The 70,966-nt window shown below is 44.8% G+C and overlaps 5 protein-coding genes across 5 annotated transcripts; 3 read left to right on the top strand and 2 right to left on the bottom strand.

Annotated features, from left to right (window-relative positions):
* The first annotated feature begins 27,012 nt into the window (after window positions 1-27,012).
* On the top strand, window positions 27,013-27,962 carry LOC100216750 (uncharacterized). The gene is made up of 2 exons (NM_001291795.1): window positions 27,013-27,291; window positions 27,385-27,962. Exons 1-2 carry the CDS (start codon window positions 27,076-27,078, stop codon window positions 27,649-27,651), a joined length of 483 nt encoding a protein of 160 aa, NP_001278724.1. The 5' UTR covers window positions 27,013-27,075; the 3' UTR covers window positions 27,652-27,962.
* A 23,860-nt stretch (window positions 27,963-51,822) lies between these two features.
* Window positions 51,823-55,361, top strand: LOC100192989 (uncharacterized). The gene is made up of 9 exons (NM_001138160.2): window positions 51,823-51,944; window positions 52,031-52,158; window positions 53,792-53,864; window positions 53,965-54,065; window positions 54,150-54,215; window positions 54,309-54,406; window positions 54,545-54,607; window positions 54,851-54,943; window positions 55,015-55,361. The coding sequence occupies exons 2-9, from the start codon at window positions 52,086-52,088 to the stop codon at window positions 55,093-55,095; spliced, it is 648 nt and encodes a 215-aa protein (NP_001131632.1). The 5' UTR covers window positions 51,823-51,944; window positions 52,031-52,085; the 3' UTR covers window positions 55,096-55,361.
* A 132-nt stretch (window positions 55,362-55,493) lies between these two features.
* Window positions 55,494-56,270, bottom strand: LOC103631557 (zinc finger protein ZAT12). Its single transcript, XM_008652440.4, has one exon. It carries the CDS (start codon window positions 56,156-56,158, stop codon window positions 55,598-55,600), a length of 561 nt encoding a protein of 186 aa, XP_008650662.1. The 5' UTR covers window positions 56,159-56,270; the 3' UTR covers window positions 55,494-55,597.
* Window positions 56,271-59,847: 3,577 nt separating this feature from the next.
* On the top strand, window positions 59,848-62,251 carry LOC542595 (Coatomer subunit zeta-1). The gene is made up of 6 exons (NM_001112130.2): window positions 59,848-59,980; window positions 60,243-60,402; window positions 61,053-61,200; window positions 61,313-61,390; window positions 61,694-61,775; window positions 61,861-62,251. The coding sequence occupies exons 1-6, from the start codon at window positions 59,978-59,980 to the stop codon at window positions 61,918-61,920; spliced, it is 531 nt and encodes a 176-aa protein (NP_001105600.1). The 5' UTR covers window positions 59,848-59,977; the 3' UTR covers window positions 61,921-62,251.
* LOC100194168 (PIF/Ping-Pong transposase family protein) lies at window positions 62,163-65,674 on the bottom strand. The gene is made up of 2 exons (NM_001139218.2): window positions 65,471-65,674; window positions 62,163-63,430 (listed from the first exon to the last, which is right to left on the bottom strand). Exons 1-2 carry the CDS (start codon window positions 65,601-65,603, stop codon window positions 62,349-62,351), a joined length of 1,215 nt encoding a protein of 404 aa, NP_001132690.1. The 5' UTR covers window positions 65,604-65,674; the 3' UTR covers window positions 62,163-62,348.
* Window positions 65,675-70,966: the final 5,292 nt, after the last annotated feature.

The raw sequence follows: 70,966 nt of genomic DNA, 5'->3' as shown, positions 1-70,966 counted from the left end.
GAGTACCCTAACCATGTGTATAAACTCTCTAAGGCGCTTTATGGGCTCAAGCAAGCCCCAAGAGCATGGTATGAATGCCTAAGAGATTTTCTTATCACTAATGGCTTCAAAGTCGGCAAAGTCGATCCTACACTCTTTACTAAAACAATTGCAAATGATTTGTTTGTATGCCAAATTTATGTTGATGATATCATATTTGGGTCTACTAACAAATCTACTTGTGAAGAGTTTAGTAGAATTATGATTCAAAAATTCGAGATGTCTATGATGGGGGAGTTGAAGTATTTTCTATGATTTCAAGTGAAGCAACTCCAAGAGGGCACCTTCATCAGCCAAACTAAGTACATTCAAGACATACTCACCAGGTTTGGAATGAAGGATGCCAAGCCCATCAAGACACCCATGGGAACAAATGGGCCTCTCGACCTCGACACGGGAGGTAAATCCGTAGATCAAAAGGTATATCGGTCGATGATAGGATCTCTACTCTATTTATGTGCATCTCGACCGGATATTATGTTTTCCGTATGCATGTGTGCAAGATTCCAAGCCGATCCTAAGGAGGTTCACCTTAGGGCCGTGAAAAGAATCTTGAGATATTTAGTTCATACACCTAAGTTTGGTCTTTGGTACCCCAAGGGATCCACTTTTGATTTAATAGGTTATTTAGATGTTGATTGGGCAATGTGTAAAATTGATAGAAAGAGCACATCAGGGACTTATCGGTTCTTGGGAAGATCCCTGGTGTCTTCGGCTTCAAAGAAACAAAATTCAGTAGCTCTTTCTACCACCGAAGCCGAGTACATTGCCGCAGGCCATTGTTGCACGCAATTGCTTTGGATGAGGCAAACCCTTAGGGATTATGGTTACAGATCAACCAAAGTCCCTCTCCTATGTGATAATGAGAGTGCAATCCGCATGGTGGATAATCCCGTTGAGTACAGCCGCACTAAGCACATAGCCATTCGGTATCACTTTTTGAGGGATCACCAACAAAGGGGGGATATCGAGATTTCTTATGTTAGCACCAAAGAACAATTAGCCGATATCTTTACCAGGCCACTAGATGAGAAAACCTTTACCAAACTTAGGAATGAGCTAAACATTCTTGATTCTCGGAATTTTGATTGATATTTTGCACACATAGCTCATTTCTATACCTTTGATCATATCTCTTTAATTTGCTATGACTAATGAGTTTTCAAGTGTATTTCATGCCAAGTCATAGATTGAAAGGGAAATGGAGTCTTCGGCGAAGACAAGGCTTCCACTCCACTCCATCGTATCGTTTACCCTTCGCCGTCACTCCGCATCACTCTCCAACTTTGGTATAATCTTCACTAATATTCATTTGTACCATTTGGGAGAAAGTAAAAAGGGCTCTAAAGACTCCGTTTTTGGCGATTAATGCCAAAGGGGGAGAGTATTAGCCCAAAGCAAAAGGACCGCACCACCATGCCAATTTCAAAAAAAAATCAAAAAAATTGGTATCTAAGATATTTGATCTTCTTTCGATTGATAAAACCCTCTTGAACACTAAGAGGAGAATTTCATTAAGGGGGAGTTTTGTTTAGTCAAAAGAAAAGCATTTGAAACAGGGGGAGAAAATTTCAAATCTCAAAATGCTTCTTGAAATCTTACTCATATACCTTTGACTATTTGCAAAAAGACTTTGAAAAGGATTTCCAAAACATTTGCAAAAACAAAACAAGTGGTGCAAGCGTGGTCCAAAATGTTAAAACAAAGAAAGCAATCCATGCATATCTTATAGAAGTTTAAATTGGTTTAATTCCAAGCAACCTTTGCACTTACCTTATGCAAACTAGTTCAATTCTGCACTTATATATTTGCTTTGGTTTGTGTTGGCATCAGTCACCAAAAAGGGGGAGATTGAAAGGGAAATAGGGTCAAACCTTTTCCTAAATGATTTTGGTGGTTGAATTGCCCAACACAAATAATTGGACTAACTAATTTGCTCTAGATTATATGTTCTACAGGTGCTAAAGATTCAACATAAACCAATAAAAAGTCTAAGATAGGGTTTAAAAAGAAAGGAGCAAAACCAACCGAAGGCTGCCCTGGTCTGGCACACCGGACTGTCCGGTGTGCCACCAGACAGTGTCCGGTGCACCAGGGTGAATCAACTCGAACTCGTCACCTTCGGGTTTTTGGAAAAGCCACTCCGCTATAATTCACCGGACTATCCGGTGTGACACCGGACTGTCCGGTGTGCCAGCGGTGCAACGGCTACAGCGCAACGGTCGACTCCAACGGAAACCTGTAAAAGCGCTACAGTGCGCGGACAGTGCGCGTAGAGTCAGAGCAGGCGCCAGAAGGCACACCGGACAATGAACAGTACCTGTTCGGTGCACCACCGGACTGTCTGGTGGTCCCATCTGTCAGAGCTCCAACGGTCGAACCCTAACGGTTGGGTGACGTGGCTGGCGCACCGGATAGTGTCCGGTGGCGCACCGGACTGTCCGGTGCGCCCATCGACAGCCAGCCTCCCCAACGGCCATTTTGGTGGGTGGGGCTATAAATACTCCCCAACCACCACACTTAAAGGCATCCAAGTTTTCAGCCGTTGCATTCAATACAAGATCTCTAGACTTCACTCCAAGACACAAAACAAAAGATCAAATCCTCTCCAAGTCCCAAATTCATTCCAAAGACTTAGTGGCCTGTGAGAAAGAGATATTTGTGTTCATTTGAGTTCTTATCGCTTGGATCGCTTTTCTTCTTCCTCTATTCTTGTTCTTAAGCAACTTGTAATCAAGCAAGAGACACCAAGTTGTGGTGGTCCTTGTAAGGGGTCTAAGTGACCCGTTGATTAAGGAGAAAAGCTCACTCAGTCTAGGTGACCGTTTGAGAGAGGGAAAGAGTTGAAAGAGACTCGGTCTTTGTGACCACCTCAACGGGGAGTAGGTTTGCAAGAACCGAACCTCGGTAAAACAAATCACCGTGTCATCCGCCTTATTTGCTTGTGATTTGTTTTCGCCCTCTCTTTCGGACTCGCTTTTATTTCTAACGCTAACCCGGCTTGTAGATTGTGCCTAAAGTTTATACATTTTAGATTTGCCTATTCACCCCCTCTAGGCGACTTTCATTAACATAAGATACATGGTCGCAATCATTCATCATCATATTTCTCTCACAAGTGAGAAGAGCACGACAAGTGAGAGCAATGAGGACTCCCGGGGATGGAAGGGGGAGAGGAGTCACTTAGGCCATTCTCATTGGGAGTTTCATGCTCATTAAATGCGACAACACGTCGTTATACTTGGTGGTGATATGGCAGTGCAATTAAGAGGAGAGATAGAGAGACAGTTTCATGGGGGTGGTAGAATTTCATGGGGATAAAACTCTGCATACACGATTGCCTAGTTTAAATATGATGTGGACGCATTGAAACTCATCATTGAAAATGGCCTTATGGAATCTACTATTATGTGTTTAAGAGCATGTACAACCCCATTAATTAGGGGGTTTCGTAAGGGGTCTATAGGGGTAAGTTAAAAAATAGGAGACTGGTTCTTTGCCAAGAGTCCTCTTGCACGACTTTTCAAGCATAAAGTCTCTGATGTGTGTACAACCTTAGTTAATAGTTACTCCTTCCATCCACATGAATTAGTCGTTGTGGGTTTGTCCTAAGTAAAACACTACCAACTTTGACTGGTTATACCATATGTTTTATAAAATTTTACAACATAAAAGTAAAGTTATTAGATTCACTATGACTTGAACTGGTTCTTTGCCAATATATAATTTTTTTTAAATAATTTAATCTTATACATATTGTTGGTCAAAGTTTAAATAGTATGACTTAGGACAAATTCAAGATAAGATGAAGGATAAGATGAAGGCCCTGCGGAGGACTTTCAGAAGAAGATGAAGGCCATGCAAAGGACTTTCATGAGTTTCGGGACTATGATGAGTTCTATAGTAGATTGGCAGCAAACCCTCAGTCAGCTGTCTGTGAATGTCTTATCTTTACTGCATTTTGCCTTAGCACTTTGATTACTGTTTAAGTTAATGACCATGTGGATGTCTCCGACATCGTGATGTAATAAAGTACTACTTCTTTATGTTATTATTTGAGCATTGTGCGATGATGTTCAGTTATGTAATCATTGTGTACGTAAATTTCTGATCCTGACACGTACATGGTTCGCATTCGGTTTGCCTTCCAAAACCTGGTGTGACATAAGTGGTATCAAAGTTATGCTGACTATAGGACCGCTAACCTAAAGTAGCAATGGTCGTTCTAAGGAGTACCAAAAACCCTCATTTTCACCTTGACCTTTGGTGTCACTTCAAAAGTCGGTCATCTCGACCAACCCTATGTTATAGTACAATGTATAAACTACACCTTGCTAAAACTTTATTTTGTTCTGCTTATGGTTTCCTTGTTGGTCATATTAGTTTTATTCTCACTCTTATGATTACAATATCTTTTGTAGATGGCTCGCCTTAGGCACACCGCTCGTAAGTCGGTGGTCCCTTTCTTGCCATCTCGCCTTGCGAAACGTCCCCTTCGTCGCATGGTGTCTAGTCAGTCTAGTCACCTGGAGAGGATGCACCACTGCCTGCGCGAGGAGCAAGAGCGCTGATGTCAGGAGAGGCAGCAACAAGACTCTTCCTCCTCGTCTCAGCAAGAGGTGGAGTCTATGAGGTGCCCCTCCTCTGTGCCCCAACTGGAGGCGCCCCTTGCACCACCACGGGGCACCCTAGCTATTGGAGGAGACCCCGACGGAGACAACGACGATGACAGCTCAGACCATAGTACTGAGCTTTTAGAGGAGCAGGAGCCAGAAGGGTGGTCGCATGACCCATCACTCATGACGTCGGTCGCGGCTGTCACTTCCACGACGCTCTCGACACTCTGCTGCATCAGGCTTTTGACCAACACACATGGTCGATTGAGTATCGTTGTGTAGTCTACCAGCACAGTCGCGGGACGTACCCGGATCACTAGGAGGCTACATGTTTGGTACGTCATCCAGAGGATGACCTCCGGGGTGTAGAGGCCTTCTCAGAGCACTATGTTATCTCTAAGAGGGACACTGCTAAAGTGGCCATGCAGGATGCTACACGGCTTGCACTGAGAGCACCTAGAGGGGGGGTGAATAGGTGATCCTGTAAAACTTAAGCTTATAGCCACAAAAACTTGTTAAGTGTTAGCACAATAAATGCCAAGTGGCTAGAAAGGAGTCTCAACAAAACACAATACCACAAGAGATCAATCACAGAGATGACACAGTGGTTTATCCCGTGGTTCGGCCAAGACCAACGCTTGCCTACTCCACGTTGTGGCGTCCCAACGGACGAGGGTTGCAATCAACCCCTCTCAAGCGGTCCAAAGACCCACTTGAATACCACGGTGTTTTGCTTGCTTTTTCTCAATCCCGTTCGCGAGGAATCTCCACAACTTGGAGCCTCTCGCCCTTACAATTGAAGTTCACAAAGAACACAGAGCAAAGGGGGAATGAGCAACGCACACAAGACTTCAAAAGATCAGACCAACAACACGCACACAAGTCGCAACAAGAGCTCGCAACACAACTCAAAGAGTTCGCAACTCAACAAGAGCTCTAGATGCTATCACAATGAAACGAATGCGTGAGATCGATGTCTTGGTGCTTAGGAATGTTGTAGTAATGCTTGGTGTTCTCCTCCATGCGCCTAGGGGTCCCTTTTATAGCCCCAAGGCAGCTAGGAGCCGTTGAGAACAAATCTGGAAGGCCATCCTTGCCTTCTGTCATCGGGCGCACCGGACAGTCCGGTGCACACCGGACAGTGTCCGGTGCCCGATTCCTTTCCTTAAATGGCGAAGCCGACCGTTGCAGATCTGGGAGCCGTTGGCGCACCGGACATGTCCGGTGCACACCGGACAGTCCGGTGCCCCCTTCCGACCGTTGGCTTGGCCACGTGTCGCGCGCAGAATCCGCGGCCGACCGTTGGCCCGGCCGACCGTTGGCTCACCGGACAGTCCGGTGCACACCGGACAGTCCGGTGAATTTTAGCCGTACGTCGTCAGCAAATTCCCGAGAGCGGCCTCTTCGGCCGAGGCAGCCTGGCGCACCGGACACTGTCCGGTGCACCACCGGACAGTCCGGTGCTCCAGACCGAAGCAGCCTTCTGGCTGTACACAGCCAACTATTTCTTTTCTTTTTCTTCCTGTTTCCAATACTTAGACAAGTATATTAGTACACAAAACCAAAGTACTAAGACTTAGAAACATACCTTTGCTCTTGATTTGCACTTTATTCATCCATGGCATAAATTCACATTTAAGCACTTGAGTTGGCACTCAATCACCAAAATACTTAGAAATGGCCCAAGGGCACATTTCCCTTTCAATCTCCCCCTTTTTGGTGATTTATGCCAACACAACATAAAGCAACTAGAACAAGTGCAAAATCACTTCAAATAAAACTCAAATTTATTTTGATTCAATTTTGCATATATGGATCATCCTTTGCCGCCACTTGGTTTGTTTTTGCAAATCAACCTCAAAATCCTATCTCTAAGTCAAATCCACTTGTAGAGACATCGAGAGAGGTTTTCCAAAGAAAATTGATTCAAGATTCCAAAAACCCCCCTATTTCCCATGATCAATACTTCTCCCCACAAGAAGCCAACTTTTGACAAAAGAGACAATGCAAGAGTTTTGTCAACACAAAAGCTCTAATCTACTATTTTCAAAATCTCTCAAGTGGTAGCTGATCCATTTATCGCTTTGGCCTTTATTTTCTCCCCCTTTGGCATCAAGCACCAAAACGGGATCAATCTTGGCCCTTTAACCCCATTGCCTCACCAAAATCTTCAATTAAGAGCAAATAGGCAATAAGAGTTTAAAGATGAACTTGGAATAAGTTACCCTCTCATCGGAGTGCAGTGGAAGTCTTTCATGGTCCAAGTCCACCTTTTTCCCTTTCAATCCTCCTTCGAGACTACCTTATCAAACTCGAACACGTGGTTAGTCTCAAAGGGTCAAGTTGTAACACATCTCCCCCTACACATGTGCATCACTTTGCAACGGACTTGTGAGGTCCAGGGAGTGTTTGTACAACTTGAGCACCATAATAAGCAACAAAATGCAAAAAAAAAGGAACATGATCAAAAAGCATAAATACATGTATGCTACAATTCAATCCAAGTTCCGCGAATCTAAGACATTTAGTTCACTACGCAGCCTGCAAAAGGTCTTCTCATCTAGAGGCTTGGTAAAGATATCGGCTAGCTGGTTCTCGGTGCTAACATGAAACACTTCGATATCTCCCTTTTGCTGGTGGTCTCTCAAAAAGTGATGTCGGATGTCTATGTGCTTTGTGCGGCTGTGTTCAACAGGATTTTCCGCCATGCGGATAGCACTCTCATTATCGCATAGGAGTGGGACTTTGCTCAGATTGTAGCCAAAGTCCCTGAGGGTTTGCCTCATCCAGAGTAGTTGCGCGCAACACTGTCCTGCGGCAACATACTCGGCCTCAGCGGTGGATAGGGCAACGGAGGTTTGTTTCTTAGAGTTCCACGACACCAGGGACCTTCCTAAGAATTGGCACGTCCCCGATGTACTCTTCCTATCAACCTTACATCCAGCATAGTCGGAGTCTGAGTATCCAACCAAGTCAAAGGTAGACCCCTTTGGATACCAGAGCCCGAAGCAAGGCGTAGCAACCAAATATCTAAGAATTCGCTTCACCGCCACTAAGTGACACTCCTTAGGATCGGATTGAAATCTAGCACACATGCATACGCTAAGCATAATGTCCGGTCTACTAGCACATAAATAAAGTAAAGACCCTATCATTGACCGGTATGCTTTTTGATCAATGGACTTACCTCCTTTGTTGAGGTCGGTGTGTCCGTCGGTTCCCATCGGAGTCTTTGCGGGCTTGGCGTCCTTCATCCCAAACCTCTTTAGCAGATCTTGCGTGTACTTCGTTTGGGAGATGAAGGTGCCATCTTTGAGTTGCTTCACTTGGAACCCAAGGAAGTAGTTCAACTCGCCCATCATCGACATCTCGAATTTCTGCGTCATCACCCTGCTAAACTCTTCACAAGACTTTTGGTTAGTAGAACCAAATATTATGTCATCGACATAAATTTGGCACACAAACAAATCACCATCACATGTCTTAGTAAAAAGAGTTGGATCGGCTTTCCCAACCTTGAAAGAATTAACAATTAGAAAGTCTCTAAGGCATTCATACCATGCTCTTGGGGCTTGCTTAAGTCCATAGAGCGCCTTAGAGAGCTTACACACGTGGTCGGGGTACCGTTCATCCTCAAAGCCAGGGGGTTGTTCTACGTACACCTCCTCCTTGATTGGCCCATTGAGGAAAGCGCTCTTCACATCCATTTGGAACAACCTGAAAGAATGGTGAGCGACATATGCTAGCAAGATACGAATTGATTCTAGCCTAGCCACAGGAGCAAACGTCTCCTCAAAGTCCAAACCTGCGACTTGGGCATAACCTTTTGCCACAAGTCGAGCCTTGTTCCTCGTCACCACCCCGTGCTCGTCCTGTTTGTTGCGGAACACCCACTTGGTTCCCACAACATTTTGCTTGGGACGAGGCACCAGTGTCCAAACTTCATTGCGTTTGAAGTTGTTGAGCTCCTCCTGCATGGCCAACACCCAGTCCGGATCTAGCAAGGCCTCCTCTACCCTGAAAGGCTCAATAGAAGAGACAAAGGAGTAATGCTCACAAAAATTAACTAATCTAGATCGAGTAGTTGCTCCCTTACTAATGTCACCCAAAATTTGGTCGACAGGATGATCCCTTTGAATCACCGCTCGGACTTGGGTTGGAGGTGCTGGTTGCGCATCTTCCTCCATCATATGATCATCTTGTGCTCCCCCTTGATCACACGCCTCCTGTTGATGAACCTGTTCATCGTCTTGAGTTGGGGGTTGCACCATAGTTGAGGAAGAATGTTGATCTTGCTCCAATTGTTCCTGTGGTCGCACATCACCAATCGCCATGGTGCGCATAGCGGCCGTTGGAACATCTTCTTCATCTACATCATCAAGATCAACAACTTGCTCTCTTGGAGAGCCATTAGTCTCATCAAATACAACGTCGCTAGAGACTTCAACCAAACCCGATGATTTGTTGAAGACTCTATACGCCTTTGTATTTGAGTCATAACCTAACAAAAACCCTTCTACTGCTTTGGGAGCAAATTTAGAATTTCTACCCTTCTTCACTAGAATGTAGCACTTGCTCCCAAATAAACGAAAGTACGATACATTGGGTTTGTTACCGGTTAGAAGCTCATATGACATCTTCATGAGGAGGCGGTGAAGGTAGACCCTGTTGATGGCGTGGCAAGCCGTGTTCACGGCTTCCGACCAAAAACGCTCGGGGGTCTTGAATTCTCCAAGCATAGTCCTCGCCATGTCGATTAGCGTCCTGTTCTTCCTCTCTACCACACCATTTTGCTGTGGTGTGTAGGGAGCGGAGAACTCGTGCTTGATCCCTTCCTCCTCAAGGAACTCCTCCACTTGCAAGTTCTTGAACTCTGACCCGTTGTCGCTCCTTATCTTCTTCACCTTGAGCTCAAACTCATTTTGAGCTCTCCTGAGGAAGCGCTTGAGGGTTCCTTGGGTTTCAGACTTATCCTGCAAAAAGAATACCCAAGTGAAGCGGGAAAAGTCATCAACAATAACTAAACCATACATACTTCCTCCTATGCTCAGATAGGCGACGGGTCCGAAGAGGTCCATATGTAGCAGCTCCAGGGGTCTTGATGTTGTCATCACACTTTTGTTGTGATGAGAGCCTCCCACCTGTTTCCCTGCTTGACAAGCTGCACAAGGTCTATCTTTTTCGAAATGAACATTGGTTAGACCTATCACATGTTCTCCCTTTAGAAGCTTGTGGAGGTTCTTCATCCCCACATGTGCTAAGCGGCGATGCCACAGCCAGCCCATGCAAGTCTTAGCCATTAAGCATGCATCTAGACCGGCCTCTTCTTTTGCAAAATCAACTAAATAAAGTTTGTCGTCTAATACACCCTTAAAAGCTAGTGAACCATCACTTCTTCTAAAGACAGACACATCTGCATTTGTAAATAGACAATTATACCCCATGTTGCATAATTGACTAACAGATAGCAAATTATATCCAAGAGACTCTACTAAAAACACATTAGAGATAGAGTGCTCATTAGAAATTGCAATTTTACCTAACCCTTTTACCTTGCCTTGATTCCCATCACCGAATATAATTGAATCTTGGGAATCCTTATTCTTGACGTAGGAGGTGAACATCTTCTTCTCCCCCGTCATATGGTTTGTGCATCCGCTATCAATAATCCAGCTTGAGCCCCCGGATGCATAAACTTGCAAGGTAAATTTAGGCTTGGGACTTAGGTACCCAACTCTTGTTGGGTCCTACAAGGTTAGTCACAATTGTCTTAGGGACCCAAATGCAAGTTTTGTCACCCTTGCATTTTGCCCCTAATTTCCTAGCAATCACCTTTCTATCCTTTCTACAAATTTCAAAGGAAGCATTCAAAGCATGATATATTGTAGAAGGTTCATTAACTTTCCTAGGAATATTAACAACATCTCTTCTAGGCATATTATGAACAACATTCCTTCTACCAACATTTCTATCATGCACATATGAAGAACTAGAAGCAAACATAGCATGAGAAAAATCATCGTAAGCATTATAACTCCTATAAGCATTTCTAGTTTGTCTTCTATCATTATACAAAAAGGCATGGTTCTTTTTAGCACTAGTAGCCATAGGGGCCTTCCCTTTCTCCTTAGCGGGAATGGGAGCCTTATGGCTTGTTAAGTTCTTGACTTCCCTCTTGAAGCCAAGTCCATCCTTAATTGAGGGGTGTCTACCAATCGTGTAGGCATCCCTTGCAAATTTTAGCTTATCGAACTCATTCTTGCTAGTCTTAAGTTGAGCATTAAGACTAGCCAATTCATCATTAAGCTTGGAAATTGAAACTAGGTGTTTACTACAAGCATCAATGTCAATATCTTTACACCTAGTACAAATTACAACATGTTCTACACAAGAATTAGATTTATTTGCTACTTCTAATTTAGCATTTAAATCATTGTTGACACCTTCTAAAGTAGAGATGGTTTTATGACAAGTAGATAATTCACCAGAGAGTATTTCATTCCTTTTAATTTCTAGAGCAAGAGAATTTTGTGCACTAACAAATTTATCATGCTCCTCATATAAAAGATCTTCTTGTTTTTCTAGTAATCTATTCTTGTCATTCAAAGCATCAATCAACTCATTAATCTTATCTATTTTAGATCTATCTAAGCCCTTGAATAAGCATGAATAGTATATGTCATCATCATCACTAGACTCATTATCACTAGAAGAAGCATAAGTGGAGTCTCGAGTACTCACCTTCTTCTCCCTTGCCATAAGGCATGTGTGACGCTCGTTGGGGAAGAGGGATGACTTGTTGAAGGCAGTGGCGGCGAGTCCCTCATTGTCGGAGTCAGATGAGGAGCAGTCCGAATCCCACTCCTTGCCAAGATGAGCCTCGCCCTTTGCCTTCTTATAATTCTTCTTCTTCTCCCTCTTGTTCCCTTGGTCCTGATCACTATCATTGTCGGGACAGTTAGCAATAAAATGACCAAGCTTACCGCATTTGAAGCACGAACGCTTCCCCTTGGCTTTGGTCTTGCTTGGCTGTCCCTTGCGACCTTTAAGCGCCGTCTTGAATCTTTTGATGATGAGGGCTATCTCTTCATCATTAAGTCCGACCGCCTCAATTTGTGCCACCCTGCTAGGTAGCGCCTCCTTGCTTCTTGTTGCCTTGAGAGCAAGGGGTTGAGGCTCGTTGATCGGTCCATTCAAGGCGTCGTCCACGTATCTTGCCTCCTTGATCATCATCCGCCCGCTTACGAATTTTCCGAGTACCTCCTCGGGCGTCATCTTCGTGTACCTGGGATTCTCATGAATATTGTTCACGAGATGAGGATCAAGAACGGTAAATGACCTTAGCATTAGGCGGACGACGTCGTGATCCGTCCATCGCGTGCTTCTGTAGCTCCTTATTTTGTTGATAAGGATCTTGAGCCGGTTGTATGTTTGCGTCGGCTCCTCGCCCCTTATCATCGCGAATCGTCCGAGCTCGCCCTCCACCAACTCCATCTTGGTGAGTAAGGTGACATCATTCCCCTCATGAGAGATCTTGAGGGTGTCCCAAATCTGCTTGGCATTGTCCAAGCCGCTCACCTTGTGATACTCGTCCCTGCACAAAGAGGCTAGCAACACAGTAGTAGCTTGTGCATTTTTATGGATCTGTTCATTAATAAACGAAGGACTATCCGAGCTATCAAATTTCATTCCACTTTCCACAATCTCCCAAATGCTTGGATGGAGAGAAAATAGGTGTGTACGCATTTTGTGACTCCAAAATCCGTAGTCCTCTCCATCAAAGTGAGGAGGCTTGCCAAGTGGAATGGGGAGCAAATGAGCATTTGAGCTGTGCGGAATGCGCGAATAATCAAAAGAAAAGTTTGAGTTAACCGTCTTTTGTTTGTCGTAGTCGTCGTCCTTGTGGGAAGAAGTAGACTCGTCGCTGTCGTAGTAGACGATCTCCTTGATACGTCTTGTCTTCTTCTTCTTCCCATCTTTACGTCTGTGACCCGAGCCAGAGTCGTTGGATTTGTCATCTTTTGGCTCGTTGACGAAGGACTCCTTTTCCTTGTCGTTGATCACGATTCCCTTCCCCTTAGGATCCATCTCTTCGGGCGGTTAGTCCCTTTCTTGAAGAGAACGGCTCTGATACCAATTGAGAGCACCTAGAGGGGGGGTGAATAGGTGATCCTGTAAAACTTAAGCTTATAGCCACAAAAACTTGTTAAGTGTTAGTACAATAAATGCCAAGTGGCTAGAAAGGAGTCTCAACAAAACACAATACCACAAGAGATCAATCACAGAGATGACACAATGGTTTATCACGTGGTTCGGCCAAGACCAACGCTTGCCTACTCCACGTTGTGGCGTCCCAACGGACGAGGGTTGCAATCAACCCCTCTCAAGCGGTCCAAAGACCCACTTGAATACCACGGTGTTTTGCTTGCTTTTTCTCAATCCCGTTCGCGAGGAATCTCCACAACTTGGAGCCTCTCGCCCTTATAATTGAAGTTCACAAAGAACACAGAGCAAAGGGGGAATGAGCAACGCACACAAGACTTCAAAAGATCAGACCAACAACACGCACACAAGTCGCAACAAGAGCTCGCAACACAACTCAAAGAGTTCGCAACTCAACAAGAGCTCTAGATGCTATCACAATGAAACGAATGCGTGAGATCGATGTCTTGGTGCTTAGGAATGTTGTAGTAATGCTTGGTGTTCTCCTCCATGCGCCTAGGGGTCCCTTTTATAGCCCCAAGGCAGCTAGGAGCCGTTGAGAACAAATCTGGAAGGCCATCCTTGCCTTCTGTCATCGGGCGCACCGGACAGTCCGGTGCACACCGGACAGTGTCCGGTGCCCGATTCCTTTCCTTAAATGGCGAAGCCGACCGTTGCAGATCTGGGAGCCGTTGGCGCACCGGACATGTCCGGTGCACACCGGACAGTCCGGTGCCCCCTTCCGACCGTTGGCTTGGCCACGTGTCGCGCGCAGAATCCGCGGCCGACCGTTGGCCCGGCCGACCGTTGGCTCACCGGACAGTCCGGTGCACACCGGACAGTCCGGTGAATTTTAGCCGTACGCCGTCAGCAAATTCCCGAGAGCGGCCTCTTCGGCCGAGGCAGCCTGGCGCACCGGACACTGTCCGGTGCACCACCGGACAGTCCGGTGCTCCAGACCGAAGCAGCCTTCTGGCTGTACACAGCCAACTATTTCTTTTCTTTTTCTTCCTGTTTCCAATACTTAGACAAGTATATTAGTACACAAAACCAAAGTACTAAGACTTAGAAACATACCTTTGCTCTTGATTTGCACTTTATTCATCCATGGCATAAATTCACATTTAAGCACTTGAGTTGGCACTCAATCACCAAAATACTTAGTGAAAGTCGCCTAGAGGGGGGGGGGGTGAATAGGGCGAAACTGAAATTCTCAAAAATAATCACAACTACAAGCCGGGTTAGCGTTAGAAATATAAACGAGTCCGCGAGAGAGGGAGCAAAACAAATCGCAAGCAAATGAAGAGTGTAACACGCGGATTTGTTTTACCGAGGTTCGGTTCTTGCAAACCTACTCCCCGTTGAGGAGGCCACAAAGGCCGGGTCTCTTTCAACCCTTCCCTCTCTCAATCGGTCCCTCGGACCGAGTGAGCTTCTCTTCTCAAATCACTTGGGAATCAAACTTCCCGCAAGGGCCACCACACAATTGGTGCCTCTTGCCTCAATTACAAGGAGTGCTTGATCACAAGAAAGTATCAAGAAAGAAGGAAGCAATCCAAGCGCAAGAGCTCGAAAGAACACAAGCAAATCACTCTCTCTAGTCACTATGGCGTTGTGTGGAATTTGGAGAGGATTTGATCTCTATGGTGTGTCTAGAATTGAATGCTAGAGCTCTTGTAGTAGTTAGGAAGTGGAAAGCTTGGATGCAATGAATGGTGGGGTGGTTGGGGTATTTATAGCCCCAACCACCAAACTTGACCGTTGGCTGGGCTGTCTGTTTGATGGCGCACCGGACAGTCCGGTGCACACCGGACAGTCCGGTGCCCCCTGCCACGTCATCACTGCCGTTGGATTCTGACCGTTGGAGCTTCTGACTTGTGGGCCCGCCTGGGTGTCCGGTGCACACCGGACAGGTACTGTTTGCTGTCCGGTGTGCCAGTATGGGCGCGCCTGACTTCTGCGCGCGCAGAGCGCGCATTAAATGCGCGGTAGAGAGCCGTTGGCGCGGAGATAGCCGTTGCTCCGGAGTCGCACCGGACAGTCCGGTGTACACCGGACAGTCCGGTGAATTTTAGCGGACTAGCCGTTGGAGTTTCCCGAAGCTGGCGAGTTCCTGAGACCGCTTCTCCATGGCGCACCGGACACTGTCCGGTGTACACCGGACAGTCCGGTGATTTATAGCGCGAGTGCCTCTGGAAATTCCCGAAGGTGGCGAGTTTGCGTTGGAGTCCTCTGGTGCACCGGACATGTCCGGTGGTGCACCGGACACTGTCCGGTGGCACACCGGACAGTCCGGTGCACCAAACCAGAGGTGCCTTCGGTTGGCCCTTTGCTCCTTTGTTGAATCCAAAATTTGATTTTTTTATTGGCTGAGTGTGAACCTTTAACACCTGTATAATCTATACACTTGGGCAAACTGGTTAGTCCAATAGATTTGTGTTGGGCAATTCAACCACCAAAATTAATTAGGGACTAGGTGTAAGCCTAATTCCCTTTCAATCTCCCCCTTTTTGGTGATTGATGCCAACACAAACCAAAGCAAATATAGAAGTGCATAATTGAACTAGTTTGCATAATGTAAGTGTAAAGGTTGCTTGGAATTGAGCCAATATTAATACTTACAAGATATGCATGGATTGTTTCTTTCTTATTTAACATTTTGGACCATGCTTGCACCACATGTTTTGTTTTTGCAAACTCTTTTGTAAATCCTTTTCAAAGTTCTTTTGCAAATGGTCAAAGGTAAATGAATAGGATTTTGCAAAGCATTTTCAAGATTTGAAATTTTCTCCCCCTGTTTCAAATGCTTTTCCTTTGACTAAACAAAACTCTCCTAAAGGAGATCCTCCTCTTAGTGTTCAAGAGGGTTTTGATATATCATTTTGAAATTATACTTTCTCCCCCTTTTTGAACACAATAGGAAAATCAATTGATAAATATTCAACACTAAGTTTTTGAAATCGGTGGTGGTGCGGTCCTTTTGCTTTGGGCTCATTTCTCCCCCTTTTTGGCATGAATCGCCAAAAACGGAATCATTAGAGCCCTCTTAGTGCTATCTCCCCCTTTGGTCATAAATAGATGAGTTAAGATTATACCAAAGGCGAAGTCCGGTCCTTTAGCTTTGGGCTCTTACTTTCTCCCAAAGACGAAGTCCTTTTCTTTGATGCTCATTTCTCCCCAAAGAATAGAGAGTTGCTTGAAGTGATGGCGAAGTATGAGTTACGGAGTGGAAGCCTTTGTCTTCGCCGAAGACTCCAATTCCCTTTCAATATACCTATGACTTGGTTTGAAATACTCTTGAAAACACATTAGTCATAGCATATACAAAAGAGATATGAGCAAAGGTATACTTGTGTGCTATGTGTGCAAACTAGCAAAAGAAATTTCTAGAATCAAGAATATTGAGCTCATGCCTAAGTTTGGTAAAAGTTTGTTCATCAAGTGGCTTGGTAAAGATATCGGCTAATTGATCTTTAGTGTTAATGTATGAAATCTCGATATCTCCCTTTTGTTGGTGATCCCTAAGAAAATGATACCGAATGGCTATATGCTTAGTGCGGCTATGCTCGACGGGATTGTCGGCCATTTTGATTGCACTCTCATTATCACATAGCAAAGGAACTTTGGTTAATTTGTAACCGCAGTCCCGCAGGGTTTGCCTCATCCAAAGTAATTGAGCGCAACAATGACCTGCGGCAATGTACTCGGCTTCGGCGGTTGAAAGAGCGACCGAATTTTGCTTCTTTGAAGCCCAAGACACCAAGGATCTCCCCAAGAACTGGCAAGTCCCTGATGTGCTCTTTCGGTTAATCTTACACCCCGCCCAATCGGCATCCGAATAACCAATTAAATCAAATGTGGATCCCCGAGGGTACCAAAGTCCAAACTTAGGAGTATAAGCCAAATATCTCAAGATTCGTTTTACGGCCGTAAGGTGTGATTCCTTAGGGTCGGCTTGGAATCTTGCACACATGCAAACGGAAAGCATAATGTCTGGTCGAGATGCACATAAGTAAAGCAATGAACCAATCATCGACCGGTATACCTTTTGATCCACGGACTTACCTCCCGTGTCGAGGTCGAGATGCCCATTGGTTCCCATGGGTGTCTTGATGGGCTTGGCATCCTTCATCCCAAACTTGTTTAGAATGTCTTGAGTGTACTTTGTTTGGCTAATGAAGGTGCCCTCTTTGAGTTGCTTTACTTGGAATCCTAAGAAATACTTCAACTCCCCCATCATAGACATCTCGAATTTCTGTGTCATGATCCTACTAAATTCCTCACAAGTAGATTCGTTAGTAGACCCAAATATGATATCATCAACATAAATTTGGCATACAAACAAATCATTGTCAAGAGTTTTAGTGAAGAGTGTAGGATCGGCCTTTCCGACTTTGAAGCCATTAGCAATAAGGAAATCTCTAAGGCATTCATACCATGCTCTTGGGGCTTGCTTGAGCCCATAAAGCGCCTTAGAGAGCTTGTAAACATGGTTAGAATACTTACTGTCTTCAAAGCCGGGAGGTTGCTCAACATAGACCTCTTCCTTGATTGGTCCGTTGAGGAAGGCACTTTTCACGTCCATTTGATAAAGCTTAAAGCCATGGTAAGTAGCATAGGCTAATAATATGCGAATTGACTCAAGCCTAGCTACGGGTGCATAGGTTTCACCGAAATCCAAACCTTCGACTTGGGAGTATCCTTTGGCCACAAGTCGAGCTTTGTTCCTTGTCACCACACCATGCTCATCTTGCTTGTTGCGGAAGACCCATTTGGTTCCTACAACATTTTGGTTAGGACGTGGAACTAAGTGCCATACCTCGTTCCTTGTGAAATTGTTGAGCTCCTCTTGCATCGCCACCACCCAATCCGAATCTTGTAGTGCTTCCTCTACCCTGTGTGGCTCAATAGAGGAAACAAACGAGTAATGCTCACAAAAATGTGCAACACGAGATCTAGTAGTTACCCCCTTATGAATGTCGCCGAGGATAGTGTCGACGGGGTGATCTCGTTGTATTGCTTGGTGGACTCTTGGGTGTGGTGGCCTTGGTTCTTCATCCTCCTTGTCTTCATCATTTGCATCTCCCCCTTGATCGTTGCCGTCATTTTGAGGTGGCTCAACTTCTTGTTCAACATCTTGAGTCTCATCCTCAACTTGTGTTGGTGGAGATGCTTGCGTAGAGGAGGATGATTGATCTTGTGCATGTGGAGGCTCTTCGGATTCCTTAGGACACACATCCCCAATGGACATGTTCCTTAGCGCTATGCATGGAGCCTGTTCTTCACCTATCTCATCAAGATCAACTTGCTCTACTTGAGAGCCGTTAGTCTCATCAAACACAACGTCACAAGAAACTTCAACAAGTCCTAAGGACTTGTTAAAGACTCTATATGCCCTTGTGTTTGAGTCATATCCTAGTAAAAAGCCTTCTACAGTTTTAGGAGCAAATTTGGATTTTCTACTTCTTTTAACAAGTATAAAACATTTGCTACCAAAAACTCTAAAATATGAAATATTTGGCTTTTTACCGGTTAGGAGTTCATAGGATGTCTTCTTGAGGATTCGGTGTAGATACAACCGGTTGATGGCGTAGCAAGCGGTGTTGACCGCCTCGGCCCAAAACCGATCCGAAGTCTTGTACTCATCAAGCATGGTTCTTGCCATGTCCAATAGTGTTCGATTCTTCCTCTCTACTACACCATTTTGTTGTGGGGTGTAGGGAGAAGAGAACTCATGCTTGATGCCCTCCTCCTCAAGGAAGCTTTCAATTTGAGAGTTCTTGAACTCCGTCCCGTTGTCGCTTCTTATTTTCTTGATCCTTAAGCCGAACTCATTTTGAGCCCGTCTCAAGAATCCCTTTAAGGTCTCTTGGGTTTGAGATTTTTCCTGTAAAAAGAACACCCAAGTGAAGCGAGAATAATCATCCACAATAACTAGACAGTACTTACTCCCGCCGATGCTTATGTAAGCAATCAGGCCGAATAAATCCATGTGTAGGAGCTCCAGTGGCCTGTCGGTCGTCATGATGTTCTTATGTGGATGATGGGTGCCAACTTGCTTTCCTGCTTGACATGCGCTACAAATCCTGTCTTTCTCAAAATGAACATTTGTTAGTCCTAAAATGTGTTCTCCCTTTAGAAGCTTGTGAAGATTCTTCATCCCAACATGTGCTAGTCGGCGATGCCAGAGCCAGCCCATGTTAGTCTTAGCAATTAAGCAAGTGTCAAGTTCAGCTCTATCAAAGTCTACCAAGTATAGCTGACCCTCTAACACTCCCTTAAATGCTATTGAATCATCACTTCTTCTAAAGACAGTGACACCTATATCAGTGAAAAGACAGTTGTAACCCATTTGACATAATTGAGATACAGAAAGCAAATTGTAATCTAATGAATCAACAAGAAAAACATTGGAAATGGAATGGTCAGGTGAAATAGCAATTTTACCCAAACCTTTGACCAAACCTTGATTTCCATCCCCGAATGTGATCGCTCTTTGGGGATCTTGGTTTTTCTCATATGAGGAGAACATCCTTTTCTCCCCTGTCATGTGGTTTGTGCACCCGCTGTCGAGTATCCAACTTGAGCCCCCGGATGCATAAACCTACAAAACAATTTTAGTTCTTGACTTTAGGTACCCAAACGGTTTTGGGTCCTTTGGCATTAGACACAAGAACTTTGGGTACCCAAACACAAGTCTTGGAGACCTTGTGTTTGCCCCTAACAAACTTGGCAACTACCTTGCCGGATTTGTTAGTAAGCACATAAGAAGCATCAAAAGTTTTAAATGAAATGGCATGATTATTTGATGCATTGGGAGCTTTCTTTCTAGGCAACTTGGCATGGGTTGGTTGCCTAGAGCTAGATGTCTCACCCTTATATATAAAAGCATGATTAGGGCCAGAGTGAGACTTCCTAGAGTGAATTCTCCTAATTTTGCTCTTGGGATAACCGGCAGGGTACAAAATGTAACCCTCGTTATCCTGAGGCATGGGAGCCTTGCCCTTAACAAAGTTAGACAAATTTTTAGGAGGGGCATTAAGTTTGACATTGTCTCCCCTTTGGAAGCCAATGCCATCCTTGATGCCCGGGCGTCTCCCATTATAGAGCATACTTCTAGCAAATTTAAACTTTTCATTTTCCAAGCTATGCTCGGCAATTTTTGCATCTAATAATGCTATATGATCATTTTGTTGTTTAATTAAAGACATGTGATCATGAATAGCATTGATATCAACATCTCTACATCTAGTACAAATAGAAACATGCTCAACATTGGATGTAGAGGGTTTGCAAGATTTTAATTCAACAACCTTAGCATGTAACATATCATTCTTAGTTCTAAGGTCGGAAATAATAGAATTGCAAACATCAAAATCTTTAACCTTAGCAATCAAATTTTCATTTTCTACTCTAAGGCTAGCAAGAGAATCATTCAATTCCTTAATCTTAGCAAGCAAGTCATCATTATCATTTCTAAGATTGGGAATTGAAGCATCACAAACATGAGACTCAACCTTAGCAATTAAACTAGCATTTTCATTTCTAAGGTTATCAATGGTCTCATGGCAAGTGCTTAGCTCACTAGACAAATTTTCACATTTTTCAACTTGTAGAGCATAAGCATTTTTAACCTTAACATGCTTTTTATTTTCCTTGATTAGGAAGTCCTCTTGGGAGTCCAAGAGGTCATCCTTTTCATGGATGGTACTGATTAGCTCATTTAGTTTTTCTTTTTGTTCCATGTTAAGGTTGGCAAAAAGAACGCGCAAGTTATCCTCCTCATTGCTAGCATCATCCTCATCACTAGAGGTTTCATATTTAGTGGAGGATCTTGATTTTACCTTCTTCTTTTTGCCGTCCTTTGCCATTAGGCACTTGTGGCCGACGTTGGGAAAGAGAAGTCCCTTGGTGACGGCGATGTTGGCGGCGTCCTCGTCGTCGGAGGAGTCGCTTGAGCTTTCGTCGGAATCCCATTCCCGACAAACATGGGCATCGCCGCCCTTCTTCTTGTAGTACTTCTTTTTCTCCTTTCTTCTCCCCTTCTTGTCGTCGCCTCGGTCACTGTCACTTGATATAGGACATTTAGCAATAAAATGACCGGGCTTACCACATTTGTAGCAAACCTTCTTGGAGCGGGACTTGTAGTCTTTCCCTCTCCTTTGCTTGAGGATTTGGCGGAAGCTCTTGATGACGAGCGCCATTTCCTCATTGTCGAGCTTGGAGGCGTCTATAGGTTGTCGACTTGGTGTAGCCTCCTCCTTTTTCTCCTCCGTCGCCTTGAATGCGACGGGTTGAGCTTCGGATGTGGATGGATCATCAAGCTCGTTGATCTTCCTTGAGCCTTCGATCATGCACTCAAAACTTACAAAATTCCCGATAACTTCCTCGGGGGTCATCTTAGTATATCTGGGATTACCACGAATTAACTGAACTTGAGTGGGGTTAAGGAAAATGAGAGATCTTAGAATAACCTTAACCATTTCGTGGTCGTCCCACTTGACGCTCCCGAGGTTGCGCACTTGGTTCACCAAAGTCTTGAGCCGGTTGTACATGTGTTGTGGCTCTTCCCCTTTGCGAAGCCGGAACCGACCGAGCTCCCCCTCGATCGTTTCCCGCTTGGTGATCTTGGTGAGCTCATCTCCTTCGTGCGCGGTTTTGAGCACATCCCAAACCTCCTTGGCGCTCTTCAACCCTTGAACTTTGTTATACTCCTCTCTACTTAAAGAGGCGAGGAGTATTGTTGTCGCTTGAGAGTTGAAGTGTTCGATTTGGGCCACCTCATCCTCATCATAGTCTTTATCCCCTACGGATGGTACCTGTGCACCAAACTCAACAACATCCCATATACTTTTGTGGAGTGAGGTTAGATGAAATCGCATTAAATCACTCCACCTAGCATAATCTTCACCATCAAAAGTTGGTGGTTTGCCTAATGGGACGGAAAGTAAAGGTGCATTTTTAGAAATGCGAGGGTAGTGTAGGGGGATCTTACTAAACTTCTTACGCTCTTGGCGTTTAGAAGTTACGGAGGGCGCATCGGAGTCGGAGGTCGATGTTGATGAAGTGTCGGTCTCGTAGTAGACCACTTTCCTCATCCTTTTGTGCTTGTCCCCTCTCCGATGTGGCTTGTGGGAAGAAGATCTCTCCTTCTTCTCTTTGTGGTGCGAAGAAGATTTCTTCTCCTTTCCTTTGTTGGAGGAGCTCTTCTTCTTCTCCTTCCTCTTGGTGCGGGACTCTTCCGATGAAGTGCTCCCGTGGCTTGTAGTGGGCTTTTCGCCGGTCTCCATCTCCTTCTTGGCGTGATCTCCCAACATCACTTCGAGCGGTTAGGCTCTAATGAAGCACCGGGCTCTGATACCAATTGAAAGTCGCCTAGAGGGGGGGGTGAATAGGACGAAACTGAAATTCTAAAAAATAATCACAACTACAAGCCGGGTTAGCGTTAGAAATATAAACGAGTCCGCGAGAGAGGGAGCAAAACAAATCGCAAGCAAATGAAGAGTGTAACACGCGGATTTGTTTTACCGAGGTTCGGTTCTTGCAAACCTACTCCCCGTTGAGGAGGCCACAAAGGCCGGGTCTCTTTCAACCCTTCCCTCTCTCAATCGGTCCCTCGGACCGAGTGAGCTTCTCTTCTCAAATCACTTGGGAATCAAACTTCCCGCAAGGGCCACCACACAATTGGTGCCTCTTGCCTCAATTACAAGGAGTGCTTGATCACAAGAAAGTATCAAGAAAGAAGGAAGCAATCCAAGCGCAAGAGCTCGAAAGAACACAAGCAAATCACTCTCTCTAGTCACTATGGCGTTGTGTGGAATTTGGAGAGGATTTGATCTCTATGGTGTGTCTAGAATTGAATGCTAGAGCTCTTGTAGTAGTTAGGAAGTGGAAAGCTTGGATGCAATGAATGGTGGGGTGGTTGGGGTATTTATAGCCCCAACCACCAAACTTGACCGTTGGCTGGGCTGTCTGTTTGATGGCGCACCGGACAGTCCGGTGCACACCGGACAGTCCGGTGCACACCGGACAGTCCGGTGCCCCCTGCCACGTCATCACTGCCGTTGGATTCTGACCGTTGGAGCTTCTGACTTGTGGGCCCGCCTGGGTGTCCGGTGCACACCGGACAGGTACTGTTTGCTGTCCGGTGTGCCAGTATGGGCGCGCCTGACTTCTGCGCGCGCAGAGCGCGCATTAAATGCGCGGCAGAGAGCCGTTGGCGCGGAGATAGTCGTTGCTCCGGAGTCGCACCGGACAGTCCGGTGTACACCGGACAGTCCGGTGAATTTTAGCGGACTAGCCGTTGGAGTTTCCCGAAGCTGGCGAGTTCCTGAGGCCGCTTCTCCATGGCGCACCGGACACTGTCCGGTGTACACCGGACAGTCCGGTGATTTATAGCGCGAGTGCCTCTGGAAATTCCCGAAGGTGGCGAGTTTGCGTTGGAGTCCTCTGGTGCACCGGACATGTCCGGTGGTGCACCGGACACTGTCCGGTGGCACACCGGACAGTCCGGTGCACCAAACCAGAGGTGCCTTCGGTTGGCCCTTTGCTCCTTTGTTGAATCCAAAATTTGATTTTTTTTATTGGCCGAGTGTGAACCTTTAACACCTGTATAATCTATACACTTGGGCAAACTGGTTAGTCCAATAGATTTGTGTTGGGCAATTCAACCACCAAAATTAATTAGGGACTAGGTGTAAGCCTAATTCCCTTTCACTTAGAAATGGCCCAAGGGCACATTTCCCTTTCATGCACTCTCGTAGTATTTCTCTTTGTTCAGTGGGTGGCTGACAATATTAACCTCAGGTATTACCTCCACTGTTCGTCTGGCAGTACATGGAGCGTTATTATCTCACCCGTTGGTGAAGGCAATCCTAGGTGGAACAACACAGTCAACCTAGTCATCGTGCTCAACACCGAACTGGACCACGCTCTGGACAAGCTGAGCAGGGCTCGTACGGAGATCATAGAACTGCATGCTGAGTGCACGGAGCGTCGCCACTGGGAGGGAGGTTCCCCTGCCCTCGTTGGGACTCAACACCCTTACCGCTCACCGCCCCATGGTCATCATGCTTATGGCGCTCCTGGCTGCAGGACCAAGATAGACCGGGAGCCTTAGATCGTTAGCGCTAGAGTCTGTAATAAATGCTTAAGTGATAAGTCTCAGTCTTAGTCAGTCAGGTTAGTTTGCTTGTCAGTTGCTTTTATGCTTGTTATGATGAACCTATGTTGGAGTTGGATCTTTGTAATGATTGTTTCCAAAATGTGGGTCTCCCCTATAGTTTGGTTTAGTTAGTAATGATTAATAAAGTTAATCGTTTGGTTGGGAAACCTTTTACTTCTACTTTGCTCTTTATCTGAGAAGTTGTGTTTGACCATGTTGGGAATCAGTGAGGATCCTTGTTCATTCAGTGTAATGAAGAATTTTGTATGTCTTTTCCTATTCTAAAAGATTGCAAGATCAATACTGATGTGTGAATGCCTTCCACAGAAGTCTAACAACATGCACCAAGGAGGGAGGCGTGCCCAGCAGGAGCAGTGTGTCCCAAAAGAGGAGGAGCCTCATCCCCAGCCGCTGCCTCCCCCGCCACCCCAATGTCAGTGGAGAAAATGTTCTCCATGCAAAACCAAGTAGTGCAAGCTATTGAGCAGACTCTGACAGCCATGTAGCAAACTCAACAACAACCTCAGCCACAACCGCAGATGCAGATGTTACAAATGCCAAGAGACAAGCGTGTTGAGTTCATGAGAGGTCACCCCTATCTTCGCCCACTCTGCAGACGCCGAGGACTGGCTGTGTGCAGTAGAACGGGAACTGCACACTTATTGTTACCATATAATGGTGAAAAACTTACTTAGATGTAAATATATGGCAAAGTAGTGTTTCTTGCACAAATATTATGTTAATCTTAGCGTTCCTTTAAATCCTAGCTATATTGGACGTCCTTTTGTTCCTATGCAACTATGTATCTACCTCAGATGTTATTAAGCAATCTATTATCAACCTCAACTGTTGTCGAGTATCATAATTAGGGGTATCTAGATTATGCCCCAGAACACTCTTAACACCTAACTACCAAACAAATCACAAGGCACATTCCCCGAGGTCAAGAAAAGGATGAATCATTCGCTTGAGACCCCGCTCGACGATCGCTCAAAACTCCGTCTTGCCGGCGCCTGACCTTGAGCGAAGGCAACACTCGGGGAAATCCTCGTCTCGCCCGAGATCCCCTCTTCACGGAATAGTGGTTTCCACCTCACCCGAGCCTCAGACCATGGCCTCAGCTCTCTGCTCGGTCAAGATGCAAATACGTGGACCAGGCGTTCTCCTCCTGGTTCAAGTCAACAACTAGTACGAAGGTCATACCGTCGGCCGACTATAGGGGCTCAAACTCGCCTTCTCTCCATACACGACAAACCATGGCACTCCTGGGATCCCTCCTTGAGGCTATAAAAGGAGGACTCCAGGGCTTCATATAGAAAGGAAAACACTTCACAGGTTTTCACCCTCCATAGTGATATTGTCACTCGCCTTAATCATCAGTACTTGAGAACCTCTCCCTCTCCTGACCGGCTTGTACCTACTACTACAAACACTTAGGTGCAAGTAATATAAGCCTTACCCCCATCTGCTGGAAGTAGGACCTTCTCTTGTCCGAATTAGGATAAAGGTTTGTGTCTTCTTGCATCATCCAGCTGAATCTGGGCACACAACACTAATTCTCTAGTTGGTAGAACCCTCGGGTCAAAACATCGACAATTGTGTTACAACCTCATGACACTATTAAATTTTGTTGCAATGTATACTCTGTAAGTTGCAAATTGTATATTCTTATTTAAAATACTATTTATGTCTAGCTATAATATTAAGTTACTTACATGCGCGGCGTGCAAGATAACATTTTAATAAAGATGTGGATCTCTACGATGGTGGGTGCACGCATGCAGTTGGAGAGGGCGCGATCTATCACGAATCACGATCCGCTATTCTTATGCTTTGGAGCCTCGTCTAGTTACTCGTGAATGCTAAAAGATGAGAGAGAATTCTGATAAGAAACACACGACCTAGCTTGACGTCCATCTTATTCATCGTCTCTCACCGTAAATTGAACATCATTCACTGTCACTGCGTGACATCTCTTGCGTGAATAATGTTCGATTCACGAATCACAAGTATCGCATGGAGTTCAACTTGAATAGAAGCAAGAGAAGTTTGGTCACCCAATAGCACGTTTCTGCCGGTACATAGATTCTGATCTAAAACGAATCGACCACGTGTGGTGTGCACGTATGCCTTGCACAATCCAGGGGTGATGGACACACAAACCTGTTCTATCATATTGATTATTTGAACAATAATTACATGTATTAAATATAGTCTAATTATAAAACTAATTACACAAATAGAGACTAAAACATGAGACATATTTATTAAACCTAGTTAAGCATATATTTAATACTCGTAATTGATATTTAAATATTTGATGTGACACAAGCTAAAGTTTAGTAAGAGAAACCACATATTCACTTAATCATGTTGTGTAGTGTCACTGGACATGACAACACTTGTGGTACTGACACTATCAGTACTGAAGACAAGATCTCAAGCAATATAGAACCAAATTAAACTTTATATCACAAAACAGGTAGTCTCTATCACATTAAACGTTTAAAATAATAATTACAATATTAAATATATTCTAATTGAAAAATTAGTTACACATATGAAGACTAAAATGTGAGACGAATTTATTAAATTTATATTTAATATTTATAATTGATTTTTAAATATTTAATATGATATAAACTAAACTTTTATGAGAATCAAATACACCATAAGTTTTATTGGTATTTTCTAGAGCTGAGAACTTTTGACAGTATTTTTTAGAGACGGCGAACTTTGGTGGCTATAGAACCAATTTTCCCTTTATAAGAGATGAGGCAAAATACACTTCCTACGAGACCATGAACCATGATCGCTCGCCCCCTACGGTCTCTCCTCTGATTGGTCCTTGCCTTCTCACACGGATCGCTGAGCCCCATCCAACAGCTCGTATCAACCGAAACCAATGCCACGCAACGCTCCAGATTGCAGTACCGCCCTCCACACAACGAAAACACAAACGCACACAAGCACACGACGCAAGGGTGACGACTGACGAGAGGGAGAGAGAGAGAGGCGAGGAAGGAGGGAGAGAGCACGGGGGATTGATCGAAGATGGATGCCGGAGCAAAGGTGGTGAAGAAGGCCGCGGCGGGGCGTCGCGGCGGGGGCGGCCCCAAGAAGAAGCCGGTCTCTCGCTCCGTGAAGGCCGGCCTCCAGTTCCCCGTAGGCCGTATCGGCCGCTACCTCAAGCAGGGTCGCTACTCCCAGCGTGTCGGCACCGGCGCCCCCGTCTACCTCGCTGCCGTCCTCGAGTACCTCGCCGCCGAGGTCAGTCGGACCACACCTATTCCCCACCCGTCGCGGAAGACGCGGAAGGCCTGATTTGTCTCGCGTTGCCTCGTGTCTCCTTCCTATTTTTAGCTCCTCGAGTTGGCGGGGAACGCAGCGCGGGACAACAAGAAGAACCGGATCATCCCGCGGCACGTACTGCTGGCGATCCGCAACGACGAGGAGCTCGGGAAGCTACTGGCCGGCGTCACCATCGCACACGGCGGGGTTCTGCCCAACATCAACCCTGTGCTGCTCCCCAAGAAAACCGCTGTCGCTGCTGCCAAGGAAGGCAAAGAGAAGAAGTCACCCAAGAAGGCCGCCGCCGCCAAGTCGCCCAAAAAGGTGGCCGCCTCGTAGGTCCCTGGCAATGCTGATGCACTGTCTCTCTCTGTCCTCTCTGAACTGAAACGCTCCTAGCTGTCGTTGTCGGTCATGGTCGTTGTTGTTTGATGCGCTTTTATTGTGGTTGTTCGTGTGTAATTGCTTGCCTTTCACCCATTTGGCATGCACTGTGTAGGGTCACACTGGTCTAGGTTTTCAATCTGGGAAACACCGGTTTAGATTCAAGGAGCGTGAACTGTGAAGGCAGGTGAGAGGGTGGGATCTGTGAATCATTAGGTGCTGTTTGTAATAAGATTGCAAAGATGTGTAAAATTTGTTTTGTGCTTCCATTCCGTGCTTGATTGTCTGAATGTGATTTCTTTTTCCATTAATTGGTGACCTTTGTTGTGTTTTATGCTTGCATCTGCTGTGGTTAGCTGGTTATAGTAACTGTAGAGTGTTGTCTTGTTTATGTTAGTGTTGCTTCTCATCAGCTCGTGTTAAAGTTTAAAACTTTAAACTAAAAACTGGTTATGTTCTATACCCTGTATTTGTCAACTATGGTGAGGAATTATTGACATATTAATTCAGGTGATGCTTAAATAACAGTATAACACTATGTGGTGTTAAATTCTATTAAATAGGGTTGTAGGCAAAATGCCTGAGTAGACACTACTAACTACCCTGAAACATTAAAGTTCCTTTATGCAGGTTTAAAGTTTAGGCAAACAATGTGGTGCATGTTTTGCAAAATGCCTGAGTTGGGTTGTTCGCTGCTGCTGGATTAAAGCCGTTCGGACTACTGCTGTCTGTAGAAAAAACAGAAGCCGGTGGATTAAAGCCGCAACGAACATGCTTGTCATTTCTGTTAGTTGATCACTAGTACTATATAGTCCATTTGGGATGATTACACAACATTATGTGGTGTTAATGCCAACTGGGTATGGGTTTGGCTGTATTGGTGTCGACATTTCTCTTCGATGAACAATGGCAGTACAATTGGCCTGCTGTTCAATAAAGCCCATCTCCTTTTCTACTCCTCGGTTGTAGATAATGGAAATATGGTAGCCGGATATCATTCATCTATATATCTTCTGTTTAAATTTGTTATTAGAGTAATTCATCAAACTTGGAGAAGGCCTCTTGAGGCTATTTCAAAGAGATGATGGGCCTGTTTGGTTCAGCTTTTTTCTGACCAACTTTTCTGAAAATCTGGCTGTGAGGAGAATCTGGCTGTGTGAAGAATCTGAGTATCATTACGATTACGTGTGGAGGAAGATAAAGCTGTTCATAAGACTCAGGATCTAGAAAGTGATGGATTCCTACTATTACAACGACTCAACCGATTATGTGTTTATATTGATTTTGGATGGATTTTGTCCCAACGAATTTTATAGAAGCTGGCTGAAAAGCTGAGCGTTTGGCAGTCCGCAGCAGCTTTTGGTAGCCAGAAGCTGCCAGAAGCCGAAACAAACAGGGCCGATGTATGCCTGCTGAGCACCAAATGTGCCTGCAGATGGTCTGTGGTCCGGACTAGGGCTAGAAAAAAAGCTCGAGCTGGCTCGGGCTCGTAACAGCTCGGCTCGGACCGACTCGACGCTCAGAATGAACCCGAACCGAGCTTGTTTTTGTGGCTCGTGAAAAGAGTGAGCCAGCTCGCGAGCTGGCTCGTGGCTCGACCCAACAACAATTTGTTACATAAAATCATAGTTAGTATATAATATTAGTACCGAGTTGACAATTATTTTATGTTATTTGAGATTACTATACAAATTTAATCTATTATCTATATTATATTAGTGATATATCTATTTTACTAATTTAAAATATGTTATTTAAAATATTTTTAAGATTTTATATTATAATTTAGAGAGCAGATCTAAATTTATGGGTAGGCTCGTTGGCTCGGCGAGCCGGCTCGCGAGCCAGGAACGAGCCGAGCCGAGCCTCTCTTGCAAGCTCGCCAGATGGGCGAGCCGAGCCGAGCTCCGCTCGTTGCATGAACGAGCCGTAGCGAGCCGAGCTCGGCTCGTTTCCACCCCTATTCTGGACAGTCCACGGTGGTGTCGTAGATGGTTTGCGTGTGCGCAGAATCAGTTAGTGTTCTGGAATTCTTGCGGGATTTGTTAGCAAAATCCACGGGATTAGCTTGAAAACTGACTTATAACGGTCCAAACCTCCCCTTTATATAGATTAAGGGATACAATCGATTGAATCCCCAACAATCGATCTAATCAAATATATCTAACAGTTTTATCTTATTTGCACTGCTCTTTCCATTCCCTAGGAGGAGTAATCTAGCCTTAGTTTAGATCTACCTGAAGGCGAGTTCTAGGGTTCTTCACGGAGAAGAAGGCCCTGTGCCATCGCGGATGGTCCGGCCCCAAGCGCAGACCGCCCAAAAGCGTGCAGGGAAGGAACCGCTCCTGCGCCCAAATAGCGGATCGTCCATGCCGCCGGCCGCCGCAGAGAGCACCACCAACTAGTTCGTTCTAGTGTTTGGCGCCAGATTTGCGCCAACAATGCCATTGATCACTTAGGGATGACATGATTAGGAGGGTGTTCGATTCACTTAACTAAAGTTTAGTTCGTATCACATTAAATATTTGATCATGATCCATGGTCGCCCGCAGACTCAGCTGGAGTAGCTTTCCGAGGAAGAACCCTTCCCGGAATGCGAAAAAAATGTGATTTAAGGCCGAATAAGGATAGAGCAAAAGCCCCCTACTGTAACTACGGATCGACCCTTGCAAGATCGATGGCAGCTCCCCGCGTATCTTACCTGCTCTCGAGATGCGAAAATCAAGAAAACATGAAGAAAACTAAGTGTTTCCTGATCCAACAAAAGGAAGCCACTGAGGGAAAATACTCTCCCCTCGGGGGCTCGAGGGCTACTTCAAGGATCCGATCTCCGAGACCTTGGGGGACCACGAGTCAGAAGGAAGGCAAAGAAGAAGTCCGTCCTGAAAGGACTCGTCCTAGGATGGCCTCGGGGCACCGAGCCCAGGCACCGGATGAGGCAGAACCACGAGGAGGGGTTAGACGGATCGTCAGGGAGCCACTCGAGTGGATTTTGCGTCTGATAATGCCTAACACCAAGCCGCGACATGCAAAGGAGCCGGTCCACCTTACATTCATGGTCTATGCGCCCGAGGCCAGATCCCCACTTATGACCTATGTGTCCTAGGACTGCGCCTCACTCATAGCCTATTCCTGACTCCCCCTATAGAGCCCATAACACGATGATGATGCTAGAGGTTAGGCTATGAAGACTAGGAGTCAGCGTAGAGTAGAGAGAGTAATGATGATGCCCGTACTTCCCATCACCCGTGCATGTTGTCCTAGCAGACTTAAATAAGCATGACCAGACAACCCAGACGATGAGGGAGAATACCGACGGACAGATCTTTACCGAGGGTAAAACACCTCGTTTTATCACAACGCAGCGATCCCTTCCAAGGGAAGTGAAAGTCGCCTAGAGGGGGGGGGGGGTGAATAGGGCGAAACTGAAATTTACAAATATAAACACAACTACAAACCGGGTTAGCGTTAGAAATATAATAGAGTCCGCGAGAGAGGGCGCAAAACAAATCGTGAGCGAATGCGAAGTGAGACACGATGATTTGTTTTATCGAGGTTCGGTTCTTGCAAACCTACTCCCCGTTGAGGAGGCCACAAAGGACGGGTCTCTTTCAACCCTTCCCTCTCTCAAACGGTCCCTCGGACCGAGTGAGCTTCTCTTCTCAAATCACTTGGGAATCAAACTTCCCGCAAGGACCACCACACAATTGGTGTCTCTTGCCTCAATTACAAGTGAGTGTTTGATCACAAGAAAGAATATCAAAGAAAAGAAGCGATCCAAGCGCAAGAGCTCAAATGAACACTACAAATCACTCTCTCTAGTCACTAAGGCTTTGTGTGGAGTTGGGAGAGGATTTGATCTCTTTTGGTGTGCTTTGCAATGAATGCTAGCTCTTGTATAGTGGTTGGAAGCTGGAAAACTTGGATGACTTGAATGTGGGGTGGTTGTGGTACTTATAGCCCCAACCACCAAACTAGCCGTTTGGTGGAGGCTGTCTGTTCGATGGTGCACCGGACAGTCCGGTGCGCCAGCCACGTCACCAGAGCCGTTACAATTTGACCGTTGGAGTTCTGACTTCTGGGCCCGCCTGGATGTCCGGTGGCGCACCGGACATGTACTGTAGAGTGTCCGGTGCGCCAGCATGGGCGTGCCTGACGCCTGCGCGCTCTGGCGCGCATTAATTGCTGTTGCAAGCGACCGTTGGCGCGAAGTAGTCGTTGCCCCGCTGTTACACCGGACAGTCCGGTGTACACCGGACATGTCCGCTGAATTATAGCGGAGCAACCGTTATGATTTCCCGAGGCTACCAAGTTCCAGAGCTGCGTCTTCTTGGAGTACCGGACACTGTCCAGTGTACACCGGACAGTCCGGTGAATTATAGCGCGCCGACTTCTGAAAATTCCCGAGGCTGAGGAGTTCTGCGCGCGGTCCCCTGGTGCACCGGACACTGTCCGGTGCGCCACCGGACAGTCCGATGCGCCAGACCAAGGAGTCTCTCGGGATGCCTTTAGCTCTCTATTTTGAACCCAACTTTGGTCTTTTAATTGGCTTGTTGTGAACCTTTGACACCTGTATAACTTATTCACTAGATCAAACTAGTTAGTCCAATTGTTTGTGTTGGGCAATTCAACCACCAAAATTATTTAGGAACTAGGTGTAAGCCTAATTCCTTTTCAATCTCCCCCTTTTTGGTGATTGATGCCAACACAAAACAAAGCAAGTATAGAAATGCATAATTGAACTAGTTTGCATAATGTAAGTGCAAAGGTTGCTTGGAATTGAGCCAATATAAATACTTACAAGATATGCATGGATTGTTTCTTTGTTTTTGACATTTTGGACCACGCTTGCACCACATGTTTTGTTTTTGCAAATTCTTTTGTAAATCCTTTTCAAGGTTCTTTTGCAAGTAGTCAAAGGTAAATGAATAAGATTTTGCAAAGCATTTTCAAGATTTGAAATTTTCTCCCCCTGTTTCAAATGCTTTTCCTTTGACTAAACAAAACTCCCCCTAAATGAGATCCTCCTCTTAGTGTTCAAGAGGGTTTTGATATATCATTTTGAAATACTACTTTCTCCCCCTTTTGAACACAATAAGATACCAATTGAAAATACTCTTTTGAAAAACTAAGTTTTTGAAATTGGTGGTGGTGTGGTCCTTTTGCTTTGGGCTCATACTTTCTCCCCCTTTGGCATGAATCGCCAAAAAGGAATCATTAGAGCCCACGAAGTACTTTCTCCCCCTTTGGTCATAAATAAACTAATGAAGATTATCCCAAAGGCGAAGTCCTTTTCTCCCCCAAAGATGGAGAGTGTTAGGAGTGACAGCGAAGGATGAGTTACGGAGTGGAAGCCTTTGTCTTCGCCGAAGACTACAATTCCCTTTCAATACACCTATGACTTGGTTTGAAATAGACTTGAAAACATATTAGTCACAGCATGGAAAAGATACATGATCAAAGGTATACGTATGAGCTATGTGTGCAAATTAGCAAAAGAAATTCCTAGAATCAAGAATATTGAGCTCATGCCTAAGTTTGGTAAAAGATTGTTCATCAAGTGGCTTGGTAAAGATATCGGCTAATTGATCTTTAGTATTAATGTATGCAATCTCGATATCCCCCTTTTGTTGGTGATCCCGAACAAAATGATACCGAATGGCTATGTGTTTAGTGCGGCTATGCTCAACGGGATTATCCGTCATGCGGATTGCACTCTCATTATCACATAGCAAAGGGACTTTGGTTAATTTGTAACCGTAGTCCCGCAGGGTTTGCCTCATCCAAAGCAATTGCACGCAACAATGGCCCGCGGCAATGTACTCGGCTTCGGCGGTGGAAAGAGCAACCGAATCTTGCTTCTTTGAAGCCCAAGACACCAAGGATCTTCCCAAGAACTGGCAAGTCCCCGATGTGCTCTTCCTATTGATTTTACACCCCACCCAATCGGCATCCGAATAACCAATCAAATCAAATGTGGATCCCCGAGGGTACCAAAGCCCAAACTTAGGAGTATAAGCCAAATATCTCAAGATTCGTTTTACGGCCATAAGGTGGGATTCCTTAGGGTCGGATTGGAATCTTGCACACATGCAAACGAAAAGCATAATGTCCGGTCGAGATGCACATAAATAAAGCAATGAACCAATCATCGACCGGTATACCTTTTGATCGACGGATTTACCTCCTGTGTCGAGGTCGAGATGCCCATTTGTTCCCATGGGTGTCTTGATGGGCTTGGCATCCCTCATTCCAAACTTGGTTAGAATGTCTTGAGTGTACTTCGTTTGGCAAATGAAGGTGCCCTCTTGGAGTTGCTTGACTTGGAATCCTAGAAAATACTTCAACTCCCCCATCATAGACATCTCGAATTTCTGTGTCATGATCCTACTAAATTCTTCACAAGTAGATTTGTTAGTAGACCCAAATATGATATCATCAACATAAATTTGGCATACAAACAAATCATTGTCAAGAGTTTTAGTGAATAAAGTAGGATCGGCTTTGCCGACTTTGAAGCCATTTGCAATAAGGAAATCTCTAAGGCATTCATACCATGCTCTTGGGGCTTGCTTGAGCCCATAAAGCGCCTTAGAGAGCCTATAAACATGGTTAGGGTACTCACTATCTTCAAAGCCGGGAGGTTGCTCAACATAGACCTCCTCCTTGATCGGTCCGTTGAGGAAGGCACTCTTCACGTCCATTTGATAAAGCTTGAAGCCATGGTAAGTAGCATAGGCTAATAATATACGAATTGACTCAAGCCTAGCTACGGGTGCATAGGTTTCACCAAAATCCAAACCTTCGACTTGGGAGTATCCCTTGGCCACAAGTCGAGCTTTGTTCCTTGTCACCACACCATGCTCGTCTTGCTTGTTGCGGAAGACCCACTTGGTTCCTACAACATTTTGATTAGGACGTGGAACTAAATGCCATACCTCGTTCCTCGTGAAGTTGTTGAGCTCCTCTTGCATCGCCACCACCCAATCCGAATCTTGGAGTGCTTCCTCTACCCTGTGTGGAATAGAGGAAACAAAAGAGTAATACTCACAAAAATGTGCAATACGAGAACGAGTGGTTACCCCCTTATGAATGTCACCGAGGATGGTGTCGACGGGGTGATCTCGTTGTATTGCTTGGTGGACTCTTGGGTGTGGCGGCCTTGGCTCTTCATCCTCCTTGTCTTCATCATTTGCATCTCCCCCTTGATCATTTCCGTCATCTTGAGATGGCTCATCTCTTTGATCAACTTGAGCTTCGTCCTCATTTTGAGTTGGTGGAGATGCTTGCATGGAGGAAGATGGTTGATCTTGTGCATGTGAAGGCTCTTCGGATTCCTTAGGACACACATCCCCAATGGACATGTTCCTTAGCGCGATGCACGGAGCCTGTTCTTCACCTATCTCATCAAAATCAACTTGCTCTACTTGAGAGCCGTTAGTCTCATCAAACACAACGTCACAAGAAACTTCAACAAGTCCTGAGGACTTGTTAAAGACTCTATATGCCCTTGTGTTTGAGTCATATCCTAGCAAAAAGCCTTCTACAGTTTTAGGAGCAAATTTAGATTTTGTACCTCTTTTGACAAGAATAAAACATTTGCTACCAAAAACTATAAAATATGAAATATTTGGCTTTTTACCGGTTAGGAGTTCATAGGATGTCTTCTTGAGGATTCAGTGTAGATATAACCGGTTGATGGCATAGCAGGCGGTGTTGACCGCCTCGGCCCAAAACCGATCCGGTGTCTTGTACTCATCAAGCATGGTTCTTGCCATGTCCAATAGAGTTCGATTCTTCCTCTCCACTACACCATTTTGTTGTGGGGTGTAGGGAGAAGAGAACTCATGCTTGATGCCCTCCTCCTCAAGAAGCCTTCTATTTGTGAGTTCTTGAACTCCGTCCCATTGTCGCTTCTAATTTTCTTGATCCTTAAGTCGAACTCATTTTGAGCGCGTCTCAAGAATCCCTTTAGGGTCTCTTGGGTATGAGATTTTTCCTGCAAAAAGAACACCCAAGTGAAGCGAGAATAATCATCCACAATAACTAGACAGTACTTACTCCCGCCGATGCTTATGTAAGCGATCGGTCCGAATAGGTCCATGTGTAGGAGCTCCAGTGGCCTGTCACTAGTCATGATGTTCTTGTGTGGATGATGAGTGCCAACTTGCTTCCCGGCTTGGCATGCGCTACAAGTCCTGTCTTTCTCAAAATGAACATTTGTTAGTCCTAAAATGTGTTCTCCCTTTAGAAGCTTATGAAGATTCTTCATTCCAACATGGGCTAGTCGGCGGCGCTAGAGCCAACCCAAGTTAGTCTTAGCAATTAAGCAAGTGTCGAGTTCAGCTCTATCAAAATCTACCAAGTATAGCTGACCCTCTAACACTCCCTTAAATGCTATTGAATCATCACTTTTTCTAAAGACAGTGACACCTATATCAGTGAATAGACAGTTGTAGCCCATTTGACATAGTTGCGAAACGGAAAGCAAATTGTAATCTAAAGAATCTACAACATTGGAAATAGTATGGTCAGGTGATATAGCAATTTTACCCAATCCTTTAACCAAACCTTGATTTCCATCCCCGAATGTGATAGCTCGTTGGGGATCTTGGTTTTTCTCATAAGAGGAGAACATCCTCTTCTCCCCTGTCATACGGTTTGTGCACCCGATGTCGAGTATCCAACTTGAGCCCCCGGATGCATAAACCTACAAAACAATTTTAGTTCTTGACTTTAGGTACCCAAACGGGTTTGGGTCCTTTGGCATTAGAAACAAGAACTTTGGGTACCCAAACACAAGTTTTGGAGCCCTTGTGTTTGCCCCCAACAAACTTGGCAACTACCTTGCCGGATTTGTTAGTAAGCACATATGATGCATCAAAAGTTTTGAATGAAATGTCATGATCATTTGATGCATTAGGAGTTTTCTTCTTAGGCAACTTGGCATGGGTTGGTTGCCTAGAACTAGATGTCTCACCCTTATACATAAAAGCATGATTAGGGCCAGAGTGAGACTTCCTAGAATAAATTTTCCTAATTTTGCTATCGGGATAACCGGCAGGGTACAAAATGTAACCCTCGTTATCCTGAGGCATGGGAGCCTTGCCCTTAACAAAGTTAGACAAATTTCTAGGACGGGCATTAGGTTTGACATTGTCTCCCCTTTGGAAGCCAATGCCATCCTTGATGCCAGGGTGTCTCCCATTATAGAGCATACTTCTAGCAAATTTAAAATTTTCATTTTCTAGGTTATGCTCGGCAATTTTAGCATCTAATATTGCTATATGATCATTTTGTTGTTTAATTAAAGTCATGTGATCATGAATAGAATTTATATCAACATCTCTACATCTAGTACAAATAGAAGTGTGCTCAATGGTAGATGTAGAGGGTTTGCAAGATTTTAATTCTACAACCTTAGCATGCAACATATCATTCTTAGTTCTAAGGTCGGAAATAGTAGTATTGCAAACATCAAAATCTTTAACCTTAGCAATCAAATTTACATTTTCTCCTCTAAGGCTAGCAAGAGAATCATTCAATTCCTTAATCTTAGCGAGCAAATCATCATCATTTCTAATATTGGAAATTGAAACATCACAAACATGAGAATCAACCTTAGCAATTAATTTAGCATTTTCATTTCTAAGGTTGGCAATAGTGTCATGACATGTGCTTAGCTCACTAGATAATTTGTCACATTTTTCTACCTCTAGAGCATAAGCATTCTTAACCTTAACATGTTTCTTGTTTTCTTTAATTAGAAAATCCTCTTGGGAATCCAAAAGGTCATCTTTTTCATGAATAGCACTAATCAATTCATTTAACTTTTCTTTTTGTTCCATGTTAAGGTTGGCAAAAAGGGTACGCAAGTTATCCTCTTCATCACTAGCATTATCATCACTAGAAGACTCATATTTAGTGGAGGATTTGGATTTAACCTTCTTCTTTTTGCCGTCCTTTGCCATGAGACATTTGTGGCCGACGTTGGGGAAGAGTAGTCCCTTGGTGACGGCGATGTTGGCGGCGTCCTCGTCGTCGTCGGAGGAGTCGGTGGAGCTCTCGTCGGAGTTCCACTCACGGCACACGTGGGCATCGCCGCCCCTCTTCTTGTAGTACCTCTTCTTTTCTCTCCTCTTGCCCTTCTTGTCGTTATCCCTGTCACTGTCACTTGATAGTGGACATTTAGCAATAAAGTGACCGGGCTTACCACACTTGTAGCAAACCTTCTTGGAACGGGATTAGTAGCCCTTCCCCTTCCGTTGCTTGAGGATTTGGCGAAAGCTTTTGATGATTAAAGCAATCTCCTCATTGTCGAGCTTGGAGGCGTCAATTGGTTGTCTACTCGGTGTAGACTCCTCCTTCTTCTCCTCCGTCGCCTTAAATGCCACAGGTTGTGCCTCGGACGTGGAGGGCTCATCAAGCTCGTTGATCTTCTTTGAGCCTTTAATCATACATTCAAAGCTCACAAAATTCCCGATTACTTCCTCGGGAGTCATTAGTGTATATCTAGGATTACCACGAATTAATTGAACTTGAGTAGGGTTAAGGAAAATGAGTGATCTCAAAATAACCTTAACCACCTCGTGGTCGTCCCACTTCTTGCTCCCGAGGTTGCGCACTTGGTTCACCAAGGTTTTGAGCCGGTTGTACATATCTTGTGGCTCCTCCCCTTGGCGAAGACGGAAGCGACCGAGCTCCCCCTCGATCGTTTCCCGCTTGGTGATCTTGGTGAGTTCATCACCCTCGTGCGCGGTCTTGAGTAGGTCCCAAATCTCCTTTGCATTCTTCAACCCTTGCACCTTGTTGTATTCCTCCTTACTTAGAGAGGCAAGGAGTATGGTTGTAGCTTGAGAGTTGAAGTGCTCGATTTGGGCCACCTCACCCGTATCATAGTCTTCATCCCCTATGGATGGTACCTGTGCTCCAAACTCAACAACATTCCATATACTTTTGTGGAGTGAGGTTAGATGAAATTTCATTAGATCACTCCACCTAGCATAATCTTCGCCATCAAAGGTTGGCGGTTTGCCTAATGGAACGGAAAGTAATGGAGTATGTCTAGGTGTACGAGGATAGTGTAAGGGGATCTTACTAAACTTCTTGCGCTCTTGGCGCTTAGAAGTTACGGACGGCGCATCGGAGTCGGAGGTTGATGTTGATGAAGTGTCGGTCTCGTAGTAGACCACTTTCCTCATCCTCTTGTGCTTGTCGCCTTTCCGATGCGACTTGTGGGAAGAAGATTTTTCCTTCTTCTCTTTGTGGTGAGAAGAAGATCCTTTCTCCTTCCGTTTGGAGGAGTCCTTCTTCTTCTCCTTCCTCTTGGTGCGGGACTCTTCCGATGAAGTGCTCCCTTGGCTTGTAGTGGGCTTGTCGTCGGTCTCCATCTCCCTCTTGGTGTGATCTCCCGACATCACTTCGAGCGGTTAGGCTCTAATGAAGCACCGAGCTTTGATACCAATTGAAAGTCGCCTAGAGGGGGGGGGGTGAATAGGGCGAAACTGAAATTTACAAATATAAACACAACTACAAACCGAGTTAGTGTTAGAAATATAATAGAGTCCGCGAGAGAGGGCGCAAAACAAATCGTGAGCGAATGCGAAGTGAGACACGATGATTTGTTTTACCGAGATTCGGTTCTTGCAAAACTACTCCCCGTTGAGGAGGCCACAAAGGCCGGGTCTCTTTCAACCCTTCCCTCTCTCAAACGGTCCCTCGGACCGAGTGAGCTTCTCTTCTCAAATCACTTGGGAATCAAACTTCCCGCAAGGACCACCACACAATTGGTGTCTCTTGCCTCAATTACAAGTGAGTGTTTGATCACAAGAAAGAATGTCAAAGAAAAGAAGCGATCCAAGCGCAAGAGCTCAAATGAACACTACAAATCACTCTCTCTAGTCACTAAGGCTTTGTGTGGAGTTGGGAGAGGATTTGATCTCTTTTGGTGTGCTTTGAAATGAATGCTAGCTCTTGTATAGTGGTTGGAAGCTGGAAAACTTGGATGACTTGAATGTGGAGTGGTTGGGGTATTTATAGCCCCAACCACCAAACTAGCCGTTTGGTGGAGGCTGTCTGTTCGATGGTGCACCGGACAGTCCGGTGCGCCAGCCACGTCACCAGAGCCGTTACAATTTGACCGTTGGAGTTCTGACTTCTGGGCCCGCCTGGATGTCTGGTGGCACAACGGACATATACTGTAGAGTGTCCGGTGCGCCAGCTTGGGCGTGCCTGACGCCTGCGCGCTCTGGCGCGCATTAATTGCTGTTGCAGGCGACCGCTGGCGCGAAGTAGTCGTTGCCCCGCTGTTACACCGGACAGTCCGGTGTACACCGGACATGTCCGGTGAATTATAGCGGAGCAGCCGTTATGATTTCCCGAGGCTGCCAAGTTCCAGAGTCGCGTCTTCTTGGAGCACCGGACACTGTCCGGTGTACACCGGACAGTCCGGTGAATTATAGCGCGCCGACTTCTGAAAATTCCCGAGGCTGAGGAGTTCTGCGCGCGGTCCCCTGGTGCACCGGACACTGTCCGGTGCGCCACCGGATAGTCCGGTGCACCAGACCAGGGAGTCTCTCGGGATGCCTTTAGCTCTCTATTTTGAACCCAACTTTGGTCTTTTAATTGGCTTGTTGTGAACCTTTGACACCTGTATAACTTATTCACTAGATCAAACTAGTTAGTCCAATTGTTTGTGTTGGGAAATTCAACCACCAAAATTATTTAGGAACTAGGTGTAAGCCTAATTCCCTTTCAGGAAGCCATTTGTAGCCGCCCCTCCTTAGTCTATAAAAGGGGAGAGTCGGACCGAGAGGGAGAGGTAGAAGAACAACACTCGACGACCTAGCCAGGTAGTGAACATCCGACACGTAGATCTTGAGAGCCAACATCGCTTAGAGACTTGAGATTCTTCCCTCTCTCGTCCGCTTGTAAGCGCTACTACGAGCATTCAACAACAAGGTAAGAAATATAACGCCCTTTTTTGATCCTTGGAATTGGATTCCAATCTAATAACAGTAATTTATTTGTATAATATTATTAGTAATGTGTGTGAGATATTTATGTGCTATATTTTTACTATAGAGGAGTGAGTTGAAGATCGTTTTATAAGTTGCAGCATAGAAATATGTTTCATTGATTCATAAAATCATTTTCCATACTCTACCCTACAAATTTGAGATATGCTTATATATGAGTTTTGGAAAGCGGTGGAATGTCAAATTCCAAGCCAAATAGACTACTTAATTAAATAAATTCCAATTCCTCTAAAATGAATAGAACCAAACTGAAAGTCGCCTAGAGGGGGGTGAATAGGGCGAAACTGAAATTCTCAAAAATAATCATAACTACAAGCCGGGTTAGCGTTAGAAATATAATCGAGTCCGCGGGAGAGGGCGCAAAGCAAATTGCAAGCGAATAATGAAGTGAGACATGCGGATTTGTTTTACCGAGGTTCGGTTCTCTCAAACCTACTCCCCGTTGAGGAGGCCACAAAGGCCGGGTCTCTTTCAACCCTTCCCTCTCTCAAACGGTCCCTCGGACCGAGTGAGCTTCTCTTTCTCAAATCACTTGGGAATCAAACTTCCCGCAAGGACCACCACACGATTGGTGTCTCTTGCCTCAATTACAAGTGAGTGTTTGATCACAAGAAAGAATGTCAAAGAAAAAGAAGCGATCCAAGCGCAAGAGCTCAAATGAACACTACAAATCACTCTCTCTAGTCACTAGGGCTTTGTGTGGAGTTGGGAGAGGATTTGATCTCTTTTTGGTGTGCTTTGCAATGAATGCTAGCTCTTGTATAGTGGTTGGAAGCTGGAAAAACTTGGATGCAATGAATGGTGGGGTGGTTGGGGTATTTATAGCCCCAACCACCAAGAGTGGCCGTTGGGAGGCTGTCTGTTCGATGGCGCACCGGACAGTCCGGTGCACACCGGACATGTCCGGTGCCCCCGCCACGTCATCACTGCCGTTGGATTCTGACCGTTGGAGCTTCTGACTTGTGGGCCCGCCTAGATGTCCGGTGCACACCGGACATCTCCTGTTCATTGTCCGGTGCGCCAGTATGGGCGCGCCTGACTTCTGCGCGCGCTGCGCGCGCATTAATTGCGTCGCAGGTAGCCGTTGGCGCCGAATAGTCGTTGCTCCGGAGTTGCACCGGATAGTCCGGTGCACACCGGACATGTCCGGTGAATTATAGCGGACTAGCCGTTGGAGATTCCCGAAGCCGGCGAGTTCCTGAGGCCGCTCTTCCTTGGCGCACCGGACACTGTCCGGTGTACACCGGACAGTCCGGTGAATTATAGCGGAGTCGCCTCTGGAAATTCCCGAAGGTGGCGAGTTTGCGTTGGAGTCCTCTGGTGCACCGGACATGTCCGGTGGTGCACCGGACACTGTCCGGTGGCATACCGGACAGTCCGGTGCGCCAGACCAGAGGTGCCTTCGGTTGACCCCTTTGCTCTTTTGTTGAATCCAACTCTTGGTCTTTTTATTGGCTAAGTGTGAACCTTTTGCACCTGTATAACTTATACACTAGAACAAACTAGTTAGTCCAATTATTTGTGTTGGGCAATTCAACCACCAAAATTAATTAGGGACTAGGTGTAAGCCTAATTCCCTTTCAATCTCCCCCTTTTTGGTGATTGATGCCAACACAAACCAAAGCAAATATGGAAGTGCATAATTGAACTAGTTTGCATAATGTAAGTGTAAAGGTTGCTTGGAATTGAGCCAATATAAATACTTACAAGATATGCATGGATTGTTTCTTTATCTTTAACATTTTGGACCACGCTTGCACCACATGTTTTGTTTTTGCAAAAATCTTTTGTAAATCTTTTCAAAGTTCTTTTGCAAATAGTCAAGGGTAAATGAATAAGAGTTTGCAAAGCATTTTCAAGTTTTGAAATTTTCTCCCCCTGTTTCAAATGCTCCCCCTAAATGAAATCATCCTCTTAGTGTTCAAGAGGGTTTTCGAAATTGGTGGTGGTGCGGTCCTTTTGCTTTGGGCTCATACTTTCTCCCCCTTTGGCATGAATCGCCAAAAACGGAATTATTAGAGCCCTCGAAGTGCTATCTTCCCCTTTGGTCATAAATAAATGAGTTAAGATTGTACCAAAGACGAAGTCCTTTTGCTCTCTCCCCCAAGGATGGAGAGTCTCTTGGAGCGACGGCGAAGGATGAGTTACGGAGTGGAAGCCTTTGTCTTCGCCGAAGACTCCAATTCCCTTTCAATACACCTATGACTTGGTTTGAAATAGACTTGAAAAATACATTAGTCATAGCATATGAAAGAGACATGATCAAAGGTATATAGAAGAGCAATGTGTGCAATTTAACAAAAGAAGTTCCTAGAATCAAGAATATTGAGCTCATGCCTAAGTTTGTTAAAAGATTGTTCATCAAGAGGCTTGGTAAAGATATCAGCTAATTGATCTTTAGTATTAATGTATGAAATCTCGATATCTCCCTTTTGTTGGTGATCCCTAAGAAAATGATACCGAATGGCTATGTGTTTAGTGCGACTATGCTCGACGGGATTATCCGCCATCTTGATTGCACTCTCATTATCACATAGCAAAGGGACTTTGGTTAATTTGTAACCGTAGTCCCGCAGGGTTTGCCTCATCCAAAGCAATTGCGCTCAACAATGTCCTGCGGCAATGTACTCGGCTTCGGCGGTGGAAAGAGCGACCGAATTTTGCTTCTTTGAAGCCCAAGACACCAAGGATCTTCCCAAGAACTGGCAAGTCCCCGATGTGCTCTTCCTATTGATTTTACACCCCGCCCAATCGGCATCCGAATATCCAATTAAATCAAATGTGGATCCCCTAGGATACCAAAGCCCAAACTTAGGAGTATAAGCCAAATATCTCAAGATTCGTTTTACGACCGTAAGGTGAGCTTCCTTAGGGTCGACTTGGAATCTTGCACACATGCATACGGAAAGCATAATGTCCGGTCGAGATGCACATAAATATAGCAAAGAACATATCATCGACCGGTATACCTTTTGATCCACGGACTTACCTCCCGTGTCGAGGTCGAGATGCCCATTGGTTCCCATGGGTGTCTTGATGGGCTTAGCATCCTTCATCCCAAACTTGTTTAGAATGTCTTGAGTGTACTTCGTTTGGCTAATGAAGGTGCCCTCTTGAAGTTGCTTCACTTGGAATCCTAAGAAATACTTCAACTCCCCCATCATAGACATCTCGAATTTCTGTGTCATAATCCTACTAAACTCTTCACATGTAGACTCGTTAGTAGACCCAAATATAATATCATCAACATAAATTTGGCATACAAACAAGTCATTTTCAAGAGTTTTAGTAAAGACTGTAGGATCGGCTTTTCCGACTTCGAAGCCATTAGCAATAAGAAAATCTCTAAGGCATTCATACCATGCTCTTGGGGCTTGCTTGAGCCCATAAAGCGCCTTAGAGAGCTTATAGACATGGTTAGGATACTCACTGTCTTCAAAGCCGGGAGGTTGCTCAACATAGACCTCTTCCTTGATTGGTCCATTGAGGAAGGCACTTTTCACGTCCATTTGATAAAGCTTAAAGCCATGGTAAGTAGCATAGGCTAATAATATGCGAATTGACTCAAGCCTAGCTACGGGTGCATAGGTTTCACCGAAATCCAAACCTTCGACTTGGGAGTATCCCTTGGCCACAAGTCGAGCTTTGTTCCTTATCACCACGCCATGCTCATCTTGCTTGTTGCGGAAGACCCATTTGGTTCCTACAACATTTTGATTAGGACGTGGAACCAAATGCCATACCTCATTCCTAGTGAAGTTGTTGAGCTCCTCTGATGTCTTCTTGAGGATTCGGTGAAGGTATAACCAGTTGATGGCATAGCAAGCAGTGTTGACCGCCTCGGCCCAAAACCGATCAGAAGTCTTGTACTCATCAAGCATGGTCCTAGCCATGTCCAATAGAGTTCGATTCTTCCTCTCTACTACACCATTTTGTTGTGGCGTGTAGGGAGAAGAGAACTCATGCTTGATGCCCTCCTCCTCAAGAAAGCCTTCGATTTGAGAGTTCTTGAACTCCATCCCGTTGTCACTTCTAATTTTCTTGATCCTTAAGCCGAACTCATTTTGAGCCCGTCTCAAGAATCCCTTTAAGGTCTCTTGGGTATGAGATTTGTCCTGCAAAAAGAACACCCAAGTGAAGCGAGAATAATCATCCACAATAACTAGACAGTACTTACTCCCGCTGATGCTTATGTAAGCAATCGGGCCGAATAGATCCATGTGTAGGAGCTCCAGTGGCTTGTCGGTCGTCATGATGTTCTTGTGTGGATGATGAGACCCAACTTGCTTTCCTGCTTGGCATGCGCTACAAATCCTGTCTTTCTCAAAATGAACATTTGTTAGTCCCAAAATGTGCTCTCCCTTTAGAAGCTTATGAAGATTCTTCATCCCAACGTGGGCTAGTCGGCGATGCCAGAGCCAACCCATGTTAGTCTTAGCAATTAAGCATGTGTCGAGTTCAGCTCTATCAAAATCTACCAAGTATAGCTGACCCTCTAACACACCCTTAAATGCTATTGAATCATCACTTCTTCTAAAGACAGTGACACCTACATCAGTGAATAGACAGTTGTAGCCCATTTGACATAATTGGGATACAGAAAGCAAATTGTAATCTAATGAATCAACAAGAAAAACATTTGAAATGGAATGGTCAGGAGATATAGCAATTTTACCCAAACCTTTGACCAAACCTTGATTTCCATCCCCGAATGTGATTGCTCTTTGGGGATCTTGGTTTTTCTCATATGAGGAGAACATCCTTTTCTCCCCTGTCATGTGGTTTGTGCACCCGCTGTCGAGTATCCAACTTGAGCCCCCGGATGCATAAACCTACAAAACAATTTTAGTTCTTGACTTTAGGTACTGTTGGGGACCTTCGGCATCCGAAGGTCCTCAAAAACAGGATTTAACAGTATTTCTGGAGTATAATGTGTGAACAGGTATCTTCGGACTCAAGTCGGCACCACAGTAGACCAGAATAATACGAAGGTTGGTACAACGCCGAAGGTGTGAGCAGGAAAGCTTCGGCGTGACAGCAGAAAGTGAAACCGACTTAAAGATGAAAAGGCTATTTAGACCTCGATAGATTACTATAGAATTATTATCAACTGTAAAGGGCATGAATGTAATTTTGTATGGGTTGTGTCCCGCGCCTATAAATAGGTGAACAGTACTCCCGTACTGTTCACGCTGACTTGGCATTTGCTTTTTGCGTCACACTTGTACTATCATCTCCTTCCAAGTTGAAGGTACATTTGTAATTCAAAGATGTTTATGTCTATGTCTGATAGTAATATATAATTATTTATGTTATCTTTTATATTCTCTACATTTTATCCTTCGTCACTGTATAATAAATTTATGAAGGCACGCTCTTCATCACCTTCGTCCGAAAATCATTATATCCTAAGGGAAATAATGCTTCGAAGGACGAAGGACTTTAGCGATTAACATTTTTTATGTTGCCTTGTTCTTAACTCCTAGCATTTGAGAACAAGTCTCCAACAGGTACCCAAACAGTTTTGGGTCCTTTGGCATTAGAAACAAGAACTTTGGGTACCCAAACACAAGTCTTGGAGCCCTTGTGTTTGCCCCCAACAAACTTGGCAACTACCTTGCCGGATTTGTTAGTAAGCACATATGATGCATCAAAAGTTTTGAATGAAATAGCATGATCATTTGATGCATTAGGAGTTTTCTTTCTAGGCAACTTGGCACGGGTTGGTTGCCTAGAGCTAGATGTCTCACCCTTATACATAAAAGCATGATTAGGGCCAGAGTGAGACTTCCTAGAGTGAATTCTCCTAATTTTGCTCTCGGGATAACCGGCAGGGTACAAGATATAACCCTCGTTATCCTGAGGCATGGGAGCCTTGCCCTTAACAAAGTTAGACAAATTTTTAGGAGGGGCATTAAGTTTGACATTGTCTCCCCTTTGGAAGCCAATGCCATCCTTGATGCCCGGGCGTCTCCCATTATAGAGCATACTTCTAGCAAATTTAAACTTTTCATTTTCCAAGTTATGCTCGGCAATTTTAGCATCTAGTTTTGCTATATGATCATTTTGTTGTTTAATTAAAGACATGTGATCATAAATAGCATTAACATCAATATCTCTACATCTAGTACAAATAGAAACATGCTCAACATTAGATGTAGAGGGTTTGCAAGATTTTAGTTCAACAACCTTAGCATGCAACAAATCATTTTTAGTTCTAAGGTCGGAAATAGTAGTTTTGCAAACATCAAAATCTTTAGCCTTAGCAATCAAACTATCATTTTCTACTCTAAGGCTAGCAAGAGAATCATTCAATTCCTTAATCTTAGTAAGCAAATCATCATTATCATTTCTAAGATCAGGAATTGAATCAATACAAACATGAGAATCAACCTTAGCAATTAATCTAGCATTTTCATTTCTAAGGTTGTTAATGGTCTCATGGCAAGTGCTTAGCTCACTAGACAATTTTTCACATTTTTCTACCTCTAGAGCATAAGCATTTTTTAACCTTAACATGCTTTTTATTTTCCTTGATTAGGAAGTCCTCTTGGGAGTCCAAGAGGTCATCCTTTTCATGGATGGCACTAATTAGCTCATTTAGTTTTTCCTTTTGTTCCATGTTAAGGTTGGCAAAAAGAACGCGCAAGTTATCCTCCTCATTGCTAGCATCATCCTCATCACTAGAGGTTTCATATTTAGTGGAGGATCTTGATTTTACCTTCTTCCTTTTGCCGTCCTTTGCCATGAGGCACTTGTGGCCGACGTTTGGGAAGAGGAGTCCCTTGGTGACGGCGATGTTGGCGGCGTCCTCGTCGGAGGAGGAGTCAGTGGAGCTCTCGTCGGAGTCCCACTCGTGGCACACGTGGGCATCGCCGCCCCTCTTCTTGTGGTACCTCTTCTTTTCTTTCCTCTTTCCCTTCTTGTCGTTATCCCTGTCACTGTCACTTGATAATGGACATTTAGCGATAAAGTGACCGGGCTTACCACACTTGTAGCAAACCTTCTTGGAACGGGATTTGTAATCCTTCCCCTTCCGTTGCTTGAGGATTTGGCGAAAGCTTTTGATGATTAAAGCCATCTCCTCATTGTCGAGCTTGGAGGCATCAATTGGTTGTCTACTTGGTGTAGACTCCTCCTTCTTTTCCTCCGTCGCCTTAAATGCCACCGGTTGTGCTTCGGACGTGGAGGGTTCATCAAGCTCATTGATCTTCTTGGAGCCCTTGATCATACATTCAAAGCTCACAAAATTCCCGATAACTTCCTCGGGGGTCATTTGAGTATATCTAGGATTACCACGAATTAATTGAACTTGAGTGGGGTTAAGGAAAATGAGTGATCTAAGAATAACCTTAACCACCTCGTGGTCATCCCACTTCTTGCTCCCGAGATTGCGCACTTGGTTCACCAAAGTCTTGAGCCGGTTGTACATGTCTTGTGGCTCTTCACCTTGGCGAAGTCGAAAGCGACCGAGCTCCCCCTCGATCGTTTCCCGCTTGGTGATCTTTGTTAGTTCATCACCCTCGTGCGCGGTCTTGAGGAGGTCCCAAATTTCCTTTGCATTCTTCAACCCTTGCACCTTGTTGTATTCCTCTCTATTTAGAGAGGCCAAGAGTATGGTTGTGGCTTGGGAGTTGAAGTGCTTGATTTGGGCCACTTCGTCCTCATCATAATCCTCATCCCCTACGGATGGTACCTGTGCTCCAAACTCAACAACATTCCATATACTTTTGTGGAGTGAGGTTAGATGAAATTTCATTAAATCACTCCACCTAGCATAATCTTCGCCATCAAAAGTTGGCGGTTTGCCTAATGGAACGGAAAGTAATGGAGTATGTCTAGATGTACGGGGATAGTGTAAGGGGATCTTACTAAACTTCTTGCGCTCTTGGCGCTTAGAAGTCACGGACGGTGCATCGGAGTCGGAGGTGGATGTTGATGAAGTGTCGGTCTCGTAGTAGATCACCTTCCTCATCCTCTTGTGCTTGTCGCCTTTCCGATGCGACTTGTGGGAAGAAGATTTTTCCTTCTTCTCCTTGTGGTGTGAGGAAGAAGATCTTTTCTCCTTCCGTTTGGAGGAGTCCTTCTTCTTCTCCTTCCTCTTGGTGCAGGACTCTTCCGATGAAGTGCTCCCGTGGCTTGTAGTGGGCTTGTCGCCGGTCTCCATCTCCCTCTTGGTGTGATCTCCCGACATCACTTCGAGCGGTTAGGCTCTAATGAAGCACTGGGCTCTAATACCAATTGAAAGTCGCCTAGAGAGGGGGTGAATAGGGCGAAACTGAAATTCTCAAAAATAATCACAACTACAAGCCGGGTTAGCGTTAGAAATATAATCGAGTCCGCGGGAGAGGGCGCAAAGCAAATTGCAAGCGAATAATGAAGTGAGACATACGGATTTGTTTTACCGAGGTTCGGTTCTCTCAAACCTACTCCCCGTTGAGGAGGCCACAAAGGCCGGGTCTCTTTCAACCCTTCCCTCTCTCAAACGGTCCCTCGGACCGAGTGAGCTTCTCTTTCTCAAATCACTTGGGAATCAAACTTCCTGCAAGGACCACCACACGATTGGTGTCTCTTGCCTCAATTACAAGTGAGTGTTTGATCACAAGAAAGAATGTCAAAGAAAAAGAAGCGATCCAAGCGCAAGAGCTCAAATGAACACTACAAATCACTCTCTCTAGTCACTAGGGCTTTGTGTGGAGTTGGGAGAGGATTTGATCTCTTTTTGGTGTGCTTTGCAATGAATGCTAGCTCTTGTATAGTGGTTGGAAGCTGGAAAAACTTGGATGCAATGAATGGTGGGGTGGTTGGGGTATTTATAGCCCCAACCACCAAGAGTGGCCGTTGGGAGGCTGTCTGTTCGATGGCGCACCGGACAGTCCGGTGCACACCGGACATGTCCGGTGCCCCCGCCACGTCATCACTGCCGTTGGATTCTGACCGTTGGAGCTTCTGACTTGTGGGCCCGCCTAGATGTCCGGTGCACACCGAACATCTCCTGTTCATTGTCCGGTGCGCCAGTATGGGCGCGCCTGACTTCTGCGCGCGCTGCGCGCGCATTAATTGCGTCGCAGGTAGCCGTTGGCGCCGAATAGTCGTTGCTCCGGAGTTGCACCGGACAGTCCGGTGCACACCGGACATGTCCGGTGAATTATAGCGGACTAGCCGTTGGAGATTCCCGAAGCCGACGAGTTCCTGAGGCCGCTCTTCCTTGGCGCACTGGACACTGTCCGGTGTACACCGGACAGTCCGGTGAATTATAGCGGAGTCGCCTCTGGAAATTCCCGAAGGTGGCGAGTTTGCGTTGGAGTCCTCTGGTGCACCGGACACTGTCCGGTGGCACACCGGACAGTCCGGTGCGCCAGACCAGAGGTGCCTTCGGTTGACCCCTTTGCTCTTTTGTTGAATCCAACTCTTGGTCTTTTTATTGGCTAAGTGTGAACCTTTTGCACCTGTATAACTTATACACTAGAACAAACTAGTTAGTCCAATTATTTGTGTTGGGCAATTCAACCACCAAAATTAATTAGGGACTAGGTGTACGCCTAATTCCCTTTCACAAACGAACCATAATATGACTTTATACATAATTTATTTGTATATAATTGTTCGCAATATGTGGGAGATATTTATATGTCCGCAACATGTGGGAGATATTTATTTGTATATAATTCCTCTACCATATGGGAGCGAGCTAAATATCATGCTATAAGTTGTAAAGTAGAAACATAAACTAGTGATACACAAAATCAATTTTCACATCTCATCCTATGAATTTTGGATAGTCTTGTATCTAAACTTAGGAAAGCGGTGAAATATCAAACTTCCAAACCAAATAACCTACTCTATTAAGAAAATTCTAATTCCTTCGAAACGAAGGGATCCAAACGTCCCTAAGGCCCCTGTTGTTTCTTTTCATTTTGAGGAATTGGAATCTAACACATGGAGTAGGCTATTTTTATAATGTGACATTCCATAACTTTTCAAAATTTATATAAGCCTATATAAAATTCATGGGGTGAGAGATTGTCGGTGTTTCGAACCTCGCTCTGACAAGTAAATTTATCATGTGCGTTCCAGACTTTGGAGGGTGTGCGCGGTGGGCGCAAGATTTATACTAGTTCGGACAGAACGTCCTTACTTCCAGTCATTGGTGGCTTACACTACTGACACTGTTGATGATCAAAACTCGTAGTACAGATTACAACCGGGCGAGAGAGGGAGGAGAGACTCTGAAGTCTCTTTTTTGGGTGGAAGTGGAGCTTAGAAGCTACAATATGGAGTCTTAGCTAAATTTTAGCTCGGTGGCGAAGCTCCAGCCTCCTTGCCCTCGTCGACGCTCCTCCTCCTCCTGCTCGTCCTTGCGGGTGTTCCGTTTGAAGGCGTCCAGGGTTGTTTGCTTGTCTTCTGAAGCGTCCCCTTTGCCTCGAGACCAAGCCCTCCCTTTTATAGACCAGGAGAGGGGTCGACCAGTGGTAGCTTCTTTGGGGACGGAGCCGTAAGACAAGGGATAAAACCAGCGTTCTACTAAGGGTGAAGCCATATGTACTCGTGTGGCTCGGGACTGTCTGATTGTCTCGTATTTACCGTGGCAGACAGCGTGGGACTGCGTCCCGAGCAATACTATTAGAATAGAATTCAATTCTAACCAAACAAACGAGGCATATGACTAATCTTAAACCCTTAATATAACTTTAATTGTGATCAAATATCAACGAAACTAGATAGTCATATATATTTACTATTAGGGCAATTACTAATTTACTGTCTTTCATACGATTAGTCTTTTAAACTTTGATCTGTACTCCCTCCGTTTCTTTTTATTTGTCGCTGAGCGAGGGAGGACCATGCACGCATCACTCAGGACTTGAGCTGGAGTCGTGTCTCGTCGGTTTCATAGCACGTTCTGCTAGCAGAAAATTGCAACTGTGGCCAGCACCAGTGCACCACATAGCATCCGGTGTCAGGCTTTAAGCTCACCGGTCGGTGGCTGGGCGCCTTGCCGCCTTGGGTTAATCACCTGCACCGCAAGTAACCCAACACTGTCTTCCAATGCAAGTGACTGCCCCGACCCATCATGCGCCAGGCGAATCAAACCACTACCTGATTTGTTTACCCCCCGAAATTTGCCGTCTCCTCGTCTCGCTCCTCTCCCTGCGCAGCCCCCAGATCCGGCACCGCCCGCTCCTCGATCCCCGCACCCCACGCCCGCAGGTGAGCGCCACCGATCCACCCACGCGCTCCGCCCCGCTCGCCGCCATTCCTTCCGTTTGCTCACGACGCGTGCGTTCTCTCTGCAGGCCGGGACCGGCGGGGTCGCGCGCCGGGTAGGAGGAGGAGAAGAGGAAGGGTGGTATGGCGGCGCCGCCGGCGAGGGCCAGGGCCGACTACGACTACCTTATCAAGCTGCTCCTCATTGGAGACAGCGGTGGGTGCTGCTAGATCTCTCTGTCTCAGTAAACGGGTGTGTAAGGGCGTACGCTCTACACCCGCTCGCGTTCGTGGGATCGGAGTTGGATTCGGGTATACGCGCGGTTTGGATCTAGCTCCCGTTTGCTCGATGATCCGTTTTCGTATGGGGTAGAGTGGACGAGATGTTGCTTCCTGGTTCTTCAATCCTTTGTGCTTTCTACTTAACGTTCCATATGTTAACCAATAAGTTATTAGCATCTGGCGCATTAGTCTGAAATGCGAAATTGGGCACTACTGAGAAGGATGGATTGTGCCTTCTTGTGAGTTTGAACATTCACTTGTCAAATTGCCGCCAGTGTTTTTCCCTTCCTTAATGAACATTCGCTTGTGGTTCAAGGAAGCTGCGCATTGGAAATAGTCCAATTTGTGGAAATGTCCTATACAGGCTCCAGGTTCTGCAGATTAAGTTTTTGTAGACTGGTTCAAAGTTTGACTTGTTGAACTGATACTTCGTGGTTAAGTGATTATTTGTTTTACCCGTCCTTGCATTGAGCAGAGAGACTAGAATATTCACTTCAAACTGCACCCACTTTAGGGGCTTCAGACAATGTAGAATTATTTATTATGACGATGCTTGCTTTTTTTATCTTTTATAATTAATTGCTTGTTAGTGTGTACCATGTAACCACGAAATTGAGTACTCCATGAAATTTATTGAACACATTGAGTTTTTGTGGGGCAGATAACTTGTAAAAGTTGCAGCTGCTGGATGTTAGACGGAGCAGTGAAATACTTAATGGAATTTCCTGTGTTGGAAACTACCTTTACAGAAATTTAACTGAGGCTTAGCAAAGAAGTATCCCTCAACTGATTAAGAGCATTGTCGTATTCTCTCCATTTTATATTTTATTATGTACATTTCCATCTTTCCTGGATATCCTTGCTGCTGAGATCAACTAAGGGGGTGTTTGGTTGCTCCTGCTAAAGTTTAGCCCGGGTCACATCAAGCGTTTGACTTTTAAATAGGAGTATGAAATATAGACCCAACCAACTGGACTAGATTCGTCTCGTCTTTTAATCTTCGGCTGACAAATTAGTTTTATAATCCGACTACATTTAATACCCGGAACGGAGGTTCAAACATTCGATGGGACAGGGGCTAAATTTTAGCGGGGTGTAACCAAACACCCCCTAAGTGTTTCTTGGCACACGATGGTGATAGATTCCATTGCTATCCATTTCTATATGCATTGGTTTTGAGCATTTCTAGTATTTGATTGAAGTCTGTTGATTGTTGGCATAACCTTGGCATTGTATTTATTCCTGAGTCTTTGTCTAGTAGCTGTATTGTGAATTGCGATAACATGTAAAGTTTAGGTCTTGATAGCTACTCCACCCATTCCAAATTATAAGACATTTTAGCTTTTCAATATAACTTTTGTTATGCACTTAGATACACTATCTCTAGATACATAGTAAAAGCAACGTATCTAGAAAAACCAAACGTCTTATAATTTGGAATGGAGGGACTATGTGACAAGGTTAGTTTTTGAATGAATAGTTGATGCATAATCTAGTGACATGTCCATCAGTAAAGTTTTTTTATTGCGTCAATTGTGTGATCTCTTTTACTCCTTATCTATGTTCAGGTGTTGGCAAGAGTTGCCTCCTGTTGCGGTTCTCTGATGGTTCCTTCACTACAAGCTTTATTACCACAATTGGGTAGGTCCATTTGGTGTTGTCAAGCATGCCGTCTTACATCAAATAGGAATTCATGATCTGTTATTTACTCCACAATGATTTTGGACCTGCTACTTTGCAGTATTGACTTTAAGATACGAACGATAGAATTGGATGGCAAGCGTATAAAGCTACAGATTTGGGATACGGCGGGCCAAGAACGCTTCCGGACTATTACCACCGGTATGATGTTTTGTTTCATTTTTGATTGACACTTTCAAATTATACGACAGCCCTTCTGAACCAATTGACTTTATTTTACCTCAGCGTACTACCGAGGAGCTATGGGCATCTTGCTGGTTTATGATGTCACCGATGAATCTTCTTTTAACAGTAAACTCTTCTTAACCATACACTCCAATTCCTTAACGCTTCCATTTTAAACTATTTTACCATTTGTTCGCAATTGGTTCATCTAAAATACAGACATCCGAAACTGGATTCGGAACATTGAACAACACGCCTCTGATAATGTCAACAAGATTTTGGTTGGCAACAAGGCCGATATGGACGAAAGCAAGAGGGTACTTGCCTGAACTCATTGTTCTCCTTAAATCTGGCTGTTTTCACTCTGCATTACTTGTTTGAAATCTGCAGTTAGATGCTTAATTTTCCCCCTTCAATTAGTTAAATAATAAATCTTCCTGCTACTATTGCTCCAGGCTGTACCTACTGCAAAAGGACAAGCACTTGCTGATGAGTACGGGATCAAGTTTTTTGAAACGGTATGTTTGTAACCTTCTTGATCCTTCTATTTTGTTTTTGTACTCCTTTGTCTGTTGAACTGTTGTAGTTTTGGATCCCTGGACCTTTGTTTGGTTTCAATAAATTTCCCTGTAAGGACTTGAGCTCCTCCAGTTCTTTCAAAAGAAAAATTGCATGACAGTTGTCACCTTCAGTGAACAGTTTCTTTAATAAAAAAACAGAGTTTGCAGTTGTTTTGATCTCACAGATTTCTGTGTCTTCAGAGTGCGAAGACAAACCTGAATGTGGAGCAAGTGTTTTTCTCCATCGCACGTGACATCAAGCAGAGGCTTGCGGAGACTGATTCAAAGCCAGAGGTACAAATAACTGTGCATAGGTATGCTTGTCGTTCCATTATTCATCGTGTTCACTGTTCTGAACAATGTAGGACAAGGCAATCAAAATTAACAAGCCAGACCAGGGTTCCGAGGCACCAGCTGCCCAGCGATCTGCTTGCTGCGGCTCATAAGCAGATGCACGATGGCCATAGCCTTTGGTTATTTGACATTATTTATTTCCCGCTTGGCTGTTATAGGAAGGATTTGAAGAAGCCACTTATGATATACCGATGTGGTTGTACTCGTGGTTGCTTCCATTCTTTGAAGCAACCACCTCTTGCTGTTGACGTAGCTATTGCTATTGCTGGGAGCTATTGCACTCTTGCATTGGATCCGTTGGAAAAACTCTCCCCTCCCTACAGTGTGTAATGAATGAAATCCATGTCGTTGGGTTTGCATGGAATAACGTGTCGCTCTTGTGTGTGTGTTTTAAGTGTCGCCGTTCCTTGATAATCGAATTTGTTGGGACCAAGAATATATCTACCTGGAATGTCTGTATCCACAGAAAGTCTGGATCTTCGATTTAGGTTAAAAGGAAACGTATCTGGAAATAGACCGCTGCATGTTGTAATGTTTGAAAAAAGAGTAAATAAAACTTGTACAGTTGTATATACTATAATTGTAGGCAGCTTGTCAAAGAGGAGGGCAGTCCAGTATCAGCGATTTCCGTTCGCAGTGCGCTGTGTTGCCGAGCACGGCGTCATTCCGGCACTTGGCGCAGTTCCCCGACGGCGCCAGGCTCAAGTCCAAACAGATTCCGCTGGCACAGCCAGCGCCGCCAACGTTGGCTTCCTCAACCGACGTGGCGTCCCCAGAGCGGAGCTCACATTCGGACTCGGCTGCCAGCGAAGTCCTGCGGTGCCGACGCATGTGGCCGCCCAGCGCCTGGCCGACCGCGAACTCGAGCCCGCAGATGGGGCAGCCGTGCAGCCTCGGCCCCGCCGCGCTCTCGCGCGGCTCATCCAGCCTCGTTCGGCGTAGTAGCCCCGGGTCGCCGACGCCGTAGGGGTAAGGGTAGGGCTTGGGGCGCCTGTGGCTGGCGCGGTGGCCGCCCAGCGCCTGGAACGTCGGGAACCTCCTCCTGCACGTCTTGCACTCGAACACGCGCCCGCGCGCGCCGAGCCCCGCCGCCGCCGTCCTCGCGCCGCCCTGTTGCCGCTGCGAGAGGAGCATGGGGACGGCGCCGGTCTCCATCTCGTCGCCGGCTTGCTCGATGTCTGCTAGCGCTAGCTCGCTGCCCCGAGGCCCGAGCTGGTAGCACTCACTCGACGGTGCAATTCCAATGTGAGAATGCGAGGCTGTCCGATGAGACATTGGCATGGCATGCGGCGTTGTCGATCGACTATATATACGTACTATATGTAGCGCGACGTGCGGGTAGCTTTAATACTTACTACAACTTCAGTATTGGCCCTCGGAATTGACTCGAGTGCAAAAAAAAGTTTCTAGATGTCGGTATGCTTTTTCTACGCTGTGCCGTTTGAATTGGAGGGCTTTTAATAAGGCCATATTTGGTTTCAATTAGTCCTAGGACTAAACTTTAGTCCTAGGACTAAACTTTAGTCACTACATGTTTGGTTCTAGAGACTAAATAGATTCTAAAATCATTAAATACATTGTCCAAATACTTAAATGCTCTTAGAATATACTCATAATATTAGTTATCCATACAAAAAGGTAAGGGCAACATGATAATTATGGACTTTTAGTCTCTTTTAGCACCTATGTGAAGGACTAAAGACTAAATCATTTTAGTCCATATTTTAGTCCTAGTGTTTGGCAAAAAAGAGACTAAATGAGACTAAAAACTAGAGACTAATGTTTAGTCCCTCTAACCAAACACCCCTAACTGGGCTCAGTGAGACACGCACACGTTGTAGAGCAGCGCAAAGCACCACCGAGCTGCCTGCCTTGCTGAATGAATGAATGAATGCGAGCTGGCGCGCGGTGCGGGCATTGTCGGCCGCCGTTGGGATAGCCACAGTCCACTGCGCCTGGAGCGCGCGGGCGAGCCGTGGTCGATGGTGCTAGCTCGCGTCCGGTGGTTGGGCGTTTCCACGCCTGGGTTGGTGACTCAAACTGGACTGCCGCCGCCCGCCGGAGTGGCAGTAGGTTACTGCCTCGTCAGCAATGTGTCTCGGAAGACTCAGCAGTCAGCAAGCGTCAGGAACAGGTACATGAACTGGTGGTTCACGTGCAAAATGGCCTATAGTCAGCGGTTCTCGATCGATCGGTCGCCTGATGAATCCCCACGACCCCACCCCAATAAGGTTGGTGCGGTTAGTGGTTAATCCTGGGCGGCTAAACACATTTGACCAATTGCAGGGAGGGAACGTTGCTTGACAGTTGGTAGTATATATGCACTTGCTTCTGTAGTAGTACTAGCACAAAGTCCACCAACCACCGTGAAATCTGTTCATATTCGATCGGAAATGACTGGCGAGTAGTCAGTACTTTGATTCGAACTGTATACTATTAGTCGTGCAGACTAGACACCACGACAGCGCGCATCAAAGACCCGGGAATGAACCACGGGTCAGGTTGATTATGACCAGCTGGTTCCATGTCATACCAACCCCGTATACGTACGGGCTAGCATTGATTGTACGGCACATGCATCAACGTCAACGAGAGAAGCATGAACGAGCTGCACGTCTGGAAAGCCAGGGGCATCTACACACGTCGCCGAGCGTGGCTTTCAGTTCTGAACCGGGGTGGGTGAACGAACTGTGAAGCTGCGCGGCGCCGGCTCATCGCTGGTTGCCACGGTCGGGCGGCGCGCCGTGCGAACGAGATCCGTCAGGGCGGCGAGCGCAAAGCCACGTAGACTGCGGGGAAAGCACGGCCGGTCAACCAGCGGCAGCGTCTGTTCGACTCGGAGCTTTTCCTCACCTGGCGAGCGAGTTAGCGACGACGCTCGCTCGTGCCAGGTGGTTGTCATTCCACTGTACGGCCTTTTCGGTTATTGATATTCCATGTGGATTGAATTGTATTGGGTGGGGTTGGGATGAATTTTGACTTGCTATGGATTTAATCCGACTCAATCCCACCCAATCCACATGGATTAACGGAAAAACGAACAAGCCTGTAGTGTTTATGTTGTACACAGTTCACTGTGTCGTCAGATGATATCATCGCCAATACGTTGAGTATGTCTTGTATCTAGGGTGGTAACGAGTTCTAGATTTTACACTGTCAAATTTAGAAAATGAATCGGATTAAGATTAGACTCCGTTTCTATTTATTATTGCGAAGAAACAATTGGATGAGTAGGACAACTTGAGTTTCAAAATGCTCCCTTCTCTACAGATGTAAACAGTCACATAAATGGCTAACAAAATTATATATACAACAACAACATTAGGGAAAAAAAGGCATATTTAAATACTTCAGAATATCAAGAGTACCCGTAGTATGTCTATATAGTTACGACATCTTGAGGTGATCGTCATAACTACCTCAGCGGTAGGTAGCTTTATCTATGGACAACACTAGGGCTTGTGCCACAAGGTATGATTTGGCCAACAATTATATACTTATCCTTTGGACGCTTAAATGTGGGGCCCATCTTCTAGGACCATCGGTGGATCTAATACATCCCTTTGTCACGAGATAGAATTGAACTTAATTTTACTAAGCCCATATATCCTTGGGACCCCAATTGATTAAGTGTTGTAGTGCTCAAGTAACAGAATGCCCCAAGCGTCCACAATCTTCTTATCATCCTATGACATAAAGAGCCCCAGGGACTTCAACTTACAGGTGCCTTGGGACACGAGATATCTCGAGGACTTATGCTAATGATTGCCTTTTGGCTTGAGGGGCTCCGAGAACTTATAACTATGAGTGTCTCAAGATCTAAGGGTGAAATTTCTCTTTGCCGGAGAATAAGATCTAGATGTCGTCTAGAGAGGATGAATCGCCAAATAAAAATTAGCACAAAAAACTTAGAACTTCTAACTCACAAAAAACGGAATCGATTTTCGGAATTTTCTATTGGAATCGGTATCGGCGTGGTGTTTTACCGACCGTTTCCTTCGGTTACCGGTTTTTGTCGGAAATTACCGAATTTGTGTCTCGGAATTTTCCGGAATTGTGTCTCGAATTTTTTTGGAATTGTGTCTTAGATTTTTCGGAATTTTCCAGCATATGATTTTTCGCATCGCCTACACGTCTCTTGATAAGCATTACTTATTTTTGTATTTTTGGATGCCTTAAGATTTTTTTGGGATAGATGCTGTTGGAAGGCAGTTGAGATTAACGATTTGGTCTCTCGAACGAATCCACCATTTTCTATACACATGTTATGTATTAGTAATATATAATGATAGAGAGCCGATAGTCTGTCTTTTTCACACACTAGGTTTTAGGTTTTCCTGTGAGGTTGTGAAAAAACTTTTTATGTGAGGAAAAAATATTTCATAAGTAAGTATGACATGTCAGCTAGATCGAGTGGATATTGTGAATTGTGAACTTTAAGTCTGTGAACTTGTGATCTTTATAAACTTGTTATACTGCGAACTTGTAATCTTTGTAAACTTTTTATATTATAAATTTGTGATCCTTGTGAACTTATTATATTGTAAACTTGTTATATCATGAATTTTGAACTTGTGGTCTCTATATTTTTTTGTCAACTTTGTTATATTGTGAAGTTTGATATGTTACCAATCGTATTTTAGATTTCGACCGTTACCGGTGTATTTTCTGTACCAAATTTTTTATTTTCGATGTTTTTGAAATACCGATATCGTTTCTATTTCCAAAGTTACCGTTTTCAATTTTGTTTTCATTAAAAATATCAAAACTATAATGATTTTAGTGTGTACTGAACGTTTCTCTAGTGGCACGGCAGACGGCACAACCTACCGGCTTCGCGGTTTCCCTTTTGTTCCGTTTCGTGCACTTAAGCCGTCCGCACGCCGTCTTCCCCATCTCGCGCAGCGCTACTGCCGGCTGTCCGGAGTCCCGACCACCGTCCTCGGCTCCCCGCCGTGAATCCATCATCCCGTAATGGTAGGTAGTCCCATCTCCCGCTCTCGTTCTCCTCCGTTCCTTCTCTCTCTACCGCGCACGGACAGCGCTGCCGGTCTCTTGATCTGCCCCGATCCATCGCTCCTAGATCTAGCCTTTTGTGGTGGGCTAACTCGTTCGTTCTCCCCTCGCCCGTGTCCCTAGATCGGGCTGTCCCTTTTTTTCTCTTTGCTGCAAGCTCTATGGGATCTGCGAATGGTTGTTGCCTCGATTTGTTAAAGGGTTGAACCTTTGTTTGATGCAGGAGACCTGCCCCTCGGTGAAGAACATCCTCTTGCTGGACTCGGAGGGAAAGCGCGTCGCCGTAAAGTACTACAGCGATGACTGGCCTACTCTATCCGCGAAGCTGGCCTTCGAGAAGTCGGTATTTACCAAAACCCAGAAAGCGAATGCTGGAACGGAAGGTAATTTACATATGCTTTCTCTTATGCGGAAGTAGTTGTGTGAGCCACGGCGAGCGTTGCTGTGCTCGATTGAGGTAGTACAGAGTAGTTGATTAGCATTATCATCTCATAATGAACTCACGTGTGTCAGTGTGTGATGTATTGTTATAATCCGTTCTATATATGCTGATGTTGGGCAAGAATGCTTCTTTATAGGGTAGAATCACTTCTTCGATATTAAATTACACCATTCTTGTTTTGATTCTTTTGCTGTGCTACATGTTAATTTATTGGTGCCTATGCCATTTTATTCATTGCTTATTTGACATGGCTTATATACAAATTATCTACTCTACTCCCTCCATTCCAAATTGCAAGATGTTTTAGCTTTTCTAGACATCTTTTGCTATGTACTTAGATATACATTATATTTAAATACATTATATTTATATACATTATATGTTTTTCATGTCCAGCTGTTTATCATCTATTAACCTCAGTCATAACACTGTTTGTACGAGCTCCCACTCATGCCACAAATCTGTAAATGAGCCAGGGCTAGTTTTCCATCTGACTGACCTTGATTTCTCCTTAAACATGCAGATATGACTGTTTGAGTTTTTGTTCTTCTCTTCAAGTATTTCATATTTTTCTTTGTTTCTCTTTAACAGTTGAGATTGTAATGTTTGACGGTCAAATTGTGGTATACAAGTTCATCCAAGACCTGCACTTTTTTGTTACTGGAGGAGAAGAAGAGAATGAGCTTATTTTAGCATCAGTTCTTCAGGGATTCTCTGATGCTGTCGAACGACTTCTCAAGTTATTTTCCCTCTATTAAACTTTATCTTTGCAACCACTGTTTTGTTCTGTTACATGTTGTTGTGTTAATGCTGATTGTATATGAATGTGTTTCCAATCTTGGTGGTTTCAGAAACATGGTTGACAAAAGGACAGCACTCGAGAATTTGGATATGATCCTATTGTGCCTTGATGAAATTGTTGATGGAGGGTAAATCCTTATCTTACTACATACATGATATTAGGGCTTCTTTTCTTGTTCCCTTTATTGTGTACATTTATTATTCTTCCTTTGCTCTGAAATAATCTGACTGTCATCTGCCGCATGTTTTTTTTTTGAACTGGGGGCCATGGCAATAGAGTAATATCCGAGCGTCTATTTTGTAATGGTTTTAATCACTGGATTCAAAGGTTTAGCAATAGGATCATTCTCAAGCTTAGAGATGAATAACGTCCCACATTAGTATGTAATTATTTGTGGCATTATACCTAATTTTCTTGAATGATTACACAGGATTGTACTTGAAACAGAAGGAAGAGAGATAGCTGAAAAGGTGTCTGGACATGGATTGGAGGGTGCTTCATCAGCTGAGCAGGTAGGCTGCAGGCTGCATCTATTCCAATTTTGAACTGAAGAAACTGGTTTCTTTTAACTTACTAGCTATCGTTATTTGCTTGCAGACTTTAGTCAACGCCCTAACGCAAGCAAGAGAGCATTTTGCGAAGTCTCTTCTCATGTGATGCTATGCTTTATATATTAGGGCGACGATGGAGTATCTATTACTGTGTCTGGATAACACAGTTTTTTTTTTTGGTTAGCAGTGGACCAAAAAAAAAAAAGGTCTGAAATCTTTGAATGTGTAGAATGGCATGTTGTGTCCAAAATTTTCATTTGTAAGCCTTCAAAGTTGTGTAGCATGTTTTTTTCTTCTAATTTTGACTGGTTTCGTTATCGGTCGTTTTGTTTAATCTCTTCCTGTTGTAAACGGTAAAATAGCATGCTTGATGGCATGTTGTAACTTAACAAATTAGGGCTACACTTTGTTTAAGATGGTAATGTCTCCCTGAAACCAAAACATTATTGGAATCTGCCAAAAATTCACCTTACAATTTTGTATCCATGTTTTTTATATTAATGGGTGCAAAAAGCAAAGGGTGACGGTGAGTGTTTACTCGCCGGCGGTGACATGGTGAGACAGATCGTCTCTCCGCTTGATTGCATTGTCGACATGTCGAGACAGGTCGTCTCTCTGCTTGATTGCATTGTCATCTGCGGCGTCACTGAACTGCTGCTTGTAGCCAAGGTCATGGTTGCCTGAAACCAGTTCGTCTCTGCTTGGAGTCCCTTCCATGTCGATGATGATGTTGGTTATCAAGCAGCAGACAAAGATGATCCGTGGCAGCCGGTGTTTGTCAGGCCTCCACAGCTCTCCCTGAATGACACGCCACCTCCCTTTGAGCGTCGCCAATGCGGTCTGCACCACCGCCGCCGCGGCCGTGTGCCGCTTGTTGAATTCCACCTTGGCCGCCTGGAGGCCATGTTCCCGGTACGGGGTCATGAGCCAGGGAAGTAGCGGGTAGCTTGCATCTCCGACTAGGTACTCCCTAACCGCGGAACCTCCGGGAAGCTCCATCTGCCCCCCAAGCCTGAGGCCCTTCTCACACAACCTGTACAGGCCTGAAGTGCGAAGGATGCACGTGTCGTCCATGCTCCCAGGCCAGCCACTGACGACGTCTCTGAACCGCAAGTCTGCATCCACAACGGCCTGCAGCACCATGCTGTTTTTGTTCTCATTGTCCAGCCAGACCTTGCTGTTGGGCTGAGCCGAGGAACACATGAGGATGTGTGTGGTGTCAATGGCGCCGCAGCAGTTAGGGAGCCCGTAAACCTTGTCAAACCTTGTCTTGATGGTCGCCATCTCCTCAGGGCTCGGCCATTTCAGGTGGCAGATGGCACGCTCCTCCACGGACTCGATGAACCGCCATGTGATGTTCGAGATGGCAGAGTGGTTCATGCCAAACCACATTCCTATGTTCTGCAGCGACTCACCAGTAGTCAGCCTCATCAGAGCCACCGCCACCTGATCCTCCACCCCAAGGACTTTCTTGTCACCAAACCTGAAGTTTCTGAAACCGTATGTCTTTGTTGTCAGGTCCTTCTTAACAAGTGAGCAGATGTAGTCGAAGGTTCTTCTTGACATCTTCAGGACAGACTCCATGTTCTGGTGTTCTCTTGGAAAAGGGGAATGTCCTGTGAAAAGAGAAATGTTGCAGTATTGTTACTGGTGAAATATTACATCTCTCACACATCAGGAATATGAGGCCTGCAAATAATTTAAATTTTGAGAAACATGCTTATTTAACAGGAAACGCAAGGCCCAACACGTTTTACAACAACAGCGAAATACTAATGATACTGACTGTTAAGCATTCTTAAAATATAACCATTTAAGAACAGTATTATAATAGATATGTATGCAGCATTCTCCTACAGACACAAGTTTGATTCCAGCAATCAAAGATTTGGTTTTGAACAGGAGTGCATAGAAAACAACTATTAATGTGCTTGACCCTTGATTTGTGGCTTCTGTAGGATTTCAACTCTAGCCTACCCACCCTAACTTCCTTGAGGCTAAAAGACTTTGTTTGTTGCAGCATTCTCCTGTAAAATCGACATTTAAGGCAGATAAATTGCTCAATTATAACACGCATATCAATTTTGAAGATACAATATCATTTCTACAGTATTCCCCATGAACGTGCAAAAGATATGCACCTATTGGAATACAAAGTTGGATATAGTTTCACTTGTAACCCTTAACATATTCATTTGAAACAAGTGAACTTATAGTTTCAGGCTCATATTTCTAGAAGTTGGTGAGTCCATTTGATTTAAAATCTGAATGACTTCTGATTCTAACGTTTGGCATATCTTTAAAATAAGAATGGTGCAGTATGTACCAGGCACTCTCAGCTCTTACTGGTTAATATCAGTTTAGCAGTCAGGATACCTGACATGTATAGAACTATGGCATCCAAAAAAAACTATGGAAATGAAGGACATTTTTACAGAAAGATTTCCTGTGGTTGCCACAATTGGCCTCTGAACTTGACTAATCATACTAAACACTATGAGTAGAGTCTGCAATGAATAGCTCAAAAGGATCATGTAAACTATCAAACTGCATTGCCATTCTTCCTTTGAGCTCAATCTGTCAAACATAAACACATACAATTCACCAAGCTCTGAAGTTTCAATATATGATGTCAGCTTGCTTATCAAGCATCAGCGAGTTCCACAAGTACACTTCGAGCTCTTTTGTGCTTGTATGAAGCACACTAATCGACCCTAATTTAAGCTTCCAAAAAAGCATACCCAAGGTTTAGCGACAATTTAATAAATACAAATAAATCAATAGTTATACCACGATTTGTTTATAACTAGCCTTGGGTATAGAGGTCAACATCTAATAAGGGAATCTGTTCACAACAAAATGTCTAAAATATTTTCAGAAATTGTGATACAGCTTCAAACAGCAAAATTACAGCTCAGATGTTGAGATAGCAATGCATTACAAAGATTAAAAAAAAAACAATCGGTTCTTGAAGGCATTGTTCTTTGTTTCCCTTATGTGTTAAGTGTTTACTTTCCCTTTTAGCCTAAGGAACCAAACACTCCATTCTGAAAGGAAAATTTCAAGATACTTTTTGTGTAGATCACCGATGCACTGAGAATCAGCTTCCACGTAGCTGGTTATGGATTGAATCAACAATAGTGAGGAAAAAAACCGATGGTACCTAAATTTATGTTCTGCTCAAAGTGCAGACTTATGCAGGTTTACAGATCCGGATTCCAGAACAAATATGCGCAATCAAGAAGAAGTGGAAACCAAACGCTGAATTCCCAAAATATGCTCTACTCAAAGGATGCTACAGAAGCCACGAGCAATCGCGGCAGCTGCAACGGCCTGAACTCTCAATCCATAAGGACCATAGCACACCATTCCAATGCATCAAGCCCCTATGCAGTGGCATCTTCAAAGCCCATCTAGAGCAATCAACCGATTAAGCTACATATCAACTGCCACAAACTGCAATTCCAACTCCCTCCAGATCCACCCACGAACTACGTCAATCCCCGGGGCACATACACACGCATTACCAAGAACTAGATACTTCCCTACCATGCCACGTTGATCAAGCTTACAGCGACGAAAGGAGCAAGGAAGCGCGCACTCTAAAGAGCACAGCGATGCAGGCAAGGAAGGAGGGTAGGGAGAGGAGAGGCGACCTGCAACCCTTCGGTAGAAGACGCCCCACCAATCGCTACCGTCCGGCAGCGGCGGCAGCGGCAACCCTGGAGTAGGCGCCGGGGCGGGCTTCTCCGGCCGCTTCCTCTTCTTGGCACCTCGCACAGGAGCCATGGACGCGAGGAGATCAAGAGAGGCACAACGAGGACTCGAAGACTGGAGGTCTGAGATGTTGTGCCCCCTCCTCGCAAAATAAAGTGTTTTTCTTTTCAGAACGGGTTGGGGTGTTGGCCGTGCTGTGCAGCTACGAAAGCGCTGCGCAGAGCATGCAAGGAAACTCCCAAGCCCTCTGGGTGGTTGTGTTCCTGTGCAACCTGCGTGACCGTGTCTGCGTGGAACATGAGATAGTCATGTCTAGCGGAGATCGGTGCAGATCGATGGTCTGCCTGACGTACATTGATTTGGAGCCAAACCGCATTCCTTCCTATCTCGCAGGCGCAGCAAAGGGATACGTCACGCAGTATAGTATTTTGCCTTTTAGATCCATATCGAATCAGATATATATAAGTTGATCTAAACATAACATATTATTTTGCATTTAGTCCATGTTATTCTTATATATTTTAACTTGGTTTTTAAAATCATACCCTTACTTTTGATATTTTTCTTATTTTTATTTTTAGTCACGATTTTTTGTGTTGTTTTGTTCTTCTGCTCTATAGCAGCAGAAGGACAAAATTGAAAAAAAAACACGACTAATAATAAAAATCAGGAAAACAACAAAACTAAGGGCACCACTTAAAGGACATGAAAAAGGGCACCGATATGCATATGTAGTATCAAGGGCGAAGCTACTTGGTTAGCAGTGGATGCACATGCATCCCCCAAATCCAAAATTCAGTTATAATAATCAAAATTTCACCGTATAAGCATCTCCTATATCCCATCCGTATGCACCTACAAGAGAGTTGCACCTCTTTATATTTGCTCTATCTTCGCCACGATACTAATTTTGTTTGAGCAAAGTTCAATCCTTTTTCACAAAACGTATCTATAACATGCTATTGGCTAAAGATAAAACATTATCTCCTAGGACCTGTGTTGTGTTACTTATTTCTTTTAGATCCACACTAATTTGGATATCTCTAATCTTGCTTACGGTACAAAAATAGATGGCATATAGTTTTACTTTCACATGTGTCAACGTTCGAGTAAAGTCATATTGCTGTTGTTGAATGCCGCTAAGACGCATTCTAAAAATCCCAATAGAAAATTTTGTTAAATGCCCAACTAACGCTGCCAGTGCCACGTGCCTCTGAGGCCCTGCGTCCTATATGGCTTAGCTTTAGTTCTAGTTAAGGTTGGGACCCCTCATGCTAGAGGAACTGATCTCGGATCCTTCTGGACCGTCAAGGCCCTCTCCGCCTCTGGTGCTCGTGAGGATGGACGAATCCTGGCTCCTAGGGTCTCCAGGGCTCACTGTTACCTTAAATGGTTGTTTAGATCATTTAAACGTCGTTTAAATGCTATTCGGTAGCTAATCATTTAGGCTGTTTATGTCGTTTAATCCGTTTAATCCCGTATAATCCGTTTTTAGTCTGTTTAAACACCTGTGTAGTTCGATTAAACGTTAAACATAGGATGACCGACTGTTTACCGTTTAGCGTTTAGTATAACATCGCGAGGGCTCTCCAGGTTTTAGGATACTCCCATGCTCCAATGCTTCTTCTAGATCCCTCAGAGCCTTCAGCCTTGGAGGCTTCTTGGTCAGTGACCAAGACTCGAGGCCCGAGGCCCTTCATGTAGAAAACAAAGATAACCGCTCAGCTAAGTATGCCCCCTACATACTAAGGAATACGGTTGGTCTTGCCCCGAGGGCAGGCGACCTCAAAAAGTATGACTCCAATGTCATGTTTGCCTCTACTCAAGAAGGTTGTGTGGTACTAAGGGGCTATATAAGGCTCATGTCCATCACATTAAACATGATGAAAGATGTCAGATATCGTAATTAGAGTTACCTAGATTACGTCCCTAATCTCGCTTAACCCTGAGGCTACCGTCCGACACTTTCCCCGAGGTCAAGAGAGCATGAACCACGATTCGCCCGAGGCTCCACTCGGCAGTCGTTCAAAACTCCACCACGCCTGAGCCTATCCTCGGACGAGGGACGTACTCGGGGAAATTCTTGTCCCGCCCGAGGTCCCCTCTCCACGGGACTGTCGTTTTCCACCTCGGCAGAGCTCGTCTCGGATAAGGAAGACAACCCCGAGCCAAGCCTCAGCTGAAGGCCACAGGGGACATGAGCATTCAATGCGCATACCTACCCCACACAACATCACAGGCGAACAGGAGTGACATGACCACAGTCATGTTCACTTTCACCAACTACGGTGACGTGTGCCCATGAATAACGGCTACTGTTCCCCCCACGCTGTCTGCCAACTCCAGATGGGACGCGCGTACGATAAAGCGTGTGCTGATCCGCGGGAGGAAATTACGCCTCGCCCGAGCTTAGCCTCGGCTACCTGCTCCCCGTGAATCCCACAGAAGGCCACTCCTTTGATTTTGTCATGCACGGCTGCGAGTCCCGGGGTCGGTTTGGTCACGGCCTCGGGAAGACTTCCGCCTTGCCCGAGCATGGATTCGACCTCGATAATACCAACGGGAGGATACACGACGTCACCAGAAGCAATAGAGCTGACGTATTACCAAGAGCTTTTCGCCATACCCACCACTACTCCAACCACTACGACTTGGACAGCTTCCCCATCAGACTGGCTCGGGTACGTGACCGAGCCCTCGGCCTTGGCCTCGGCTCTCCCCGTAGTCAAAGATGCAAATACAGGAACCAGACATCCCCTCCCGGTATAAGTCAACAGTGAGTACAAGGGCCATACCGGCTACAGGGGCTCGGCCACACCTCCTCTCCCATATGCGACAAACCCCAGTGCTCCTGGAGGTCCTCCTTGAGGCTATAAATAGAGACATCCAGGGCTTCAGACAAGGCAGGCGAACACTTCATGGTTTTCACCTTCATGATGATATTGGCACTTGCCTCAATCAACCCCAGGGACTTAGGATCCTTCCCTCTCCCGACCAGCTTGTACTCCCTACTATAAGCACTTAGGTGCAAGAAATATAAGTCTCACCTCCTCTGCTGGAAGTAGGGCCTTCTCTTGTTCGAACCAGGATAAAGACTTGTGTCTCCTTGCATCACCCATCTAGGCCAGGGCACGCAACATCATTTCACTAGTCGATAGGATCTTCTGGTCCAAACATCGGCAAAAGATATTACGATCAAGGAGGTGCACTATTACCATGACATTAGCAGTAGACATACCCAAGGCTACTATACGATACATGCCATGGATGGCTATCCCTTCCCCTAGAGCACAACAGCCTCTGAAAGTACACCCCAGTGCCACATCAATCTCTAAGGAATATGGCTGGCCCTATCCCTAGGGAAAGGCAACCCAAAAAAGTATGACCTTTATGCCACGTCTATCTCTACTCAAGAAGGTTGTGTGGTACTAGAGAGATAAATAAGGCTACCATCCATCACATTAAATGTGATAGGCGACATTACAATCAAAGAGGTGCAATGTTGCCATGGTATTAGCAACATGTGTTCCTAGACCACTATATGGTATGCAACATCACTTCTATAGCCATGTTTGAACATGCAAACATACCAACAAGTATTACAAAGGTAAATGCAACTATATTGTTTAGTAACTACGCCATACCCAAATGCGTGGACTTTGGCACTTGGCACTATGACAAGACATATCTATCGCCACAATATGATAAGCTCAATATTGTGACATGTCCAAAATATGCACCGAGTATGACTATCTATGGCAAGATAGGGATAGTTGAGCCTCTTCTAGACAGGATCCACTACTCAGCAGGCATGTATCACTCTCTCCTCCATTGAACTATAGAAGGGAAGAGTAGAGTACATAGTGGGGGTCAGTTCAAAAGGACTCTCTTACTCTATATATAATTGATATATGAGGTGAACTAGAGACCAACTAGAATAGAACTCTCACTAGATCCAAAAGGGAAGGGAGAGTTATTCAGTTATTAGCTCGGTAGATAGTTGAGCCTGTAATCTTATTTATCTTGGTCTCAATCAATCCACCATACTCAAAAAGGATGTATGTTATTACACATCTTGTGATCTAAACCTCTATATTCACCCATGTGCTGGTAGCTAGGCGATACCCACGATTAGTGTGCCTCCAGCCTGCACCCCTTTTTGTATCCCTCAACTCTCTCTCTCTTTCTCTCGTACCCACGATAGCCTGTTGTCATATGATGATGACAACATCTAGATTAAATTTTATATCTCCAAATTAGTTTATGACATGGTGTCACATGATGCATCATTTTAGTCTTGAATTGTTGTGAACTCTAAAAAACATTCAAAAAATCGACATGTGATTGTGGGCAATGATCTTCAGAGGAACAATTAGTGCAAGATGTTGCCTCTTCTTTGTGTTAAATTATGGTTACAAACTAATAATATGGATTTATGAGTATATAATATTGTGTCACCTACTACAATTTTGTGGTAGCATTCTATCTTTTAAATGGTATATAGTGTTGTGGTTGATAATATCGTTGCACATAATAACATGTCTATAATTAAGTTGTGGTGCATGTCCATATGGGATATCATTCTAACCTCGTAAGTTATCAAACAAATGAAAAAATAAAGATTGGCCAAAAAACTATCAAATGGTGGGGCATGACATATGACCACTTGTATGGTGCAATACCTTTTAAGTACCTATGTGTATTTATTATTAGTCCTAAACTTTTTGAACACTTCGCACCCAAGCTTTCGGTTTTTAAAGTCTTATTTGGTCAAATAGAGTTGTTTGGTTAAAGATAAGCTAACGAGGATAGCAACCAAACATTCCCTAGGAGTAGGGAAGATAAATGACCTATATAGGTGCCCATGGAATTTGTATTGTTTTAGAGTCTAGGATAATAGAAGCATAGGTTTGTTATGGGGCATTGGGTGGCACAAAGAAGTCAACTCATTAATATGAACAGGGTATGATCATGCTGGAAAATAGGAAAAACGATCGCCTGGTTGCTACTTCCTCATGACTTCTTGGGACGGGATTTGATTAAATAATGAAAAAGGTAGTGATGAGGATATCAATCCTTGATGCACACATCACTCAACAAGGACACCCAGAAGTAATCTGTTGCTTTGTGGTCCTACACATCCTACATGACATGTGTATGCGTGGAACATGAGACAGTCATGCGATATTGTTTTGGAGCCAAACCGCATCCCTAGCCCACCGCATTGCAACAAAGGGATATGGTACATAACATGTAATTTTACTTTTAGATCCACGTGCCAATCGTCATTTTTTTACAATAAGTTAAGGTCCTCAATTAATTTTAGTTCAAAAATAAATAAAAATAGAGCACAATTCTAATTCAATCCTTAAATTTTATAGTAGTTCAAAAATAAATAGAAATAGAGCCCAATTCTAATTCAATCCTTAAATTTT

The sequence above is a fragment of the Zea mays genome, chromosome 6, assembly GCF_902167145.1.
Source record: "Zea mays cultivar B73 chromosome 6, Zm-B73-REFERENCE-NAM-5.0, whole genome shotgun sequence".
Classification (NCBI taxonomy): domain Eukaryota; kingdom Viridiplantae; phylum Streptophyta; class Magnoliopsida; order Poales; family Poaceae; genus Zea; species Zea mays.
Note: the sequence above shows the minus strand (reverse complement) of the source record. Positions and strands in the feature narration are given on the sequence as shown.

Bases quoted from the DNA above. Each gene is read 5' to 3' on its own strand.
- LOC100216750 (NM_001291795.1), top strand. From the start codon at position 27,076: ATGGATGCCGGAGCAAAGGTGGTGAAGAAGGCCGCGGCGGGGCGTCGC. The intron at 27,292-27,384 runs GTCAGTCGGACC...TCCTATTTTTAG, and splicing joins TCGAGTACCTCGCCGCCGAG to CTCCTCGAGTTGGCGGGGAA.
- LOC100192989 (NM_001138160.2), top strand. From the start codon at position 52,086: ATGGCGGCGCCGCCGGCGAGGGCCAGGGCCGACTACGACTACCTTATC. The intron at 53,865-53,964 runs GTAGGTCCATTT...GCTACTTTGCAG, and splicing joins AGCTTTATTACCACAATTGG to TATTGACTTTAAGATACGAA. The intron at 54,216-54,308 runs GTAAACTCTTCT...TCTAAAATACAG, and splicing joins CGATGAATCTTCTTTTAACA to ACATCCGAAACTGGATTCGG.
- LOC103631557 (XM_008652440.4), bottom strand. From the start codon at position 56,158: ATGGAGACCGGCGCCGTCCCCATGCTCCTCTCGCAGCGGCAACAGGGC.
- LOC542595 (NM_001112130.2), top strand. The intron at 60,403-61,052 runs GTAATTTACATA...TCTCTTTAACAG, and splicing joins AGCGAATGCTGGAACGGAAG to TTGAGATTGTAATGTTTGAC. The intron at 61,201-61,312 runs GTTATTTTCCCT...TGGTGGTTTCAG, and splicing joins GCTGTCGAACGACTTCTCAA to AAACATGGTTGACAAAAGGA.
- LOC100194168 (NM_001139218.2), bottom strand. From the start codon at position 65,603: ATGGCTCCTGTGCGAGGTGCCAAGAAGAGGAAGCGGCCGGAGAAGCCC. The intron at 63,431-65,470 runs GTCGCCTCTCCT...CTCTTTTCACAG, and splicing joins CTTCTACCGAAGGGTTGCAG to GACATTCCCCTTTTCCAAGA.